This window comes from Odontesthes bonariensis, chromosome 6 (assembly GCF_027942865.1).
Source record: "Odontesthes bonariensis isolate fOdoBon6 chromosome 6, fOdoBon6.hap1, whole genome shotgun sequence".
NCBI classification, from domain to species: domain Eukaryota; kingdom Metazoa; phylum Chordata; class Actinopteri; order Atheriniformes; family Atherinopsidae; genus Odontesthes; species Odontesthes bonariensis.
The window spans coordinates 6,538,616-6,610,169 of record NC_134511.1 but is presented as its reverse complement, the minus strand read 5'-3'; the positions used below and the strand labels follow the sequence as shown (position 1 = coordinate 6,610,169).

The window sequence follows — 71,554 nt, the reverse complement described above, 5'->3', positions numbered from 1 at the left end:
ATTGAAGTATTTTGTTTGGTTTTTTGGTCACAGTCTTATTCATGTTTTTGATTCCACACTCTAGTTTTGTCTTCCGGCTTTGCCGCGCCTTTTGTTAACGTCTTCTTTTGGAATAAACCTAGTTTTTTCCTTCTTCACACCTCTGGAGTCCGCATGGTGTCCTGCCCCCAACTCTGACAGCATCAAGTCTGGAGAGATCTTCAAAGCCCAAATGTCCGTGCAATCTCTGCCTCACTGTGGGCGCTTCTCCCCTTAAGTAGAGTAAAACCTCCCCCTGTTTGGTGACCCTGAAGATGCTGCACGCCCCCGTCCACAGGCACACAGCATGAAAACAAGGTATACATATAGTGAGCCTCCCCTGGACGCACTAACGAGGAGTGTGTTATTCTCAAAATGCTTCATGTTGGATCTTGAGACGCCCTGTCTTCACACAGCTGGTGAGTATCAGACACGTCAGAAGAGTTTTGGCTTCCCGGTGAATTCACAGTCTACCTTTCCCTGTCTTCCCCATCACTCTGCTTTGAGCAGCACCAAGAAAAGCTGAGCGTAAGAGGGCAGAGAGAGAAAAGATTTTACCGTGTGAATTATTTAGAGGATGAAGCAGGCTGAGATTCCACTGTATTGTACGGACAAGAGTTTGTAATATTAATGGAGTGAAGAAGTTAGAGGTTATTTCTCCTCTTTTTGCTGCCTCCTGCTTTGCTTCAAGCTTTCTGAAGGAGAGAGATTTTCAGGTCGAAGCTGGACCCACACGTCCTGGTTGACACCAGATGTTGTAATTAAAGAGGAGACGAGCTTGTTAAATTGTGTGATCACAGCAAAACAATTAGACCACCGTCCCGCCGTGCAGTCTGTTGATCGTTCGGCGTCACTTTCAGTCACAGAAGGCAGAAACAACAACACACTCAGAGAATATCTTAAACAAGCTTTGGTCACCGTGCAGCATTTCCTTTTCTAAACCCGTTAATAAAAAGAGGAACAAGTAAAGTAAGTGGTTGTAAAAGCCCCTTTAAGCAGGCTTAAACAGGTGATTATACCGCTGAACAAACTGTGTTTGGGATCAGTTTAACGTTGAACACTCAGTGGGGTCACATGGCACTGAAAGGATCGGATTATTGGCGAAATTACAATAAAACTGATTTGAGCAAGGGTAATTCTCCTTGTAGTCCAAGAGCATTAGCTCAAAATAAGGTCAAACCCGGAAAATTAATAACAAGCTGCATTTCTCAGAATATGTTCAGAATACCTTTAGGAACAACATACTAAAAGTCCCTGGGAATCCACCTTGGGCTTTCTGAGAAATTCAAGATGGCGTCCAAATTATGATATTATTGTGTTAATGCAATAACTTCTGAACGGGTGAATGGATATTCACCAAATTTTGTGTAATGACATTTTATAAATAATAGGTGAACTGATTTAATTTTGGAGGCCATCGCTTTCAAGATGGCCGACTTTTAAGATAGCCAACATTTTGTTTCTGCCATAATTTCCAAACGATTGAACGGATTTCCACCAAATGTTGTGTGCTAACACTCTATAGTAGGTACATGATCTGCTAAAAATTTGGAGGCCAACGCCTTCAAGATGGCCGACTTACAAGATGGCCAGCATTTTGTTTCAGCCATGATATCCAAATGGTTGAGCAGATTTGCACAAAATCGAACAGGCCAACACTGTCAGGATGGCCAACTTTCATGACGTCACATTGTCACACTGATCTCTGGAAAATGTTTCTACATTCATAATGCAAAAGGGCCGTGCTAGTGAGTTTTTAGAGATCTGAGCTAATCTGCAGTGCTGCCAGTGTTGAAAAAACACTTCTCTTCTGAAGTCATTTGCCCCCGCACAACCCAACATCCCAAACAACTGCCAGTTTGTTCTAGATGGGGGTCATCTGTTGCAGTCCGTGATGTGGCCACAACCATCTACGTATGGAGGTGTATGCAATTGTTATATTGCACACACACTAAAACACTATGGGGCTGGTACTGTTATTGTGTTTGATGGCTATAGCATGATCTCCACCAAGGCAGCAGAGCAATTGCGTAGGGCAAAGAAGTCCACATCCAGTGACATCTTATTTGACCAGAACATGCAAACCACAACTACTCAGGCAGCATTCCTGGCAAATGGCAACAACAAGGAGCGTCTGATAGAGATGCTCAGTGACTTGCTGAATGAGGCAGGTGTTCATGTGAAGCAGGCACAAGCTGATGCAGATGCATTAATAGTCTCTACTGCTCGGTCTTTGGCAGAATCAGGCAAACCAGTTGTTGTTGTCGGAACTGACACTGACTTGCTGGTAATGCTGGTGGCTCAAGCAACCACAAACATGGATCTTTACATGTTGTGCTGCAGGAACCCCCTAACTGTGTATAGGGTTCATGACATTCAAAAGAGCATTGGATCCACCAGTAAACATTTGATGGCGTTGCATGCTATAACTGGGTGCGACACTGTGTCTGCTCTATACCGCCAAGGGAAGCGAAAGGGATTTAATCTGGTGCATAACAAGAAAGACTATGGTCTACTTCACACATTCAGCAATGCTGCTAGTTCCCAGCAGCAAGTGCAAAAAGCAGGTGAAACTTTCCTCCTGAAGCTGTATGGAGCATCCAGTTGTGAGTCACTTGATCAATTTCGATACATTGCTTACACGAAGGCAATAAAAAAAACTCCACTTTCATCAACCTTCCAGTTGGCCACTTTGCCTCCAACAAGTGCCGCAGCAAAGCAACATTCATTTAGAACATATCTTACTGTTCAACAATGGATGGGAAGGCCCTTGCAGCCAACAGCTTGGGGATGGAAACTGGATGAGATTTTGGCTCCAGTTAAAACTGACCGCCCCATTGCTCCAGACACTCTGCTCAACATGATCTCTTGCGGCTGCAGAGCAGATGGTTGCGGAGTGTCATGTGGCTGCAGGAAGATGGGGGTGTCCTGCTCTGCCCTGTGTACAAAGTGCAGTGGTCAATCATGCAACAATGCAGCGCCAATGCCATCTTTGCTAAATAAATGAGGGAGAAACTGAAGAACCAGATTCTGTAGAATCTGATGACAATGAGGATGATGACTGCTCTGATGGATAGATAGATTGATTGGTTGATTGTCTATTTGTTTGATAAATTGAGTTATGGTACATTTATTGATGAAAGGGCCTAGTTGATTTATTTGATTTAATTTTATGTTGAAGTTGCAACCTGTTGAAAAATTACCGATTTTATTCTTGTAAATACATTCATTATTTGAGGGAACAGCTCAGTCACTGTGCTGGATTGGTTTCTTTTATCATTTCAAAGATATATTGTTAGTTTTTACAGTGGTTTTAAGAACAGTTTTTGGAGTTCATGATGTTTTTGGTTCAAGGTAAAGTCCCAGTGACAAAAAAATGACAAAGTGTTTTACACATAATAGATGTAGATATTGCTATAATAAGTTGTTACCTTTTAATATAAGCATTTAATCAAAACCTAATGTTGACATTGACTCTACATCTACCATCACAACATACATTTTCACCTTTAAAGTGCATTTAAATTATATTTCTAGCCTTAGATATGGACAAATCTCCAAAAGGCGGCCATTTTGGACGCCATCTTGAATTTCTCAGAGAGCCCAAGGGGGATTCCTGGGGACTTTTAGTATGTGATTCCTAAAGGTATTCTAAACATATCCTGAAATTTCCAGCTTGTTATGAATTTGTTCCGGGTGAAACCCTAATGCTACTGGACTATTGGATATATGGCGGTGAATGAATGGGATCAGAGGCACAAAGCGTGTCATACCCCGGTATGATAGGTGGCGCTGTACCCATTCCAGCTGTTGCTAATAGAGCCACTTCCTGTTGACCTCTTCACCACCAACAACAACAACAAACTCAGGCATTGGAGAAAGATGGAGAACGCAGAGCCAGATGAAGCTACGTCCCTCTACATTTGGTCTGTGATGAGCTGCTTGTTGCACAAACTCGATGCCCAACGGAGCGTTCTCCATCGTGTTGTTTGTTTGTTTCTGACGGCGACAACAACAGTGATATCGTCTCCTTTGACTTCCGGGTCACGACCCTGGGAAAACATCTGGAGCATGCGCAGAACGTCTAATTCACCACGTGCTTCAGCGTCTACAAGCAGGTTTAGAGTGACTTTCAACCCAGATATCTCAGGGTCTTAACCCGATCCGATCCAGTTTCTTGTCAGATTAAGGTGTCTACATGAACTTAATAACTCATTCTGATTGTAATTTAGCCAATAATCCGATCCTTTCAGTGCCATGTAACCCCACTGAGTATTGGATAAATTCAACAGATATGACCTTTTAAAGGGGAAGTTCGTTTTTTTTTTTTAAACCTGGACCTTATTTCTGGCATAAAATACGTTCATCTACTCACCGATAACAGTTTGGTGAAAGTCAGCGTCCTTCGGAAGATATTTAGATCTCTGGAGATCGGCGTATATCCATATAACGGGAGAGAACAGGGCAGAGACAATACAGCCTCTAAATAAGGCATTAATTATTACTTAAAAATTAATTAAAAAGCAGAAAAACTAACAGAATTAGAAGAAAATAAACGAGACATGAACAAAAAAAGGAGAACCAGAACACAGAGAAACTCAGAAATCAAGACAGAAAGAAAATGATGATGACAAATATTTGGAGATTTCAGATTTTCACTCAGTTTACCTCCTGAAAAGCTTTTGTAATTTGACCGTTTTGTTGATATAAAGAGAAGAAAAAACTGTCCTCAAATCTTTCTAATGGCTTAAACCTTTCATAAATCCACAACAAAATGCGGCTCTTTGTTCTCCTCGTCTCACTGACGTGGCTCGATAAGACAAACATGGCCTCTTCCACTTAGCATCGATTCCCACATCAGATCCATGGATTCGCTAACTCTGTGTGCGAATCCAAGGTCAGGAAACAGGTCAGCACTGATGAAGCCAAGTTGGATGCAGATGATGCTTAACTCTGTCATACAGAGCCTTTAGAGTTGGGGCAAAAACACACAGTCTGAATAGCTTTAGTGGGAAAAAAACAACATTTGCACAAGCATAATAAGTTTGTTTTAAACGTCTGGTCGATGGACTTTTAGTTGCCCAACTTTTTGCTAACCTAAGAAAACATGTCATGTGTTGTACTTTGTCACCTTCCAGTTCATTCTGCAGCTCTGTTATACTTTGGTGCTACGAAACAAAATTTAGATTAGATAAAAGAGTGTGAATTTGGTTTCTGGTTTGCTTCCTCCTTCTGTGTCAGCGTCCTGCAGGATTTGTTTCGCTCCGGTTCACAAGGCTGACAGGCACAAAGGAGCTGCAGAATCCTTAATGTGACAGAGTGGAATGATACCCACCAGATGCCCTCGGCCTGCTTTGTAGCTCCCACATCTTGCCCCGCTCTGACTGATCTGAGCTCTTGTTCTTTCAGTCAGAACATCACCCAGAACATGGCAGCGGCTGAGGCTGACGCGATGTTTCCTCGACCCGCCGGAGTCTGTTTACAGCAACAACGTCACTCCAGCTTACTTAATATTTGATCAATTTCTTATTTAGCTAGTTATTTTATCATTTGTTCCATAATATCTAAAAAAATACAGCAGCCAGACATTGCACTGATAATATGTAACTATCCAAACACAATGATTCTGTCCCAGCTCGTCTTCATTTATTCACTAACGGTCACCGACCCTAACCCTAACCTTAACCTTAACCTTAACCTTAACCTTAACCTTAACCCTAACCCCAACCCTAACCCTAAACCCTAACCCCAACACCTAACCTTAACCTTAACCTTAACCTTAACCCTAACCTTAACCCTAACCCTAACCCTAACCTTAACCTTAACCTTAACCCTAACCCCAACCCTAACCCTAGTCCCCTAACCCTAACCCTAACCTTAACCCTAACCCTAACCTTAACCCTAAACCTAACCCAAACCCTAACCTTAACCCTAACCCTATTGGCCAAACCAATCCAACACAACCCCGAATGGACACAAATGGAAAGGAGAAAACAGGAACGTATCTGGATCTACCGCATACAGTGCAAATTCCCAGACGGACTAAATATGAGAATGGACGCCTAAAGATCACAAAGCACACCTGAGCATCTGACCGGAAGTATGATTGTCCCCTATTTTCTGGGACAATCTTTGTTTGGTCCTTTCTATGCAACTCCCCTCTTTTTCTACATTTTTTACACCGGGGAACTTTTTCAATCTTGAACATAATTTTTCTTCATTCTTGTATATTGTTTTGTACGGAGCCTCTAAAGGGATATGGTGAAATTTTTTTCTCTGTTCGAGTCCTGCACCGGACAGCCCTTTGCTGCATGTCTTCCCCCTCTCTCTGCTTCCTGTCTCTCTCCAACTGTCCTATCATTAAAGGCATAAAAAAAGCCCCAAAAAATTAAAAAAAAATAAATATTGCGGGATCTCGTAAAAAAAAATTTTCCCACGTCAGTGAACCGGAAGTAAAACAGACACAGCGATTTCAGATGTCTCTCACTTATGTCAAAGCCATGTCTACGTGCAAGAACGAATTTAATGTCTTTATATGCTAGGCCAATACTAAAATATAAATCAATAAACTTCTCCCACGGATAATGGGTAGGCTCCTCCATCGCTGTGTCTGTTTTACTTCCGGTTCACTGACGTGGGAGAAAAACTTGTGCGAGATCCCGCAAAAAAAAAAATCCCTCTATGTCCCTTTAGGGGCTCCGTAGTTTTGCACCCATATATTTTTCATATAATAGCATTTTATACACCAGGATCTTTTTTCTCTAATTTTTTTTAAAATTAATTTTCATAGTTTTAATAATTTTCTCCAAATACCAAATTAGACCCAGTACCTCCCACATACCCTAACCTTAGGGGTCACAGGGTCTAAAGCCCTAACCCTAAGTCCACCACTCCAAGTCACATTTTGAAATATTAATTTTAATAATGATTTCAATAATCCAATTTTTTTTACCCGGAAAACAGTTTCATCCCCAAAGGGACCCCTCATTTTCCTTTTTTACACCTTCCCCGTCCAAAGGGTCACAGGACCATGAACCACACCCCACCCCAGACCACGCTGGAAAATTAAAGTTAATATTTTTAACAATTTTGGTCCACGCTCGTCCCTTCTTCTCTCACCCCCCTCCCCCTTTACAGTACATGACATACACTTATAAGGACCCTGTGTCTATCGCACCCAACCAGATCCTGAGTCGAGCGTGCACCCCCCCTGTTCTCTACACCAAACTCCATGGCAGCTATCGAGCGGCGGAGGGAGATCACTGAGTCTAACCCCGGGTTCTCTCCGGGTACTCCGGCTTCCTCCCTCTGTCCAAAATCATGCATGTTAGGTTAATTGGTGTCTCTAATTTGTCCCTAGGAGTGTGTGTGGTTATTCGTCTCGTTTGTCTCTGGCCCTTTGATTGACCCCGCCTCTCGCCCAATGACCGCTGGGATAGGCTCCAGCCTATCCATAGAAAATGGATGGATGGATTCACTCAAATGGAAATGAATGAACTTGTTCTGAGCAGCTAAACTCTTTTTGAACAACAGAATCAGCATGCACAGTGAACTGCAATGAGAATTTAAAGCACAGATAAGTTTAACAGGTCAAATCAATGCAAGGTAGAAGAGCTGTTCTTTGAGTCTTTGTAAGATGTCACATTGATTTATTACTAAAGATGCTTTTAAAGGCAACCTCATGTCCATCATCACCAGTTGCCAGACCTGAACTGCTTTTTTTCCAACAGTTAATTTAACAAATAATGTCCTAATAATACTTACAGCTGCTGCACTGCCAAAATCAGCTACAAGCAGCACATGCACAGTGCAAACTTTAGTCCATTGCAGTGATATTTCTTCTTCTCTGCAGTGTGACTCTGCTGCAGCGACCAGTGTTGGATCCTCGGCTCGCTGCTTCTGGGTTTCTCCTCCGTAATTACAGCAATAACCATTTATGTGTGATCCATCAGGAGATACGGAAAAACTGCAGGGACCCTCTCGACGGACCACTAAAGCCTCTGGCCAGAGCGGATGTTGATTTGTGGCGCTGCCGGGCCAAGCCGAGGTCCCGGGCCCTGGGGAACCATAAAACCTTTTACTCTGAGTTCAGGTTGCTGAGAGGAGGCTTCAATCAGAAAGATGAGCTGCTGCATGCCAAGCCTCTTAAAGATGTAAAGATTGTCAGATTAGCAAATGTTGCTACAACCTGGCACAAGGCATCTCTTCTTTCACGATTAATGCTTTTGTGCATTGTCCCTGTTTTAAATAAATTAAATGAATGAAAATCCAGCAGTTGGGACATGCAGGAAGTTTAACAAAAGAAGAGGAAGTTTTAGCCTTATTGAAAAAAATCCGATTAATTCATTAGGGGAAGTGTGACAAAGTGGGTGAGACCATTTGTCTCATTTATTAATACCATCTTTAGTTCACCATACTTCTTTTTCAATTCAAGTTTTCAATCATTTTACCATCAGTATTCATAATTTTACAGATACAGACCGTCCCGGGTTTGTTTGTGTTTTGTATTGTGTTTGGTTTTATTTCATAGTTCAACATCTTTGGTTTAAATAAACACTGACAAGTATTGTTAAATTCAGTTGCAATTTATTGAATTTTATTTCCTTAGAACAAGTTAAATTAATATTTAAGTGTGCTACTCACCAGACCCATCATGTGCTGATCGGGTGTAGCAATTTACATTTGATTTAATTTCTTTTTTTTTCTTTAGTTCTTAGTTGAGTTTTATTTAGTTCAACTAAGTTAACTGTTGAGTTAGATTTTTTGTTGTATATACATATGTATGTATATATATATATATATTTTTTTTTGCTACACGTGAAGCAGAAGGCACTTGTGGTGATTTTTTTGGTCAAACTGCCGTGAATCTGCCTCCTACTTATGCCGCTCTGGTCAGCTTCCCAACAGGAAGATGATGGAGATGAAGCCACGGTGTGTCCTGAAAACATTTACTTCTCATGAGCAAACTTAACACAACACACACTGACTTCTGTCCTCCACGAGCAAGGATAAGGAGGCTCAGAGTGGAGCTTCTGTCTGAGGAGGTCATCGACTCCTCGGATAATAACTGGAAAGGAGAAGAACAGAGTGGATGAATAGATATGAAGAGGGGTGAGTGAAGTATGGATGATGTGAGAGAAAGGATGAGGGGGGCTGAGTCTGAGTTAACTTCTTAAAAACAGGGGAAGGTGACTTTCACAATTCACCAAAAACAGTCACCTGTTCATGAAAAAGTGCCTCTTCTTTCAAAAATGTAAAATCTGAGCTGGATTAGACTGGTTTGTTGCTACATGAGGCTCTTTTATTCAGACTTTCGTTTGTATTAACATGGTTCCATGTAAACAGAACTAGCTTTGTGAATGAAATGCTTCTGAGCTCTCGGTCTCAGTGGAAAACTCAGAGAAAATGAACACTCTTCATGCCGTACAGTGTAGCTGCTTCCAGCCAGGACGCACTCAGAAAGCCGCCCGCTGCTCAGAAGGAATAAAATGAGACCAAACCACAGCTCTTCAGTCTGCTGCGTCTGCAACTTCGTGAATTCTGGTAAACTGGTTGGACTTTGTCTGACAGGAGCAGGAAATCCTTCACTTAAACTATGACAACGTATGGACTGTGATGCTGTTGCAGTCCTCCATCGTCATCCTCAAACATCTTGTTTAGTTTGCTAAAAATACATTTCAGAAATTGTAAATAATTGCTGTTTTGAGGAAGTGACGTGTACACTTCCACCTCTAAAGAAGGAACAATTTCTGTGTTCAAGATTACTGACACAAGTTTGATCAAAACTTTTTTGTACAGATAAATTCCACCAAGCCAAAATGAAGGCACCCTGCTCTGAAAATACCCACGAAAACAGAAGAGCTTCAACTTAGATGGACCTAAGATGCCCGTTAAACTGAATAACAGCCGAGTGAATTATCACCAGTTTTGTGTGAAGCAGTAAGAGTGCTTCGCTGAGGCAAATGCTGTATTTTTTACAATTTTTTAACAAAGCGACGCTCATCCAAACCTGCATTTCATGAGCTATTTACTAGACCTGGGCAACTATTAAAATGTTTAATCTAGTTAATCACATGATTTCCCTGATTAATCACGATTAATCGAATTTTTACGCAAAATCCAAAAATGAATCCAACAGTAGCGTATAGCTTTTAGCATTTAGCTTTATTTTAAATGTGCTGCCATATGAATGAAAGTGCCATAACATTTGTTGTGCAAACACACTTTTAACATCAGCATCTTTCTGTAGTTTTTATGTAGAAGCCTCGCTCCACTGGCTGTTTCCTTGAATGACTTGCTGCTATCAGTTGTGTGTTTTGCCTTTAAGTGATATTTTAGACTGGAACTACTACGCTGAGAAGACAATTCAACTTGGCAGTGTTTACAGATGACTTTGATTCTGTCGACTCCGCCGTCTGGAAGAACTTTAAAATGAAAATGGCCGAGTAAAAGTTCCGTACCCTTCTCCATGTTTGGTGGATCCGCCGATTACTTTCTTTTCCTGTTCCACAGCAGACAGCAGCAGACTTTTACAAAATAAAAGCCTGTGAGCAACAGACCTTTACAAAATAAAAGCCTGTGAGCGATAGACTTTTACAAAATAAAAGCCTGTGAGCAACAGACTTTTACAATAATAAAATAAATAATAAAACAGGGGTGGTTCAGTAGTGGGTTGAGCAGGCGCCCCATGTACAGAGGCTATAGTCCTCGCTGCAGCTGGCCCCGGTTCGAGTCCCGCAGCAGACGGCCCTGTGCTGCGTGTTGTTCCCCCTCTCTCTGCCCCTGCTTTGATTTGATTTGATTTGATTTATTTATTTAAACTCGAAAAATCATTGAGGGCCTGACCCTCATTTACAATGATGTCGAGTAAAAAAACAAACATATAAAATATAACAATATAAAAATATAAAATAAACATATATAAGACATATATAAAGCAACATATACACAACATATATCATGTAAAAAGTATTAAATAAACAAACTATGAATTAAAACAAGTACATGAATGTGATAAAAAACCTCTGAGCATTTCTTTAAAATGGTCTTGAGACATAAAAGTATCAAGACCCACCCTTTGTTGCATAGTGTTCCATGCTGAAGGTCCACAGATACTAAAAGCAGTTTTGCCCAGCTCAGTGCGGGCATACGGTACCTCCAGCAAATTGCTGTTACGGGTTTGGTATGGATTTGCATACCTAACTAAAAGAGAGGATATATAGAGTGGAAGCTTGTCAGTAAGGGCCTTATAAATAAACATAAATAAATGCATGTCCCTTCTTTGAGAAAGTGGAGCCCACCCAACTTTGTCATACAACAAACAATGATGAGTAATGTAGGGATCTCCAGTAATGAACCGAAGAGCTGAATGATAAACAGTATCGAGTGCCTTAAGATTAGAGAGTGGTGCATGCCTATAGATCACATCCCCATAATCAATGCAAGACAAAATTGTAGCTTCGATTATCTTTTTTCTACAGAAAACTGGAAAGCAAGATTTGTTTCTGTGTAGATAACATAGCTTTTGTCTAAGCTTAGTCACAAGACAGTCAATGTGCTTCTTAAATGTGAATTTGTCATCCAGCCAGATCCCTAGGTACTTATAATGTGAAACTCTTTCAATAACAGACCCATGTAGAGTGGAGATATTCAGATCATTTCTGTTACAATCCTTAGATCGAGTAAAAACCATGCACTTAGTCTTACTTGCATTGAGCAGAAGCTTAAGACCAATTAAGGCATTTTGCAGGATATTAAAAGACTGCTGTAATTGTTCCAGGGCCAGGTGAACAGAATCTGCAACACAATACAGAATTGTATCATCTGCATAAAGATGCACAGAGCATTTGGAGAGAAGAGGGACTATGCTATTTATGTAGATGGTGAAGAGTACCGGGCCTAAAACTGAGCCTTGCGGGACCCCCTTAGTTATTAAAAGGGGGTCAGATTGTGTATTACTCAATTTCACAGTATGATGTCTGTGGGATAGGTAGCTATGAAACCATCTACAAGCACTTGCACTAAAACCAATACCAGGCAAAATTTGCAGGAGCAGAGAATGGTCCACGGTGTCAAATGCTTTTGACAAGTCTACGAACATGGCAGCACAATGTTTTTTCTTGTCAAGAGAAGTGACAATATCATCCATTACTTTAGTAACAGCAGAGACTGTACTATGCTTAGGCCTAAAGCCTGATTGGAGAGGGCTTAGGATATTAAAAGCATTTAAAAATTCTTTTAGCTGATCATTCACCAGCTTCTCTAATATTTTTGAGAGACATGATAGCTTAGAAATTGGTCGATAGTTATCAGGGTCAGTCTTATCACCCCCTTTGTGCAGAGGGGTGATGTGAGCAAATTTCCATAGTGAAGGGACAACCCCAGTGGACATGGAACAGTTAAAAATGTGCAATAATGGCTCTGCTATTATGTGTGCCGCAGTGCGCAGAAAAAAAGGATCTAGGTGGTCTTCTCCAGTTGCTTTGCGACTATCAATTGCTAGTAAAGCAGATAGCACTGTATATTTTGAAACAGGCTGAATCTTGAATTCCTGATCATTGTCTCTGGTGATATGTACATCATTTGCAGAGACATTTCCAGCCTGAGATGTACAGGAATGACTATTGCTATTATCGAAAATTTGACTGGCTAAAGAGAAGTGTTTGTTTAGAGCACAGCAAATGTCAGATTTGTCCTGTAATAGGCAATTATCAAATTTAATGGAAGAAGGCATGGGCGTAACAGATTTACTGTTTTTATAATTAACAGCCTTCCAGAATTTTGCTGGATTAGAATAAGAGCTAGAGACAAGATTAAAATAATAGTCAGATTTAGCTTTTCTCACAGATAAAGTGCATCTGTTCCTGATTTTTCTGAAACATGCCCAGTCAGAGGCATCTTTGGTCCTCCTAGCTAATGACCAAGCTTTATTTCTTGACTGGAAGAGAGAGGAGAGTTCAGTGGTAAACCATGGATTTGTTCTATATTTTACTCTGATCTTTTTAAAGGGTGCATGCTTATCTACAATGTAAGAAAATGAGTTTGAGAAAAACTGCAGAGCTAAGTCAACATCAGGAACTTCAGCTGTAAGATGAATGTCACTTTCATAGAGATCATTTAAAAAAGCTTGTTCATTAAAATGTTTCATGTTTCTTTTAACCACAATGCGAGGCGGTGCTTTTTTTAGGTTGGTATGCCTAATGCAGGCAATAGGACAGTGGTCACTGATCCCTAAATCAAAAACACCACTTGCACTAATTTTGTTAATCTTATTAGTAAAAAGTAGATCAATAAGAGATGATTTACAAGGGTTTTTTGAGTTTGGCCTTGTAGGTTCATCAATAAGTTGATCCAGAAATAGGCCAGAGAAAACTTCTCTAAGATGGTTGGAGGCATTCGTTTGCCAGTCAATATTAAAATCTCCTAACACAAGAACTTCTGAGTTAGTGAATCTAGATATCAATTCTGCCAGTTGATCTATGGATTTAGAATCAGCTGACGGAGGTCTATAGACCCCTATTACTACAAAGAAGTTGTTGTTGGAGCCATAATATACCTTGAGTGCAATCAATTCAAAAGACTTAGGTTCACTCAAGGAATAAAGAACTGTGACAGAAAAATGTGACTTCACATAAATAGCCACCCCCCCGCCCCTCCCAGCTCTATCGATTCTAAATAAATTATAGTCTAAAAGATTGACTTCAGAGTCATCAACTTCACTCTTCAACCATGTTTCTGATAATACCAGGATATCAGTGTTTGTTTGGTCGATTAAAATATTTAGGTGATCCATTTTATCTCTTTGCAATATACTTCTGATATTGAGGTGGATTAACCCAATTCCTTTTCTATCCTTAAAAACACATGGATTGCCCAGGCGAGCCACAGCAGAGGCAGAATCCATTGGAACTGTATTTATGACAGGACTGGGGCCAATATTGAGAGGAGTAGAAGCTAGGTATTCAAAAGTGGGGTAGGTACCAAACGAAATATTTTCAGCAGAGCCCGTGCTATCAAAACTGGATAGATTAACTGACTGACTTGGGTCATGCTGAGCTGTTAGTCAGACAGAGTTAAATGCAATATAGTTTATGAAATTAGATGTCAGCATCTTGATCCCTTTTGAGTTAAGATGCAGGCTATCAGATTTGTACAGGTTATGTCTTGTCCAAAACGCATCAAAGTTGCTGATAAAACCATAGCCTGTTGCTATACAGAAGGATTTCAACCATTCATGGAGGCTAAAAAGGCGGCTAAAACGCTCAGGTTTGTTAGATGCGGTGGGAATGGGACCAGAAAAGAGGCAGTGTTTACCCAGGCTCTCAATAGTTACTGCGAGAGATTCAATCTCGTACTGGAGTTTGATTGACTGTCGGGACATTACGTCATTTGTCCCACAATGCAGTATGACGGTATGGGCAGAGGGGTGAAGATCTATCAAAGTTGGTGTGAGTTCAATAAAGTCCGCAACTTTGCCACCAGAGAGGCAGTAGGTTAAGGCACCAGGGAGGTCCACGAATCTTACAATGGAATCCCCTAGAACCAGAATGTCGGGGTTGTTGTTGCTAGTGTCGCCGTACACGGAGAGTTTCGTTGGGAGCTGGCGATTCACCGGGCTAGCTGATCTAGCCACATTAGCATTTCTGGAGGAAGTGAATTCGCGGCCGCTCACCTGTGTGGAGAGGGGAGCGGGGGGTGTGTCAGCGGCGCTGCCAGGAGAGCGATATGAATTATTCGGGTGACTACGGACGGGTCCTGAGTCTAAGAGACGAGGACGTTTGACATCAGGAGGACCATCTGGAGAACCGTCTCGGGATTTGGAGAAGCCTGACGAGTGACGTCTCTTGGATGAAGCTGTGGCCTGTTTGGTTTTCTGCGGGGAGACAGGATCGTCGGGCTCATCCTCGGCCAGCAGTGTGAAGTGGTTGAAGAGCTGGAGGGAGTCATCTTCTCCATTAGGATCGTAGAGAGGGAGGGAGAGCTTCCTTTTTCCTTTCACCACCGTTGCCCAGGAGGAGCAGCCGGGAGCCGTGGAGTCCCAGTCCGGTTGTTCCAGGCAGGCCAGCCGGGAACATAGTGCTGACTGCCGCTGGAGGAGGTCCTCGATGAGCTGTTCAATAGACCGGAGCTCACTCCGTAGCTCAGTGATCTCGGAAGCCGGAGCCATCATTAAAACTGTAAAAATGGTAGAAGACCACAGCCAGAAAAGAATGCCAAGACGAAATAGACAGATGTGCGGGACTTTCGGTAGCAGTATGGATATCAGAGGAGCGGTGGGGAAACTTACTCGCCCGGGCTCCGATAGGAGCCCACAGCGGTGAAATGGCAGATTTCCGACCCGGAAAGAAGTGGAGAAACTTACCATCGAGGGCCCGAAAAACCGGGCCCGCTGCGATGTGTCAACACTCGGTAAGTTTCAGTGCCTCGCCCTGTCAGCCATTCACTCTTAAGCTTCCTGTCTCTCTGAACTTACCTATCCATTAAAGGCACAAAAGCCCCCCCCCAAAAAAAACATGCGTTAATGTGTGATAAAATATTTAACGGCGTTACATAATTGACGAGTTGACGCGATAATAACGAGTTAACTCGTCCAGCCCTACTATTTACCCACAAACTCTCCAACTCTACATCAAATTCAGTAGTTTTGCCATAATGTTGCTAACAGACAGACAAACAGATTGATCAAAGTTCCTTGACTTAACAAGACCAAACCTCCCTGAACAAAATATAACGTTCAACACGTTTCTAATTCACTGTTTTCACTGTTCTTTTATTGTTTTTATTTGTTTTTACTTATTCTTCTCTTTATTTATTACCTGCTGTAAAGCACTTTGGTACACCATAAGGATTGTCTGTAAAGGGCTGTGTAAATAAAATACATTTACATTTACATTTAATTCATCCTCAGCTGTGTTCCACCTTCTCCGGCTCTGGTTTCCCGTAACTTTGGATTTGAATGATGCATTGTGACACTAGAGTTAAAAGGACAGCACGGCACAAAGTCTCATCTAAATGCTCACTGTGTTCCTCCTGCAGCTGTGTGAACACCGGAGCCGTCTACTGTTTAATTCGTTATTTAGTCTAAGGATTCCAGTGAGAGAGGTGCCTCTGACTTCTTATTATTATCATTTCAGGGCAGGCTCCTGGACGGCGCCCCGCTGTGATGTGAAGGCCCTCAGTGTTGCGGTAAACCTGCAAGACTTTAGCTGGAGCTCCTTAAAGCGCCGCAGGTGAGGGAAATGTGATGTTAGCGCTGTGTTGACCTTCCACAGCGTTCCCACTAAACCCCAATGTTTACAAGACATATAGAGTTATCCTCGTGTTACGGCCCGTGATGTCAGGCCGCCGCCCCGCGCCCTTTCTCTGCGTCATCGGCCAGCCTGAGCAGCAGAAGCTGGGGTCAGGATCCGTTCAAACCGCCCTCAGATCCTAAAACGCTGCACAAACAGACTCTTACCTGCAGACAGAAACAGGGGAAAGAACCAGAATTCCTGCCCAATCCAGACATAAGCTTCCGTTCTCACTTTGTTTGATTTGTTTCTGGTGGCGTGTAATGTGATTTTAAAAAGATACATGAACCCGTGGAGCTCAAAAGGTCAGCCTGTGGAGCAGTTAGATGAAGTTTGGAGTCAGTTCTCAGGCTTCGGTTAAGCCTGCATTACTGAAAGACACTTTTACTGTCGATTACTGCTCATTTTCTTCTTATAATCACAAGCAACAACTGCTGGAATAATCTGTTTACTGAAGATTATAAAGGTATTTAAAAATTGCCAGATATTTATTAGTGTTTCCAGTGCATCTTAGGTGGTGATCAGCATGTGATACGGTTTACCTCTCAGAGAGACACAATGTGTTGCATTCTCCTAACTGCTTCTGTTATTCCAAAGATGCCTCTGCCTTCTTTCTTTTGCCGATTGAAGTCGTTTGTCCTCACCAGCATGCAATAACTGCTGCAAAATCCTGCTGTTTTGCCTTCCTTTAATAATAATTAATGCTTTTAAGTTTTACTTTTTAGTTTTTGTCATCTATTTCAGCTGAAATCTGACTTTTTGCAGGTTCTTTTTCATAAGCCCACCTCAGTTGTTTTAATCAGAATGCAAAACTGACTTTACTTTAATTGTCAATCTCTGAATGATTTCTACAGCGGACCATGGGTTTGGCACGAGTGCGCTTGCGTGGATATGTGAGGGTTAATGAACTGTATTTAATCTGAAAAATGGGTTTGAGCCTCATATTTTCTTCACAAATCCTCAACATTCTGTAGGTATGTACAATATGTACATGTACTTTATTTATGCAGCCCTTTACAGACAATCCTTACGGTGTACCAAAGTGCTTTACAGCAGGTAATAAATAAAGAGAAGAATAAGTAAAAACAAATAAAAGAACAGTGAAAGCAATAAAATACAACAAAATCGAATAAGATAAAATTAGGGCTGGGCAACGATTAAAAATTTTAATCTAATTAATCACATGATTTCCCTGATTAATCACGATTAATCGCATTTGTACGCAAAATCCAAAAATGAATCCAAAAGTAGCGTATAGCTTTTAGCATTTAGTGTTATTTTAAATGTGCTGCCATATGAATGAAAGTGCCATAACATTTGTTGTGCAAACACAATTTTAACATCAGCATCTTTCTGTAGTTTTTATGTAGAAGCCTCGCTCCACTGTCTGTTTCCTTGAATGACTTGCTGCTATCAGTTGTGTGTTTTGCCTTTAAGTGATATTTTAGACTGGAACTACTACGCTGAGAAGACAATTCAACTTGGCAGTGTTTACAGATGACTTTGGTTCTGTCGACTCCGCCGTCTGGAAGAACTTTAAAATGAAAATGGCCGAGTAAAAGTTCCGTACCCTTCTCCATGTTTGGTGGATCCGCCGATTACTTTCTTTTCCTGTTCCACAGCAGACGGCAACAGACTTTTACAAAATAAAAGCCTGTGAGCAACAGACTTTTACTAAATAAAAGCCTGTGAGCAACAGACTTTTTTTGGCTGAGAGGCGAACGTGATGTTTCGCACCTCCTGGTTTGGGTTGCAGAACTGCACGGTGCTCTGGTCACGTCACGGCAAGATGGTTCGTGGTTCGAGTCCCAGCTGTGTGGCGTTTGCATGTTCTCCCCATGTATTCAAGGGTTCTCTCAGGGTACTCCAGCTTCCTCCCACTGCCCAAAAAGCATGCATGTTTGGTCTAAATTGACCCTCAGAGTGAGTGTGAATGGTTGTTTGTCTCATTTTGTCTCCATGTTGCCCTGTGATGGACCACCTGCCTCTTGCCCAACGGCAGCTGAAATAGGTCCAGCCCACCCACGACCCTGAGTTAGATTAGGTGGGTGTAGAAAATGGATGGAGGGTTTGGGTTGCACCACTGTGTGTGTGTGTGATGCCTGTGGGACCCTTCTCTTGTTAATCTGCCCCCCTACTGGTAAACCTACATTTTAAATTAAATCTTTATGAATAAATATTGTTGATGGACGGAACAAGCCTCATGCACTCTCCCAGTGTAATGAGCCTGAGTGCTTTTCTGGGGTAGCAGATACACTCTTATACACTCATATTGAAGCATTTCCTTGGGTTTTCCAAGGTAGGGTGAGTCTCTTGAAACTTAACCCCCAACAACTTGTGTCACTCTATGAAAAGCTTTAGTTTTTGCAGACTAAAGAGAAGAGATAAGTTTATGTGCAGGTATTTTTAAAAGACAATTTAGAGTTTAATTTCAACAAGCTTCTCCAAAAAATGAGTGCTGCTATGAAAATGCATGAGCTGCTGGTTCATACTGAAAATCCTTTGGTAGTTATGGACTTTTTAGGTTATTTAGGCCATCTAATAGATAGATATTTGCTTTTTTTTCGGAATTTTCAATATGTTTCGTTGTTTGGTCCCACAGGCAACACATCTATTGGTAATAAACATGCAAAGGTGTTGTATAGTTTCCCCTTTTTCTCTGTCCATGCATCTGCAGCATGCCCAAACTGCTTACTGAGACACCCCCCCCCCCTCCCTCCTTCTGCAGAGCCCCGAAGAGAACCAACATAATTATTAATAATGAAACACAAAGGTTTCTAGTTGATGGTTTGGACCTCTCTGATGCTCTGACCCCACTTTCAGAATAAGAAAAAAGGCTTTTTCAAAGAATCTTAGCTCGTCTCCAGTGAAGCGAACCAAGAGCATCTCTGTTCGAGGCTTTTATTGAATATGGTGGCTAAGAGCGGCTGACTGTCCTCGTCTTTCTACGCCATCTCAGCCCGTTCTGCCCCACTAACAACACGGGAGACGGTTCGAACATTCAAATGCGAGAGGCTGGGAGGATTACTGGTCCTACTCAAGCAAAAGTGCTTCAAACGCACAGACTTAGTACGTCTTAGTGGCAGTGTGACGTCAAAAAAATGCATAAAATCCAAGAGGAAGAGCTGGAGGTGAAACTTTAAAGCATTTAACTTCTGATTAGAATGATAAAAATATGCAACAAGCCTGTCCTCTGAGTGTTACAGATGGCGTGTACAGCAGCAGAAGTGGCAGCGGCAGGTAAAGCCACTCAAGTCGGCGTGAATACTGCATAAATTCACACCGAGAACCGGTAATCCAAAGTAACAGTCTGTAACTACTGGGACGCTCAGCAGATTAAGAGGAGATCAGATTGCTTATAAAGATCAGTGTGAAAATAAATCTGGTGCCTTCAAACTCCACCACAGTTTCAGAGTCAGGTGGGATGCATTACTGCTTGTTTTATATTTGTTCTCTATTGTGTACCATATTTTAACTACAGGTTTTGTTTAATCCATTTTTGATTATTGGTGTGGTTATTTCCTTTTAAGTTTACATGCATGTTTCGGCATGGCCCATTTATGATTTTTAGGCAGTAAATGCATCCTCTGACTGGGAGCTGCACCAGCCAATCGGCTGCTGCAGCGGCCCCACACTAATGACGCATTTCCACTAGCTCGGCACGGCTCGATACGGCTCGGTTTGGTTGTGTTTCCATTACACTTCGTGCCTCCTCGACGTGGGCGGGGTCATCGTAAGACGGCTGCGCGTGTTGCTGCTCACCCTGTGGCTTTTTGTCGCAGAGAAGAGAGCCAAAGAAGACTCCTGGCCGCCAGACAAAACAGTATTGAAAAGTGACGACACTCATCGGCCAATCAGTGGAAGGCAGTCGGCTGACGTCACGTTTTAGTAACGGTCCGGCCCGCTTGGAACCAGGGCTGAGGTGATACGGAAAATCTAACCGGTTGCAGGTACTGCGTGCTAGTGGAAACACGCCGAGCCGAAGCGAGCTAGTGGAAACGCGACAGGTTGCCGGAAGTGGGTGGACTGTTCCCTTCAAAAAGTACTCTGAAACAGGAGAGCTCGGGGGGAGCAGGGCAGGAAAGAGCGCAGCGGCTTGGAGGCTGCCGTCCAGAGAGAGCCGTCCAGAGAAGTGTATCTGAAGGTTTTGATGCAAAGTGGCAGAAGCAGGAGTTTCTGCCACAAAGCGGCGAGTCGTTTACCGATACACTTTTAGCTGTAGCCTGAAGGATCCATGGAACCGAGATAGTCGATCCTGTATTTGTTGAGCAGACTGCTGGCCATCTTTTATGTTTTAGGTCCATGCCACGCCAGCGGAAGCTTCCAGCGAAGTGGCGGCCGTGTGACGAATGGGGGCCGCCTTGGGTTCCAGGTCCATGGTGTCGCCAGGGGGCGCTTCCAGCAAGGTGGAGGCCGTGCGACGAACTGGAGGAACATGGAAGATCTTCAGGCTACTTGAAGTGGAGGACGGATCGCGGTGGCTAACTGGCAAAGCAGGACGGCGGAGCAAGAGGACTGGAGCGTGGCCGTGAGCTTGGAGTGCCCTAGTTTTTATATTGTTCTTAAATTGACTTTTAAAAGGAGGCCCTCCCCTTTTTAAGAACAGACTTTTTCTAAACTCTTTTATTATTTTTTAGATCACATGTAATAAATTGTTGTCGTATAAGATTGGTGTGCGGGTCATTGAGTGCTGCTCGCCCTCGTAGTTCAAGAACAGGTACTATAGAGTTGGTGGTAGCTGTGGGAGAGCAGCCCCACCTCTATATCACACACGTGTCACGTGTTTTCTCAGCCGACTGGAAAAAAAAACAGATGTTTCACTGTGAATGTCGTGTTTGTCGACAGCCGATCAGATTTTACAAGTTATGGTGGAGATTGAACATAGAATAACTGAGAAAATCTGGCACCAGGAACACTTGACCAGTCATATGTACAGCCCCGCGAGCCGCAACCTAAATGTTCTGGGGAAATTTAAAAAATACTACTTCCCTACAAGGAAAACGTTTGGGAATATCTGTCCGTGGAACACTGTCAGCATCTAACTAAAGACCATTCAAATTCCTATCAGGATGTCAATTATCTTAAATTAGAGTTTTTAGTCGATTCTATCTCATCTAAATAGATCTTGGCAAATGTATAAAACTGAATTGTTTCAGTCAGCAACACACTGGTTGAACTGGGGAGCCGGCTGCACTCCTACGCTGAATAAAGTGTGACAGTGCTAGAAACTTCTTTTGCATAAATGAAGGTTAAAAACTGTCACAGTCGAGGTCAGACAGTTTGCATGTGCAGATGAGGTCCATATGAAAGAAACAAGTGTGCAATCGCTGAAACAAAGGATGCATAAAAGTGGTGGTTGCATGAAAATAAAGGTCAGGGAAACAAGTGGCACTTTCTGAGCACATGTGCTCCTAATCAGCAACGCTTTGACTATAATCTGACAACACTCTTTTCCACAAACTCTAAATCTTAAACTGCAACATCTTTTACTCTAAATCCACAAACTTAAGCAACCTTGACAGCAAAGTACAAAAGAGGAAAGTTGTTAGATTTTATTCGGCTGCACGGGATTCGAGTTTGGCCCTCTTGAGTGGCAGCTCGGTGTATGACGCCAACATCCACCCTCTTCTCCCTCCACAAGTGTTATACAGACATTGGCTCGATTATTTCTACCTGAACAACACCTGAATCCATAATGTGTGCTCAGATTTTGTCACGTTCATTTTTAGTTTTATGTTTTATCATGTGTTAGTCATGTCTTAGTCCATGTTTAGTTAAGTTTTGCCATGTTTTAGTTTTGCCATTGTTTTTCCCTCAGTCCCCATGTTCTGCTCATTAGTTTCATTCACTTCACCTGTCCATTGTCCCCAGCTGCACTCATTCACCAAATACTCCCATTTCAGTATTTAGTTTCCAGGTTTCCCCATTCAGTTTGTGAAATCCTTTTTCCGTTTTTCACCCTTCACGCCATGTTCTTTGTTTTGCCTTGCCTTAGCCATGTTTTATTTTCCACAGCTTAGTTTTGTCATCCGGCTCAGCCGCGCCTTTCATTAACCTTGTATGAAAATAAACCCAGTTTGCTTTTTACACCTTTGAAGACCGCATCCGTGTCCTGCCAACCCCTTATCTGACAGATTTTTCTTGTCTTTTAAACTGCTGTTGAGTGTATTAGACTTATAAGGTTTAGGGTTAGCATGTAGTTCAGTGAATTTTAGCGTATCGATATTCATAACGCTTTCCCTCCTGCGTTTATGACTTCATAAGCAGTCGGTCATACCGACTTTCGTCAAATTAAAAAAATAAAATAAAAAAATGGGCCTTATTATGTGCAAACGTGTACAAAGGTTAGCACCAGCACATAGCCAAACTGGTATGCAAAACTTTGCCATTAGTGCCACCATTGCCACCATGTGGGCCAGATTTGGCCCAGATTTTGTCTCCATCTACAACAGGCTTGCAAAAAAAAACAGAGTTTCTACATATCTTAGAGTCTACAACATCAGTTTTCTGTCACCAATGACAGCATTTGCATGTGGATGAAAGGCCAAACATGAACATGTAGACAAGGCGAAGTGATAGCCCATTATGTGCTGCCAGAACAGCTTCAGCGCAGAGGACTGCATTGAGGGATTTGGGGTCTCGGGGGTCACATATCTCAGGAGAGCTGACAGTTTGGACACAGCTGGAGAAAAGGCAGGCTATCCAAAAAAAAAGAAAAAGTTTGAATAAACTCCTAAAAATCGAAGAATAAAGCAAGTGAAGCAGGATAAGTCTCATATGTGGACAATTTTATGTGTTGTAAACATGTTTATAATGAATGGAGGAGACAGGAGAGGGCACCAAATAGAAGCGGTGTTTGAAAAGTCAAGGTGCAGAATGGGTCTTAATGATCAGTTAAAGATAATTTTTATTTTTTGATCTGGAAGGAAAGAAGACGGTACTTTAAAGACTCCATTTGGGACTCTTTGGGATAAAAGACAGAAAAGTTTGTCGCCAGTACATGTCCAACAGTTCATGTCCAAACTGACTGACTTGTATAGTGCAGTCAAGTGACCTTGCAATTCCCCAAATGGTCTTTGTCGAATCTCTATTGAATTGCTTTTGCTGATCTGGGCACCATGAAAAGCTGTCAGAAATAATATCGAGAGACTACCGTACCGTATGTTGACCAATTTTCTGTCATACGTGCACAGAGTGTCTGCATCTGTTCTGCATGTGTCTATACTGACACCAAAAAGTCTAAAGAAGTGGGCAGGATTAGGAGACGTTCTGAGCAGGGCTCCACTTCAGTGCTCCTTCTGGGCCCACAAACCTGTACTGAATGGGGGAAAAGGACGTTTAGGACGTCGCTCCATCTGCATCAGAGGGAGCTGGTTTGTCTACAGTACGAACAAACTGTATGTTTATTGTGTGTAGTTAGTGCCGATGGAGCTACTGCCCGTCGTAGCCAGGCCACACTCTAAATGTTCTATTTTTCATTCCTCTCAAAGTTTAGTTGTACCTTTCTTCCAATGACATCAAGTCTCCCAACTGTCATACTGAATGTATTCCAGTTGATTAATATTCATCGGCTCTTATTAGCATATTGTTGAGGACATTAGCAAAGCCTGTGACATAAATGTCAGGATGGAACAGCTGAATCAGAGGGCACATGGAGAGAGTGGGCAGATGGGTCCAGAGGGGACAGCAGGGCAGCATTTATTAGCTGGTTGGGGCAGGAAACAGGATGGCCTGTCAGAAAGATGGCAGCAGAGGAGAGTACAGGGAAATTTAGATGTAACCTCACAGCTAGACTAACTTACTTCTGGTTGGTGGAGCCATTAAACCAGTTTTTCTAATACAGTCCAGGGACTTTTAAAGTCCATATGAAATCAAATTGGATGTTTTAATGTTCATACAACTTGGACTTGCACACCACCTGTGTCACGTCCATGGGGTTTTTCACCATGTTTTTAGTTCTTAGTTTTGTGTTTTATCATGTTTTAGTTTATCTCATGCCTTGGTGTTTAGTGCCTGTTTAGTCCTTAGTTTTACCATGCTTTAGTATTCTGTCATGTCTTTAGTTTTCTAGCTTATGTTTAGTTTTAGTTTTGCCATGCCTTAGTTTTCTAGTCTGGTATTTAGTTTAGCCATCTTTTCCCCACAGTTTCTGTTGCTCTGCCATCACCTTCATTCACACCACCTGTAGTTTTCTCCTGAGCTGCACTCACTCACCTATCACCCAGCATTTAGTTTCCAGGTTTCCCCATGCACCTTGTCAGATCCTTACACCATCTTACCCGTCGATAACCCTCACGCCAAGTATTATGTTATCATGTCAAGTTCATTGTTTTTTCATAGCTTTAGTCATGTTATATTTTGTCACAATTTAGTTTGTTATCCGGCTTTATGTTGACCTTGTTTTGAAAAATAAACCAAGTCTGCTTTTTGGAAGTCCGCATCCGTATCCTTTTCCACACCTCGCACCCACCATCCCAACAACCTGGCACCTGATTTTAAAGAGATGATGTAGAATGGTGGGTAATTGGTGGGACAAACGTTAGCAGGTGCGAGGAGGCGTCACTTTAAAACAACCATGATCTGTCAGAGCGATCAAGGTTTATTGTGTTATTAATCATTCAAGATAAATATGCTAATCCTTTAGCCTGGAGATGTATTCAACAGATTCAATGACTTTATTAATCAAAAACTGTTGTGTACATCAAGCATGATCAAGACGGATGTGTCAGTGGTTTGGATGTGTACATTTCAGTGGTTTGCAGACTCCACCTGCTTTAAACTGGTTCAAGTCCGATCTCGAGGACAAGAAGTACTTTGTTGAAATTGGTAACTGTGTCTATGACCTGTGGGGTTCCCCAGAGGTCAATCCTGGGACCCCTATTGTTCAATCTGTACGTGCTTCCATTAGGCCAGCTAATACGCAGCCATAATGTGTCCTACCACAACTATGCAGATGACACTCAGATCTACGTGTCACTGCATCGAACAGATCAGTGTGTGGATGCAAAACTGTTTTTCCAGCTAAACTCAGACAAAACAGAAATCATTGTCTGTGGCCCACAGAAACAAAGAGAAAGTGCTATCATTCACCTTGAGACTCTCTCTCTAAAACCTAATAATCAGGTTAGAAATCTTGGGGTAGTATTGGAGTCAGACCTGAACTTTAACAGCCACATTAAATCAATAACATCAGCAGCTTTTTACCATCTAAAAAAACTTTGCCAGAATCAAAGGAATAGTGTCTAAACCAGACTTGGAAAGACTAATCCATGCGTTTGTCTCCAGCAGGTTAGACTACTGTAACGGCCTGCTCACTGGGCTCTAAACGGGCTGTTAGACAGCTGTAGTACATCCAGAATGCTGCTGCTCGAGTCCTGACCAGAACCAGGAAATACGACAATATTAGTCGAGCGCTCAGGAATCTGCACTGGCTTCCTGTCACTCAGAGAACAGACTGGTATAATATTGAGGCAGCAGACTGCTGTCAAGTTGGCCACAGTTTATGTGTGAGCTCATAACAGTGGTTGGGAGAGTATGACCTGCCTGAAAAGGAAATGAGATATATTAAATCCCATTTGGGAGAGATAACCATCGAGTGTCAGAGTTGTGTCATCACAGAGGTGGTGCAGCCTCAGCGAATACAGCACCTGATCTGTCTTCACTGCATCTATCTTAATGTCACATGTCACGGTGATGCTCTGCAATGCAGGTGAAAGGTGAGCTAGATTTCTAATGTTGCTTTAAGACCATCATGCATCATGCCAAATTCACAAACTGAGATCAACTGACATGGAAGCTGGGGTTGAATTTGTGGCCTGCCCAAAATAATGCTCAATTACATTGGTCACTGCAGATATACATGGAAAGCCTGCATATTCTCCAGGCATCCATTTTCTGCTGCTTATCTGAAGTAGGGTTTCACCTGACCGATGTGTGGATCATTTAAATTTTAAATGGACGAGTTCTTGGTCTCCAAGAACCAAGAAGTCGCCCAGTTGCCCTTATTCAAGATCATAGGATTACCTAGGATACCTAGGATAGGATTATTATTCAAGATCATAGGATTACCTAGGATACCTAGGATAGGATTATTATTCAAGATCATAGGATTACCTAGGATACCTAGGATATGATTATTATTCAAGATCATATGATTACCAAGGATAGGATTATAATCCAAGATCATAGGATTACCTATGATACCTAGGATAGGATTATTATTCAAACGCATAGGATTACCTAGGATACCTAGGATAAGATTATTATTCAAGCTCATAGGATTACCTATGATACCTAGGATAGGATTATTATTCAAGCTCATAAGATTACCTAGGATTCCTAGGATAGGATTATTATTCAAGATCATAGGATTACCTATGATACCTAGGATAGGATTATTATTCAAGATCATAAAATTACCTAGGATAAGATTATTATTCAAGATCATAAGATTACCTAGGATTCCTAGGATAGGATTATTATTTAAGGTCATAGGAATACCTATGATACCTAGGATAGGATTATTATTCAAACGCAGAGGATTACCTAGTATACCTAGGATAGGATTATTATTCAAGATCATAGGATTATTATTCAAGCTCATAAGATTACCTATGATACCTAGGATAAGATTATTATTCAAGATCATAGGATTACCTATGATACCTAGGATAGGATTATTATTCAAGGTCATAGGATTACCTAGGATACCTAGGATAAGATTATTATTCAAGATCATAGGATTACCTATGATACCTAGGATAGGATTATTATTCTAGCTCATAAGATTACCTATGATACCTAGGATATGATTATTAATCAAGCTCATAGGATTAACTTGAAAACTCTGAATTTTTATCTTGTAAAATGACCCCCTCCCACTGGGGTGGATGACACTATAATGCATAGCACTTTCATCCATGGGACGTACGTCAGAAACCTAGACAAATTACTATTTTACACTTCTGGGCTTCATTTAGGCATTAACAACACTTTGCTGAAACAATTTAGTCACTTCCTGGTTGAGTTTAGAGAATAACATCACTTACTCAGGATTGGGAATCAAAACTATTTGTTTAAGTTGAAAAACATCATGGTTAGGGATAAAATACATTCTTTATCCCTCGACATGCCACATTAGTGGGCGCCACGGTGACTTTGCATGCAGTTGCTCTCGCAACCTGTCATGAACATGCTTGGATGTGGTGTTGTGTTGGTTTCCGAGTCTCAGGATGGGCTGAGCAGGAATCTGTGAGGCAGAAACGAGGTCAAAACACTGTGGTTCAAAGGCTGTGGTAAACGCCTTTGGAAGGGTTACAAGAGGAGGTTTAAATACAGAGAGAGGCAGGAGAGTAGCATGAGAGTGATACAACCTCTCAACGTTTGTATATAGTTTGAATACCTGTATGAACAATGGGAGGACAGTCTCCTGCCGTGAAGATGACACCTTCAAGCTGCCATAATTAACCCTAGCCTATCCTGAGCAGCTTTCTTTGTGTGTATAGATACAAAACACGTATTTTAATTTAATTTAACAGGAGTATTAGAACTTCAATGGCTCTTTGGCTGCCGTGAGGTAAACACGTGGGCTTCACATTTCAGTTTGCACACACACAAAGAGACAAACGCCCTCCCGCTGCCACATAAGATAATGTTCCATATCCAGAGATAAAAGTCCCTGCATTTTTTATGGCGAACAACACAGCTTCGCTTCTCTGATATGGCAGTGAGCGCTTACCTTCCTGTGTGCTCAGTGGAGTGTATTTCAGTGGGAGGCATTGCAGTCCACACCTTCTTGGCTGGATCAGATTCATCTCTTCTCTGCAAAAGGTATAATTCTATAAAGAAGATGATATAACGTGTCCTAAAAACAAAGATTGGAAGGGAACACATTCGCCCATCTACTGTACTGAAGTAAGATACTGAGGTACATGTATCTGACATCACTCCAGACTAATGCTTTTACTGTTTGTTAATTTACTTGTTAGCTTTTTGCAGTTAGTGTTGAGGATGAAACTAATGTTTCCAGTCATGTCTGGGTCATAGTTATTAACTAAAAAGCATCTGTTTCAGCTACTGAAAAGCACAAACAGGTAAAAAGTATAGAATGAATAATAAAAAATGAAGGTGATGAGGAAGTTTGAAAAATAGAGCAGTGAAATGATTGTAAACTGAAAAAGAAAGACACGTTTTCAGGGAATTTCATCAATCATTAAGCTAATTTCTTAAAAAGGCAATGCAAGTTTATCTGTACAGCACAATTCAACAACAAGGTGATTGAAAGTGCTTTACAGATACATTAAAACAGTAGAAATAAAAAGCATGATTTAAATTTTAAACAAACAAGAAAGAAATAAGAACAATAGATCAAATCTGAAAAAATCAGTAGTTAATGGAAGTCTGGAAGGTTCATACTGGGTCAGGAAGTCACTGATCTATTTTGGTCCTGGACCATTCAGAGCTTTATAGAGCAGCATCAGAACTTCAAAGTCTATCCTCTGATGCACAGGCAGCCGATGTAAAGACAAAAAGAGTCTTGATACAATTAAAACTGAAGTTTCTGCAGGATTCAATCAGTCATTTATCATTTTTTTTAAGAAAAAATAATTGGAAATGATCAAATAAATGACTAGTTTGATAAAATTAACATTTTACTTTAAGCAAAGTTGAATCCAAATATATAAAGCTTGTGCTCCATTTCCTATTCACTTCTTTGCATGTTAGTGACATAAAATTCACCTCAGAGATTGGTTGCTTAGGTACGAAGATACTCTTTGCTGTCAGTGTCTCACTGAAACGATCACAAGCTGGTTGTTCATCTGCCTTTAATGAAGCGTTTGCCTGATCACTGTCAGCCATCTACCCGGCCACCCCATACGAAACAGCTCTCTCAGCTGAAATGAAGCCTGGCACGACCTTCGGGGACACGTCAAAGTGCAGAATGGTCTAAAACACGCGCCTGTTTATTCTCCATGTGACCTTCTGTCGGACATGGTGTCGACCCAGTCTGCAGAACCTACTGCTGTGACACTGCTTCCTTCTGCAGTAAACACACACAGCTTTGACCTATCAATGTTTCACCCTAAACAAGTGGTTTTGTGTTTGTGAAAATGTAAGGACCCTGCTGTCAGGCTGTTTTTAACAACCTTTTATAGGCCGAACTCATCCTCAACGTCACAAGGTTCTGGTGAGCTTCAAAGAGACAGACCCAGGAATCCAAGATTCAGATTTAGGGAAGATTACCTTTAAAAGTCCCTAATTAAATTACAGTATTACTGCCATTAAAAAGCAATAAGTTACGTTGGTTTGGCATTTTCAGCATTACCAAACATAAAGTCAGACAATATCTACTGCCTCTGAAGCTCTGCAGGCTAATAAGATGACTAGGGCTGGGCAAGTTAGCTCGTTATTATCGCGTTAACTCGTTGATTATTTAACGCCGAAAAATAGTTTATTGCGCATTAATGCTTTTTTTTTTTAAATTTTGGGGCTTTTGAGCCTTTAAAATAGGAAAGATAGGAAAGTTCAGAGAAACAGGAAGCAGGGGGCAGAGAGAGGGGGAACAACATGCAGCAAAGGGCCGTCCGATGCGGGACTCTAACCGGGGCCAGCTGCAGCGAGGACTATAGCCTCTTGTACATGGGACGCCTGCTCAACCCACTACGCCACGGACCACCCCTGTTTTATTATTTATTTTATTATTGTAAAAGTCTGTTGCTCACAGACTTTTATTTTGTAAAAGTCTGTTGCTGTCTGCTGTGGAACCGGAAAAGAAAGTAATCGGCGGATCCACCAAACATGGAGAAGGGTACGGAACTTTTACTCGGCCATTTTCATTTTAAAGTTCTTCCCGACGGCGGAGTCGACAGAACCAAAGTCATCTGTAAACACTGCCAAGTTGAATTGTCTTCTCAGCGTAGTAGTTCCAGTCTAAAATATCACTTAAAGGCAAAACACACAACTGATAGCAGCAAGTCATTCAAGGAAACAGACAGTGGAGCGAGGCTTCTACATAAAAACCACAGAAAGATGCTGATGTTAAAATCGCGTTAACTCGTGCAAATATAAGAATATTTGGCTTTTTTCTAGTAGGGCTGTTTTTGCTGTTGCGGTAAACAACAAAAATGGACCTCTCGAAATACAAACCGGCTATAGTGTGACTTTTAAAGGTGTCCATCTTCAGAGGGAAGCCGGCGGACACGGAGCTGTGTGTGATTTGTGTGTTTGAGACAAAGAGTTATAGATAGATAGGGAGAAAGATGTATCCTGTTATTTATTTATGTCTGGGAAAGTGGCAGTGAGAGCTGCAGTGAAGCTGCTGCATGAGACCACTTCACCGCAGCATCCTGAGCAGCCAGGTGCACGGCCGACGGCCCTCAGAGCTGCGCACGTTACCTGGCTTTGTTTTTGGGTCGGCAGTTTAGCAGCCTTATGATCAGCACGTCAGCTCTGATAAATAGAAACCAAACTTGTTTAGCTTCTTAATAAAAAAGTGGTTTATAATTATTAGCATCACTGAAAACAGCACAGTCTTACACAATGTACAACAGAACTGTATGAACACTTCTGCATCCTGGTGAAGAACGTTTTAAAGTCGTGTCACAGGAAGCTTTAACTTTGCTTTTTGCTTTGCCGGTTTGTTGCTGCCTCCTGCTGCCCCTCTGTTGTATGTACATAAAACCCTGCCGAGTGTCGGGGAAAAGAAACTGTTAACAGTCTGTAGAGGAAACTCACAATCAAACATTCATTTTGTAATGTTATTCATCAGTAAGTGTTCAATGAAAGTAAAACTAAAAGGAAAAAATAACTAATTACACTTTATATTTAAACTCTGTTTGTCCTGGTGTGACTCTAAATCTTCTGGAAAATTTGATTTTAATAACAAATAACACAATAATGAAATTGTTGCATCTGTTCAAGCCAAGTCATACTAATCTATATTGTAGATAACGCCAAAGAAGTTCAAGCTTTAGGTAACACTATACAATACACTGGAAAAAATGCCCCTCCAAAAAATAAGTAAAAAAACAACAAATATTAGACGTTTTTGCTTGAAATAAGCAAATAAATCTGCCAATGCAACTAGTGAAAATCGGCTTGTCAAGATTTCTTGAAATAAGATGTGATATTTGGGACTTTTGAGATAAAAGTGATTTTGAAATTAGCTTAAAAACCTCTTCAAATGTCAAAACAAGCTTGTTTCATGTGATATGTGACTCAAAACAATTTGTTTTCAAGACTTTTTCATTTAACAAGATATTCCAGATGTATTGTCTTCAAACAAGTCCCTATATCTGGCTGAAATGGTACTTGTTAGGCAGTTGTGTCTTATATTAAGTGTAATGAGATATTTTGGCTAGAAATTAGATAAATATACTTGGTAAGACTTAGATTTTTTTCCAGTGTATTCATGTAGTAACACTACATAGTTAGAAAAGTTTCGGTGTTCCATTCATTATCTTTGTGGTTATCGGTTTACAAAAGGCTGTTTTATATGGGATAAATAATTTTTCTTGCCTAACTTGTTATTGTGGTAGTTTTATTAACATTTCTGTTTTCCTGTTAGTGAGACTCACACGGAAAACATGTAATTTAGTCTGCCGGAAGGATGCGGCCTCCCTTCGGTTCAGATCTTTGTGGTACGGGTGTTTGGGGTCATAAACCATTGGGTGCTGTTCCACGGTAAAGTCAAAGTCAAATTTATTTGTATAGCACATTCATGTACAAAACAATTCAAAGTGCTTCACATCATATAAAAGCATTGCAGCAGGGAGTGTAAGAAGCATTAAAAATACATAAAAGAATAAAATAATTCAAATTAATTTAAAAACAAGCAACAGTCTAGATAAGTTCAAAGATATCGTGCAGAATTCATGCATAGACACATGAGAAAAGAAATGTTTTTAACCTGGATTTAAAAATGTCCACAAAGATCAGCTTCTCCTCGTCCGCTCGCGGCATGTCAGGACAGGCTGATTGAAAAGTACGCATTCTAATCACTTTTTTATCGCTCAGTTTCATCAGTTTAAACTACATATTGGTTCGAGCTTTGGTTCAGTAAAGGACAAACAAATCAAAGGTGGTTCAGTCTCGGAGAATGAGGGAGATATTGTGTTTCCTTTGCAGAGAATTCTGCAGAATCCTGCTTTGTGAGCTGGGAACTTAGGGAAATAACATTAATTACACATTACATTACAACACTGCAAATCCTTTTCCTTATAAATGGGGAGTCCGTGGACTCTATTTGAATTCACACCAGTTAACAGAAACTGCATGTAACCATCTTGTCGTGCACTCTGTCTTGTATCATGAAATCCTGCGTGTTGAAGCATCTTGATAACTTACCTTTCGTTAAAAACAGGAATCATATCAGATATTATCGGGCAGTTGTGTGGCTTCAGAGGACCAACTTCTTCATTTATGCAAACATGCATGAGGAACTTAGATGCCCACATATCATATCTCGAACCGTGACACAGCTACGTGATTGCCGTACTATATTTGTCGTTTAAAAAAACAAACTGGGCTCAAAGAAGAACCCTGATCATCTATATCTAGGATATAAAGAATTAAGCATCGAGAACTCTGCGCCTTCCTGCTTTGTCCTGTGAGCAGGAAACCCGGATTAATCATAGACACTGAACATTCACCAAGAATCCGGTATGATTGTGTCAGGATAGAATAAATATTTCCAACTGAGAAATGTGTTGATGATTCACTTGATACTCAAATGTAATTAGATTGCAATGCTGCTAATAGCCCCAAATCTGTGGACAAAGAATCTCACATAATTGTTGCCCTGAAAAGCAAATCTAAAACTTTTAAGATTCCCTAAATCATTCAATCACAATTATTCAACTAAGAGCTTTCCATTAATATATATAAATATATTAGGGCTGGGCAACGATTACAATTTTTAATCTAATTAATCACATGATTTCCCTGATTAATCACGATTAATCGCACTTGAACGCAAAATCCCAAAATGAATTCAAAAGTAGTGTATAGCTTTTAGCAATTAGTTTTATTTTAAATGTGCTGCCATATGAATGAAAGTGCCATAACATTTGTTGTGCAAACACACTTTTAACATCAGCATATTTCTGTAGTTTTTATGTAGAAGCCTCGCTCCACTGTCTGTTAAATAAATAACAGGCTGCATCTTTCTCCCTATCTATCTATAACTCTCTGTCCCTTTGTCTCAAACACAAATCACACACAGTGTCCGCCGGCTTCTCTCTGAAGATGGACACCTTTAAAAGTCACACTATGGCTGGTTTGTAGAGGTCCATTTTTGTTGTTTACCGCAGCCGCAAAAACAGCCCTACTAGAAAGAAGCCAAATATTCTTATATTTACACGAGTTAATGCGATTTTAACATCAGCATCTTTCTGTAGTTTTTATGTAGAAGCCTCGCTCCACTGTCTGTTTCCTTGAATGACTTGCTGCTATCAGTTGTGTGTTTTGCCTTTAAGTGATATTTTAGACTGGAACTACTACGCTGAGAAGACAATTCAACTTGGCAGTGTTTACAGATGACTTTGGTTCTGTCGACTCCGCCGTCTGGAAGAACTTTACAATGAAAATGGCCGAGTAAAAGTTCCGTACCCTTCTCCATGTTTGGTGGCTCCGCCGATTACTTTCTTTTCCGGTTCCGCAGCAGACAAACAGACTTTTACAAAATAAAAGCCTGTGAGCCACAGACTTTTACAATAATAAAATAAATAATAAAACAGGGGTGGTCTGTGGCGTAGTGGGTTGAGCAGGCGCCTCATGTACAAGAGGCTATAGTCCTCGCTGCAGCTGGCCCCGGTTCAAGTCCCGCATCGGACGGCCCTGTGCTGCGTGTTGTTCCCCCTCTCTCTGCTTCCTGTCTCTCTGAACTTTTCTATCCGTTAAAGGTACAAAAGCCCCAAAAAATAATAATTTTATAAAAAATTTAAAATGGCATTAATACACGATGAAATATTTATTGGCGTTAAATAATTAACGTGTTAACTCGCCTAGCCCTAGAATATATATATATATATGTGTGTGTGTACGTATATGATGATGTTCGTGGGATCTGTTGGAGCCAGTTTAAAGGTCACGGCCCCGAGCCCTCTGATCACCACTGGTGTTACTGCTGCCTTCACTTTCCACATCTTCTCATCTTTCTTAGCTTCTCGTGGACTTTATTCTTGATGTTGCTGTCGACCACCACAATGTCAGGTTGGTTAGCCATCCCCTGTTTATCAGTCTGAATCTGGAAGTCCCTTATTTTCCTCCACCTTGGAGGTGTCTCCCACTTTAACTTTGGGACTTCCAGCCCATTCTGGGCACAGATGTTCCTGCCACTTGGTTATGGAGCTCCATGTCTGCCGTACCTGCCTGCATGTTACACCCCACCGTCTCAGGGCCTCTTTGCACAGCCTGAACCTGGGGTTCTCTCTGGTGTGGTAGACTCTGGCCTGTTCTTGAGCTGCCATTATTAGTTCCTCTGCACTGTCTTTCAGACCAGCTTTAGCCATTGATAAGACTCCTTCAGCTGCCTGAGACATTCACTTAACACGTCATCACAGAGGGCCATCTACCCGATGTATTCCTGGATCTTGACACTGACCAGCCCCTGGCTTCCCTCTTTCCCTCTCAGTGTACAATCTCAGGATGCTGGATTTGGGTTGTATTGTGAGATTTCTTATCTTGACATCTTTGGCTTCTATCTCCTCCTTTGGCCAGGTTATTCTGCCAGCAGGGTATCTGATGACTGGTGCTTGTGTTGATGGCTTTGACTTTGCTCTTCCCATTCAGAGGCCTCTTCAGAACCTGCCTCATTCATTGCAGGTACTTTGTTGTGGCTGACTTCCTTGCATGGTTGCCATTTGCCTGTGGGATCCCAAGGTATTTATACTTGTCCTGAACTTCTACTCTGGTGACTTCTGTTAGTTCAGCCCCTTCAGTTGTGATCACCTTGCCTCTCTTTGATATCATTCGACCGCATTTATCTCGTCTGAATGACAGTCCGATGTCCTTGCTGTCTATCCAGGTGAGCTGCATCACTGGCTTGATGACATTCATGTAGAGAAGGTGGCTGATGGTAGCTCCACTCTTTGTGATGATGCAGATGAGGGGGTTCATTTTTTTAAATTGAGTTTATTTAGCTCATTTGAATTTATTAAACCCAACAAATGATCTATGGCATGAAACAGGCCACAGATCAACGATTGTCATGCAGTTCTGTGCCATCTAAGGACCAACTTCCTCTTTCATGCAGACACACAAGAGGAACTCTGTTAACAACTACATAGATCTGCTAATCAGGGCTGTTCATCTTTGCTGATTTTTGTCAGTCGACCATCATTATTAGACCATCTGACAGGAAGCAATTCACAAATTTGTGAAATCGAGTTTATGTTCACAAATAATGTTCACAGAGCATGTTTGCCATAAAAGATAGAAAATGTGGATCATCAGACATTTGTGGCTTGCTCTTTGTAGTTTACAGCTTACTGAAACCCTGTTAGGAATCAAGCTGGTATGGAGACGGCCAGCAGTGATGAATTTTGGAGGTACATGAAGTATTTCACTCCATCTTCGTCCGGTTCTATCCAACGTACGTAATCCAATGCTGAAAAGACACATTCTTTGTATTGTTGCCACTTTTACTTCACTAAAACTAAACCTTTAATGAGGTAACATCATAAGCCTTGTTTCCACTGTCAGTACGGTACGGGTCAGTTCAGAACGGTACTGTACGGGTCGGGTCGCTTTGGGGTCAGCTTTGCGTTCCCACTGTACAAAGGGGACCCTCAGGGGTGGGCGGAGTTCGTACCATAATTTCGAACCACCTCCAGTGTTTTCGGTCCACGCCGCTCCTGCTGTTGTGGTCCTTGATCCGCCGGTAATCGCTCCGAAGCTTCTTCAGCTTAATGCGACACTGGCTCACGGTCTGGTTGAAACCACACTCTGCCATTTTTGCGGCAATCAGCTGGAAAAGTTTTTCGTTTGGCTCAGCGCCATCGAGCTCCAGCTGCACAGCCTCCTCACCAACAATGGAGAGCAGAGCCTGGAACCGGTCCTGTGTGCTCGGTACCCCAAGCAGAAGGGTTACAAAAATGGTAATGGGTACCATGGGACCGGTTAGTTGTCACTGACTGACCCAGAACGGCTACGCTGTATAGCTACTCAACCAGGGCTTAATTTGGTTTTGGCCTGCTCGTGTTCCGGGACCTATTTGGGCTGAACCGTTACCTCTCGTATAGAAAAAAACATTAAGATTAAAAAAAAAGTTTAAAAAACGTATAAAATAAAACATTAATATTCCGAACAAATCCCATGAATTTCATGTTGTTTATTAAGATAAAACGACATCATTTGAAAGACTCGGAGATCTGCTGTTGATGCTCTGAAAACTACTGGTCATCAAACCCCGCTTCATCTGGGGAGCGAGCAGCAGAGAGGAACAAAGAGTTACCTTTTCAATGCAAACATGTCATAAAGACAGTTGAATTTTTTTCATAAAGAAGTAAAAGTTGCATGACGCTTCGAAACGAGTCAGAAAAGCAAACAAAGGGCAGTTGCAGCGGTCATGCTGACGAGCAAAAGCGCCGCAGCTGCTAGCTAACTTCACCGACAGCCAGCCACGCCAGGGCAGGAGGCCGGTACCGCGGCAGCAGCAGGGCAGGTTGCCCGCCAGCCTGTGCTGTGCAGTATAGCCTAAAATAATTATAAATTGTCATAACATTTATACCATTGATATTATTTGAAATGAAGGCTTGTAAGTCCCACAGCATTGTCAGTGGGAATTTGTATGTTGTTTTCAGCACCGTTTTCTGTATGCGTTACGGGACCTGTTGCCGTCTCGTCATACCTGCGCTGTCATATGTACTTTTGCGTTACGGCACCGTGTGATTTACAAATTAAGCACTGTACTCAACCATTTTATTACATTTATCTATTCTATCAACAGCCGGGGGAAAGTATTTATCTGTTTTACACCAAAACATTCAGAACGGAGAACACCGTACAATTCATTTCCATTTCCTAGCACCCATGGGCCACATCTTCAGGTCCTCCTCACCAGTCTCATGACCAGTGAAAAACAACTTCAACATCTCCTCTGTCGTGTCTGTAAGTTTGTGTAGCAGTCCGGCATGAACGCTGTGGTGACGTCACATCGGGCCTCAGTGAGGGAGCCTGTTTATCAGGTAACCGACAGACATTTCTCAGTCTTTAGGCCAGTTCAAATCCGGACTGAAAACACATCTCTTTTCCCTGGCCTTCCACTAGCTGAAATGGAGTTCACCTTGGCTTGCTACTTTTATTGTTTTTGTTATTGTTATTGTCATCTTATTGCTAATCTATCTCAAATTTTATTTTCTGTCTGTGATGAAGTCATTCTTATTGCTTTTATTGATGACTCTCTTGTGATGCAGTTGCTGTTGTGAAGCACTTTGTTCAGCTGAGGCTGTTTTAATGTGCTATATAAATAAATTTTGAATTGAATTTAATTTCATTTTATGATGTTTTCAAAGGAGAGTGACAGTGAACCAACCTCCCCAACCCCATCAGTTTCACCCACAAGACCCCTATGCTGACGCGGAATCACACAACTCCAGCGGAAATGGCAGTGATAGATGTATCGATACAGGAATGGACAGATATCGGTTCATTAATATGATTTGTATCTAAAGTTCATTTAATCGGGTATATTTGATAAACCCAATCTCATGAGAGGACATTGGTCGACAGGGCAAACTGCTGGAGTTGAACAATATGGCTTTAAAAAAATTGTAAAGTGTCTGATTCCCTGATTGCTTTCCTTCTGAAAATGCTTACATCTCCACACATGACTGAACCTCTATTATCAAGCTTCTGAATATGTTTTGCTGATCATCAAAAGCAGGCTGAGTGTGGATCCAACATCATTCAGCAGGTTGTGGACATGAATTATTGTCCTGACTGCATTTAACATACTTAAAATAGCTTCTTTTAAGTTTAACTGAACCTAAGGGCTGGAGTTTTCTCCCCATAATGAGTCTAAATTGACTTGATACCTCGTGCTTGTGGCTAAGCACTTCCTTCTGAAGAAAGAGAAGGAATAGAGATAAAGATTTAAGAAATGTTATATCGCCCTTGCATAACTCAGAGTTATTTGGAAATTATGTGCAAATACGAAATAAAGAAGTCACGCCGATGTTACGTGATATTTCTGCTCCTGAGTGATTGACAGATACAGATGCAAGTGTAAGACCAATCTAGTCTTCTTAATTGTGCCCCACGTGTACTTCAGGCAATGAGAGAGCTGTTTCTATATTTCGTATTGTGAAAGCATCAAACCGCGGATTGGTTGGTTCGAAAACTTCCCCTTCGGTCGCTTGAATATTAAAGGACGAGCAAGCTGAGACGAAATTGATTCGGGGGGATTTTTGCTCCCTGAAACAGTACTTTGGCAGGTTCATTTGATCCACTTTTCTTTGTTTTTTGGCTCCTGTTCTTCATCTGAGAAAAGGCAAGACACTCATTTAGTTCAGGTAAACCAAAATGTTTGTCCCATGTTTTCTTGACATATTCCTTAAAATGTTCAAATTAAAATAACTTTTGTTGCCAGACTGGAGTTATTACTTTGGTTGATGTACATGACCTGGTATCTGAAACTAGAACTAAACCAGAAATGGGGACATACACACCTCACTGCTAAAGTGTTGGCAGAGATGCGTTTAGTCTTTTCAGATTTGACTGCTTCTTGCATTTTCCTGTGCAAACAGTTCAGTGGTTGCTTTGATACTGCATTTTGAGTTGGTTGTAACGAATCATGATTATTCTTTGTTACTCACAGCTGCCATTATCACCGCTGCCCACTCTGTCCTCAGCCACTCTTCAGGACACCGAAGGACCACTCAGTGAACAGAAATGGTAAAAAGAAAGTAAAATGATGTGTTGATTTGCAGAGGTGGGTAGAGTAGCCAAAAATTGTTCTCAAGTAAAAGTACTGTTACTTCAGAATAATATGACTCAAGTAAAAGTAAAAAGTAGTCATCCAAATAATTACTTTAATAAGAGTAAAAAAGTGTTCGGTGAAAAAACTACTCAAGTACTGAGTAACTGTTGAGTAACGTCTGATTTATTTGTTAACACAAGCATTCAATCAGACAGACAAAAATACTAAATAATCATATTTAGGCAAATTAGAGTTCATCCAATTGATAAAATAAATTAAAATTATTTAATTAATTAAGTACAAAATAGCTTAAATCAAAATAATCCAGGTAAATTCAAGTACTTCAATAAAAAAAATAAAAGAGACTTAGGAAATGTTTAAAACATATGTAACCCATATGTAACCTAAAAAACAAACATTCATCTATCCATGGGGGGAAAAAACGAGTTTAGGAAACTTAGCGCTACATGTTTCCTCAAGTTAGATGTTGAGTTTCTGCTGAAATGTGCGTTTGTTTTGGTTGACACAGAAGACACATAATGTAGCTGCTGTTTCTCACTCTTTGTAAGGTAAACATGCTTTCAGTATGAGGCCTCGTCTGCGTCTTCATTTCCCACCGTTGGTTCTGACATTTTTCATCTGTTTCTTTGTTTGTTTGCTACGACTGCTAATGCTAAAGCTAACCCGTCCCGCCGCTGAGATTGAGTATGGTCACGTGACCAGACTGCACGGCTGCGTCTGATTGGTGGAACACGGTCAGGTGGTAGAGCCTTTGGCGGAAGTCTCTCTCTCTGTCAGAATAAAACATTAAAATGAGGCGTACGCGGGGGGATAAAAATAATGAGGCGTAGAATACCAAAGAGGTAAGAAGAGAAGTAACCAGCTCATTGTAGCCTAATGTAGCGGAGTAAGAGGACAGTTTCTGCTGCACACATCTACTCAAGTAAAAGTAAAAAGTATAGAGATTTAAAACTACTCCTAGATGTATAATTTTTTTCAAAAACTTACTCAAGTAAATGTAATGGAGTAAATGTAACTCGTTACTACCCACCTCTGATTATCTGTGCCTCACCTGAGGCTAAAAAAGAACAAGTTCAGAGAATCTTCAAGGGTGAGCTCAGGAATTACTCTTCTTATAAAAGAAGACTAGAGTAATCAGTTACTAGTTTTAACAAGACTTTTTTTGTCTGCTAAAATACTAGCTGACAGGTATCCTAAACTAGCTAACAGATCATGCTGTTAACTTCAGGCCATTAATGATGTTTTTTACGGTTTGCTGTGCAGTTCTTTAACTGTACTGGCTGGTTAGTTAGATGCTGCATTTTGAGTTGGCTGCAAGAAGTCATGATTTCACTCTGTGTTACTGACAGCTGTGGCTGTTGTTGCTGCTGGCTCTGTCCTCCGCCAGTCTTCAAGAAACTGTGAAGGACGCCTCACCGGACGGTAAGAATGAAGTTGTGTTGCTAATTTCCAAATTTGTCTTTACGTGCGCCTGACCTGAGATAAACAAGCTTTTTTTTTTTTTTTTTTGCCCGTTGCTGGTTAAGTTTAGGCCAAACCTCCCACTAAAATGGTTTGTTTTGATTGTCACGCAGGCAGTGACAAATCAAGAGAGAACTCCTGCAATTTGTCAACTATACAAGTTAAACAACAGCCCACAGAAACTTTAAGACTTAAGGGGTTGAGAAAGTATTCAGAGTCCGATTCGCTTGTTTACAAGCAACTATATTGATTTCAAATAGAAGTATCTATCTATCTATAGGATTTCTGTGTGTCCGTACCCACCCAAACGCTGGGCATACTATTCACAGACAAATAAGAAGAAGTGAACAAATCAGCTGAAGAAGCCTCTGATGAACGCATGTTTCTAACTTTGTTGTGAGAAACAAAACTAAACTTGACTTGAAAGCAAAAACCACACAATACAGTGGAAACCGCTTATAGTGGTCACGGATATAGTAATCAACCGCTTATATCGATCAAAAGGCTTGGGACGGAATCATTTCTCTACAAATGCTGTTTAAATAATTCGTTTATAGTGATCAAGAAATCCGCTTATAATGTTCATTTTTGGCCATTTTATGAATGTAAACATGTGCAAAAATAATTTTAAAACTACGTGTAGCTATTTTTTTTTTACTCCCTTCCTTTCTGGACGTCTGCTTCTGCCTCGCTAGCCAACGTAACGAGTTGACACCAGGCAGCAAGCGCGCGAATCATGGCTGGAAAAAGGAAGTCATGGAGGAGCATGTGTCCGAGGATGGGTGCTGGAGAGCGGATTGAATGCGCGTGTGACCACTGGAAGCTCCAGGCTGGTTCTTGTAAGATGGGAGGCCGGTGTTCATACGATTTCTCCTACTTGTCGAGAATTGCTACTTTGTGGTTTTGCGCATGCGCCAAGCCGATTTTCTAAGTTTCGTTTTCACGCCAAGTAGTACAAATCGACAGAGCACCGGCACGGAGGAGCATAGATCCGAGCAGGGGTGCTGAAAGGCGGATTGAATTCAAACTTTATTTTCTGACTTGTAAGAAAAAAAAGCACCGGCGGCACAGCAGAGAATAAGTTACGTACTGTATTTGAGTTAGCCTACAGTATGTCTGCGCACTGCGCAGTACTGTAATTAAACTTGCATGATAATAAAATTCAGTAAATGCTGAAGCTATCCGTTTCATTTAATTTTTCTCATTGAAAAACGATACAAATGGCATTTAGATGATATTCTGCTTAAAAAAATAAGTGAAATACCTGTACTGTAATACAACTTTGGTTTTAGTAATCAACCGCTTATAGTGTTCAAATTGGCTCTGGACCAACGTGATCATTATAAGCGGTTTCCACTGTATAAAACAAAAATAATAAGAATCTGGTGAGATGCAAAGGAAACCCTGATGTGTATAGAAAAGAATAGAACAGAAAAATACTTAATTCATTCAACATTAGTCAAGTAGCTCAAATTAAAAAATATATTCAGTTTATTTATATAGCGCCAAATTACAACAAAATGTCATCTCAAGGCACTTAAATAGTAAAGTCCAATTCAAGCCAGTTGGAGTTGAATTCATTGTAATCATAATTATTTTCAAAATAATCCAATTCATTCATATAGAGCCAATTCAAAAACAATTTCCTGGCGAAGGAAACCAACAGATTGCACCGAAACTTGTCTTCAGTCCAATCTCCCGTACATATATATTTGCAATGATTGTATATTAGAACAATAATAATAATAATCATAATAATAAATGAATACATAAATAAATGAGAGAAAAGCAAGTCAGCAGACACTGTTAAAAAGCCTTTTGGCTGTGGGGACAAAGGACCTCCTGAACCTCTCAGTCCTGCAGCCTCTGTCCTGCCAGGATGCTGTGGAGAGGATGTTTGTTGTTCTCCAAAACAGAATATAGTTACCTCCTCATCCGCTGCTCCACCACAGCACTGAGAAAGTCCAGCCTTCTGCCTACAACAGAACTGGGTCTGTACAGGTCTGAACAGACAATATCTCCCCTCCATCAATGTGTATGTATATATACTTGGGCTGGGCGAGTTAACTCGTTAATTATTTAACGCAGATAAATATTTTATTTTGCATTAATGCAGGTTCTTTTTTTAAATGATTTTTTTGGGGCTTTTGTGCCTTTAATGGATAGGAAAGTTCAGAGAGACAGGAAACAGGGGGCAGAAAGAGGGGGAACGACATGCAGCACAGGGCCGTCCGATGCGAGACTCGAACCGGCTGAAGCGAGGACTATAGCCTCTGTACATGGGGCGGCTGCTCAACCCACTACGCCACAGACCACCCCTGTTTTATTATTTATTTTATTATTGTAAAAGTCTGTTGCTCACAGGCTTTTATTTTGTAAAAGTCTGCTGCTGTCTGCTGTGGAACCGGAAAAGAAAGTAATCGGCGGATCCACCAAACATGGAGAAGGGTACGGAACTTTTACTCGGCCATTTTCATTTTAAAGTTCTTCCAGACGGCGGAGTCGACAGAACCAAAGTCATCTGTAAACACTGCCAAGTTGAATTGTCTTCTCAGCGTAGTATTTCCAGTCTAAAATATCACTTAAAGGCAAAACACACAACTGATAGCAGCAAGTCATTCAAGGAAACAGACAGTGGAGCGAGGCTTCTACATAAAAACTACAGAAAGATGCTGATGTTAAAAGTGTGTTTGCACAACAAATGTTATGGCACTTTCATTCATATGGCAGCACATTTAAAATAAAACTAAATGCTAAAAGCTATACACTACTTTTGGATTCATTTTTTAGATTTTGCGTACAAATGCGATTAATCGTGATTAATCAAGGAAATCATGTGATTAATTAGATTAAACATTTTAATCGTTGCCCAGTCCTAATATATACTGAGGGAAAACACCTAAAAGCAACCTGGTTACCAACCTGGTTACCAGTAAAATGGGACCTGGTGTGGAAGCAGATGCAAAGCTAAACTCAACAGAATACAGAAGAGAATAGAAAGTAGGATTATCAAAATGCAAACAGGACAAAAAGGTCCACTAAAATACAGAAAAATTAAATCCAAAGTCAAAACAGAGCAAAACAAAACCCAAAGGCCATGACAGCAGGTAACAGTGAAGATTTCAATTTATTTTCTTAAAACCAAACATCAACTCATAAAATCTATCATTTTTAGAAGACTGTAAATCCTCTGTGTTGTTCTTAAATGCGTTTATGCGTTTTCTTCTTCTTTTACACAGTTTCCTCTCTGAGCCCAAATCAGGAGGACGCAGTTCCTAAAATGGTGATCAAATCAATCGAAACAATCCATCGTCTTCTGCCTTCCACCGAGTCAAGACAGGAGAGACAGCTTCCGTCTTCCTCCTCCGTGTTCGATAAAGAAAGCAAACTGAGATGGGTAGAATGGGAAGGTTCTCTCCCCAAAGGCGCCGTTTCAGTTTACAATACAAAGAAAGAGCGACTTGAATATGTCTGCAGTGTTAGATGCGAATTGGGTTATTACAACCCCAATGAGGGTGATATGTGCTTTTATTCCTATGATAAACGTCAACGCTCTCACAAACCTACTCACATCCTTGTGAATGAAGATAATTTTGAGATGCTGGAGTGGAGGAAAAGTTCTGATGTTTCAGATTCTCTAGATTTAGTCAGAATTTGCGTCGAGTTCGAAAGCTATGTAGGAAAAAATGATTATGGTTTGGGGAAGGTGGATCCAAAGGAAAAACGCCTGTATTATGGTTTGGAAGGAAAAGAACATTGGACAAGCAGCTACAAGGTCTTAACCATCAATGAGGATGCCGAAAGCCAAGGCGTGTCTGATGTCAAATATGAAATTGATCAGGGTAAAATTGAGAAAAACCCTACCCCAACAGTCATGAAAACCTCCATCATCACCAACAAACAATGTGCGGAAGTGTCGAAAACGGCTACTCTCTCAAAAACAACGAGAAACGAGAAAAGGTGGGACATCAGTGCTTCCCTCAAGCTCGGTGTGACAACCACCATCTCTGCAGGAGTTCCCAGCATCACCTCTGGAAGTGTGGAGGTTGGCCTTGAGACATCCTTCGAGAGCTCGGGAGGAAATTCTGTGTCAGAGGAGGTCACTCACTCCGAGACCATAGAGTTCAAAGTCCCACCAAACCACAGCTGTAAAGTCCAAATGTTGGGCCGCAAGTTCACGGCAGACATCCCGTTCACTGCACACCTCAAACGCACTTACAAGAATGGGCAGATCAAATCCACAGTCGTCACCGGGAAGTACCATGGCGTTCAAATTGGAGAAATTCACGTTGAGCTCCAGCGTTGTACGACCATAGATGGAGTGAACCCTTGCTTTAAAAAGATCTAAGAAATTCGGCACATTGGAAACCTAAAAAGCTTAAAAGCACACCTGGTGATATGTTAAAAATACACAAATTAAAGGGTCAAAATTACAAGAGCAAGATCATCCATCCACTTTCATTTGCATTTCTTATAAGCTACATTGTTTGTTTTTTTTGTAATTATCAGTAAAATTAACATAGAAAATACAAGTTTGACCATCCAAATTATGAGAGAAATTGTCTTGAAATAGATTTGAACTTGTTACAGTTTGATATTCAACAATATAACTTACTCATATAACTAATCCCTTCCCATTTCCTTGGTGAGCTGAGCTTTTATGGATGGACTTTTTTATTGTTGATTGCATTTAACTTGCTTTATGGCGATTATTTGACTCATTTCCACTTCCAAGCTTACTGTTCTGTACCTGTGCTTGATGCGTTCTATGACTGATGATGATGTTTTGTTTTTTTTTGTAGGATTTTATGGTCCTGTATATGCATTAAATACAAGTTTTGGCTATTGCTCATATGCATAACAAATGAAAACGGTGTCTGCATTCAAGCTCACAGTTAATACAGACACAGCATTTGCTACATCTGCAGAAAACTTGTAACATTTTTATTTTGATCCAATAAAAGTGCAAAACAATTTGCTGTTTGTCTGTGGATTAATACGATGTCATTTTAATCGTTAATAAATAATTCAGTTGAGCTTTTTGTATAGCACCAATTCACAACATAGGTCAAGAACGAGCTAGAACAATGTAAGTCAAACCATGTCTCCCCACCGTATTTCTGTCCACCCACAGTCAAATAAAGGCCGCGAGTGCCCAAACAACCTAACAAACCAACATACTGTATGAAATATTGGTTTCAGGTTAATCCCCCTCCCTGAGAATGTGCAGCTCACAGCTGGTGACAATGAGAGAGTAAATCCTCCCTCTTACCAGGGAGAGACCTCCAGCAGAACCAGACTCAGGATGGGCAGCCGTCTGCCTGGACCAGGCATGTCTCAGACTACCTGTAAACTACTCTAAGGAGCGAAAGAGCCCAAAGAATATTTACAACAACTCTGAGTAAAATATTCTGTGAGTTCAAACCAAACCAACCCATTAAAAAATGTGTGAATTCTTTATATATCCAGCAGATGGCGCCAAACGTAAAAAGAAAACTACTCATCACATACAGTTTCCTGCTGCTCACACAGCAGTGAAGCAATGATCAAGCATGATATATTCAAACTCTGATCATGCAGTTGTTTTAAGCTGAATATCAAAAAAATAACCAGATTTGCTTTTCTCCAAGGACAGAGAAAGTTAAAGCCTCTTGGAAAGGAATTGGTGTCAATGTAGACAGACGAATCATCTTGTGCTAACTGATCCATTTATGTCTAAATCTTCAGATTAGTTTTGAGCACGCTGACATACAAATACCTTTATTTTTGGGGAAATCTTTAAAGGTTATTCTTCTTCATTTCATAGAAATTTGAGTGTGTCAAGGGGGCACCCAGATTTGAACTGGAGACCTATTGATCTGCAGTCAATTGCTCTACCACTGAGCTATACCCCCTGACAATGTAAGTGGACAGTGTTTGTCTATGTCTGTCGCGACTTTTTGTGTAATCTCAGGCCTTCTTATTTATCTGATCTGCTTTTAAATTATGAGCCCTCGCTGACCCTGAGGTCCTCTGGTACCGGCCTTTTAGTTGTTTCTAAAGTTGGAACAAAAACTTATGGTGAGACGTCGTTCCACTATTATGGACCTCATCTGTGGAACAGCCTGCCAGAGAGCCTCAGGGCTGCAGAGAATGTTGATGTTCTTAAAAAAAGGCTCAAGACCTACCTTTTTAGTTTAGCTTACAGCTGAATTTTATTTCATTTCTTTATTTATTATTATATTTTTATTTTCAATAATATTTAAATTTCTTTAAAAAAAAAAATTAGTATTAAATTTAAATTATTTTTGGTTTAGTTTACTTTGATCTATTCATCCATTATTGTAAATATTTATTTTTTTAATTATTTTATTATATACTTATTATACACTTATTTATCCAGTGTTTTTCCTCATGGGGATCTTCCACACTATGCCTACTCGGTCTGTGGGGTCATTGCTGTGGGGACCGCCCTGGTTCGGGGTGGCTGGGGGATCCTGCACTGCAGCCCTGGCTGTGGTGTGGACGCCGGCCTGCCCTGATCTGGGCGGTTCCCCGTGGTGGCGGCCTCTGTGGTCGTTGGTGGGCTGACTCCCGGTGTGGACAGATCCCCATGATACCGTTTCCTCACTTCAGCGTCAAGCCAGATTTTAATGTTGATTGTTTTTGATGTTGCTCATGTTGGGGGGTGGTGGGGGGGTGGTATGTGTGCAGTGTGGTTGTCGGTGTGATGTTGTGTGTGAGTTTATGCATGAATTAATTTGATTATTGATTTTATTATGTAAAGCACTTTGTGCTGCTTTTTAGTATGAAAAGTGCTATATGAATAAAGTTTGATTTGATTTGATAATAAACTATTTGAATAGCATTGATTTGCTTTTGGAGTGCGTTTTACCTCAGTTACATGAAATTTAATTATGCTTTTAACCCTCATACCTGATTTAAAACACAACTTAATTTATGAAAGGGGACATGTTTGCCCCCTTTTAAAACAACTTAAAAACATCATATGTTAATATTTTGTTCCACTTATTTTTTCAGAGATCTTTTATTCCATTTCAGTTCTGATCATAACTACCAAGTTTTCAATTATTTTAAAAAATGTAACCCTTTAAATACTGGTTTATATGATGTAAATGCCAATTTCTGTAAAAAGAAAAAACACAAACTGCTATATTTTCAAGAATGCAAAGTGGAATTGTTGAGCGGGGATAATTATGGTCTGGGATATGTCAATGATCAGCAACAACATTGATTTTTAGGGATTTTTAATTTTTTTGCTATGTCTGATTTAAAAAAAAAAACGACTGTATCACATCTGTACACATTTCTTAAAACATGTAAAATTCATGAACAGAAAGAAGAGACTCACATTTCCTTATATGGAAACGTTTCTGCTTATTTAGATTGTTTCTGGATTCTCCCTTTTCCTCATAGACTGTTTGAATATAGAAATAACTGCAAAAAGCTGGGATGTATAATATATTTAACTTTGAGCAGGTTTTTGTTGTACCAACGGTGTGCAGACAAGATTCACTCGCTGTAAAAGTAAACTAAATGTCACAGCACAGCGCTTCCCTTTCTGATTTCAATTCTTGACACAGATAAGTCCCCATAAATTTCTACTCTCTTACCTGTAATAAATGTTGACGACTCAGAGCTAATCTCAGATATCTCAGGGTTAATGTCAATGATAAGATAATCAGAACAGAGCAAACAGTGCTCAGGCCCAGAGGTAATATCAGCTAAACAACAGGAAACTTTGATGTGACCTTGACACTTTCTTCCAAAGGCCGATTCTTCCAACTTAGAACTTATCAACCATTTACTGGCCAGCTAATGTTCAAACTAATATATCCCTGAAGGAGTCTCAGTTGGTGTGACAGACACCAATACTAAAGCAGAAGAAACATTTTTGGGCTCAGCTTGTGTTTATTGCTCAAAGTTAATTCACCGACACAGTGAAAGTGCACAGCGTGCTTTATGATTCAGCCATAAAGCAGCTATATAAGCCCGAGGTAGACGGAGGGTGGACTCACCGGAGAGCGACGGGACTGTGAGGGTGAGTTCTGTTCACTCTCTGTCACCTTCAGCCGATTAAACTCAAACTTGCAATGACTATAAAAATTAGTAAGATGCTTAAAGACAGAGATCATATTTCTGTCACCAAGATATTTCAGCCAAGTTTAAGGAATCCGCTTTAAAGATGTTGACTTTACCCGTTTGTGTTTCATTTCCAGATGAAGTCGTATGTGTTGTTGCTGTCAGCTCTGCTGGCTCTGTCCTCAGCCAGCCTGCAAGAGATTGTAAAGAAAAGCGCGCAGCACAGAAAAGGTAAACAACTTGAGATACATAAATCAGCTGTGTGCAATGTCATCTCTCTGCATTTGATGAAAGGAGCTGTGGTTAAGGCTTGTTTTCCTCTCTTGTGCAGTTTCCTTACTGAACCCCGAGCTGGAGGACCAGGTCCCTAAACCAACTGGTAATGACATCGCGTTGGGTCCCCTGACCCCTGCTGACCTGGAGCAGCAGCAGGATCTGCCCTCCTCCTTCCTCTTCGGTGATAACGTGAACCTGGAATGGCTGGCCTGGGATGGCTCCATGCCCAATGGAGCAGTTTCCATCTACAACGGCTACACCAAGCGCACCGACTACGTCTGCAAGTACAAATGTGAGGCCGGCTTCTACAATCCCAAAATGGGCCCCTATTGCCGCTATCCTTATGGAGATCGCGAGTATTATGCCCCTGAGTTTGAGATCCTGGCCAACAAAGATAACTTTGAGTTCCTGGAGTGGAAAGAAGGTTCTTATGGTTCCGTACCGCAGTATTCAGTCCAGACCTGTGCAGGCGTTGGCATCTATGTTGGGAAGAACAAGTACGGTCTCGGTAAAGTCGTTCCTCAGTTTGAGGCCTTCTTCTTGCCGTGGGAAGGCGATGAGTACTGGTATAAGAAATACCAGGTCCTGACCATCAACAGGGATGCCTACACCCAGCAGATCACTGATGTCAAGTATGCCATTGATGAGGTCGCCATTTTCCAGTACCCTCCTGAAACCATGCGCATCTCTGGCATTGCCAACAACGAGTGCCAGGCCATAGTGAAGACAGTCACTATCTCCAAGACGTCAGAGGTGGAGACCACCTGGAACATCGGCCGATCCACCATGCTGGGCATCACAGGCAGTATCACAGCCAAGATTCCCTTCATCGGCTCCGGGGGTATTGAGCTGGGAGCCGAGAAGACGCTGCAGTTCTCCAGGGGAACAACCGTGGTGGAGTCGCTCAGCCACTCCGTGTCCGTGGAGCTCACGGTCCAACCAAACCACTCCTGCAAAGTGCGCATGGAGGGGCGCAAGATCAAAGCTGATATCCCCTACACGGCTCGCCTGAGCAGAACCTACCGGAACGGGGAGACCCAGTGGACGTCCATCTCTGGGACATACGACGGTGTCCAGATTGGAGAAGTCCGGGCCGTGGTGGACCGCTGTGAACCTGTTGCTGATGCTAAACCCTGCCCTTGAAAGACTAGCAAAGATACGACAAATGTTATCTGAAACATCTGTGATCATGAAAATGAATGACGTCACAATAAAAAAAGAATGCCATGAAAATGTTTTTGCTTTTTTGTTTCCACACAGCAAAATTTGTACAAGTTATCACAGCATACATTAACCATAAGTAATTAAGTGTATTTACTTTAGGGCTGGGCGAGTTAACTCGTTATTATCGCGTTAACTCGTTCTTTATTTAACGACGATAAATATGTTATCGCGCATTAACGCAGGTTTTATCATTGTAAAAGTCTGTTGAATGCATCACATTCACACAGTTACAGCAAACACCACGAAGCACGGAGTAATAAAATAAAGATAAACTAGCAGGTGACATCACCGCTACAGGTGCTCCTCGGTCTCTGTGAGAAGCTCACGGAGCTAACCGGCACTACTTCCTGTTTTACTTGTTTCAACATAAAAGCACGTATTTCAAAATAAATTTAAAAAAAAACTCCTCCATTCACAGCCAAGTTGAATTGTCTTCTCAGCATAGTAGTTCCAGTCTAAAATATCACTTAAAGGCAAAACACACAACTGATAGCAGCAAGTCATTCAAGGAAACAGACAGTGGAGCGAGGCTTCTACATAAAAACTACAGAAAGATGCTGATGTTAAAAGTGTGTTTGCACAACAAATGGTATGGCACTTTCATTCATATGGCAGCACATTTAAAATAAAACTAAATGCTAAAAGCTATACACTACTTTTGGATTTATTTTTGGATTTTGTGTACAAATGCGATTAATCGTGATTAATCAGGGAAATCATGTGATTAATTAGATTAAAATTGTAATCGTTGCTCAGCCCTAATTTACTTTAATGTTGCACTTAGTTACAGTTATTTATTATTATTATTACAATTATTTGGGATCATTTTAAGTAATTTTCTTCAAACATTCTTTAAAAAAAAAATCGACCGTTTTGTCCACTTTATCCATGAATTTGAGGTATGGATTGTCCTGGTGACATTCAAACACTTAGCTTTTCTTTTGTTGCTTTCAACACTGACATGTCAAAAAATACGCCACAGTGTTTAGAGATGATCCTTTTTAGACATTAAAAGACGCAGATGCCTTGCCATGAAAATTCAACAATCACCCCCAACTGGCAACAGCACTCGTCCACAGTGGCAGGCTCCTCAAAGACTGCTTTGGTAGGGCACAAATAACAGAGTCTGGGGTGGTCATCTGGTCTCCAAAATCCCCCAATCATCCTCATTAACATTAACTGATAGCAGTTTAATATTTTAGGTTGTGTTTAAGTGGGACTTTTTTTTATCATCCACTGTAAAATGCTGCTATGTCACAGCCCACAAAGAACTGTTTTGCTCAAAATAACAATCAGACATAAATCTGATGGCATGCTGCTTAGTCTGTTCTGCTGGAAACATGCTGGAAAAAGCAGATACAGAAAATTAAAAGATGAAAACATGGAAATAAATGTGCTTGGAGACATAAATCGTGGAGGAAATAATAGAGAAATAAATACATGTACATATTTTAAAAATATACAATGATTTACTTAAAAATACATTTCAAAATGACTAGAAATGCAAAAGAAAAGGTAAATAACAAATACATGAAGTGATAAAAGAATATATATACGAGTGAATAGATATTAGATGAATAAATCAATAAAGGAAATTGAAAATTAAAAGTATGAACATAATGTCAGACCGACAGACAGGAAATGAAATTAGAAATATGCATTTATTTCATATTGTATAGATTAATTATTCCAAACATGAATCTTTTTTTGCCTTATTTCAGCAGTTTTTATCGACATTTTAATCTTTATATCAAATAATGAAAACATTTTAATATTTATTTTCTAATGTGGCTGTTTTAGTCCTCCATATGTTTGCTCCAGAATTTGTAGAAGCAGTTGAACCTCTTCTGGTCCTTACTTTTCTGAAAGACTCTGCCTCTCAAAGGTGCTCTTTTCATACATCTTCCTCCAGCTGTTTCTTTTTAGCACCACTTTCTTTTTCACCCTTTTCCCGACCCATCCCCACTGTTTTAAGCTGCGTTACAGACATCAAATTCAAATTGAGCCCCCATCATTCATGATCACTTTAAATATTTATATGTTAAACGATACTGCATGTTTTCTATGTTGTATTCTGAATAAAATTTTGGTTTATGAGTTTTACACTCAGAGGACATTTAAATCCCACATCTGTAAGAGAAATCAAAACGTATCAAGGGAAATTATAATGGTGAAATAGGGAAACATGATCAGCTCCGACATTCAGCTGAATGCAGATGCTTCATCTTCATGCTGCAGATGTGAAACAGAAAAACTAGTCCATGCATTAGTTACTTCAGGATTGGACGACTGTAATTCTTTATTATTGGGCTGTCCCACATATTCTCTGAAAAGCCTCCAGCTGATCCAAAATGCTGCAGCCAGAGTTCTGATGAGAACTGACAGCAGAGATCATATTTCTTCAGTTTTAGCTTCTCTTCATTGGCTTCCTGTTAAATTCTCCTCACATATAAAGCTCTTAATGACCGAGCTCCATCATACCTTAAGGCGAGACACTACAGGTGAATAGGGTAATATTTTAAAATAATAGATATCACCATGAAACTTCCTCAGTTGATTACTTATACAAGTATGAAAAAAAACGTATTACAAGTTTTAGAAATTTGTATGTTTAATTATGCAAATTAAACATTATCTCATTAAATATGCGCACATTTGCATATATTTCCAGAAGCTAGATCTGAACATATGATAAAGCCAGGTGCAAAATTCTTTTTTCATTTTGTTTACACACAAAATGAAAAGAGAATTACAGAGGGATTTCAGGATATCTGCTTTCATTTCCTAGGAAATCAAAATATACTGTCCATAGCCCAAAAAACATCGATTTTCACCATATTTTTTTATTATAATGTCACATAAATCAGGCCAGGAATGATTTATCAACAAATCCTTCTGGAAGTCTCTTCAGAATACTGCTAAGTGTATAACTGGTAAGTTTGGTGTTAGTAGGTTCTCCATAGTCTGAGATATTGATACTGGAAAAATACAAAAAACTGATTTTGAGAAAACATTTAAAAGCATTTAAAGATTTAAATAGGGGAATTCAACACATTTGTATTAGAAACAATTGCTCAAAATCAGAATAAATGCTCAGGCCCTTAGTAATACCAATATTAAATAAAATAATCTTATTAATAAAGAATATAAGCTCAGTAAATAGAAGACAAAGCTCGGCATGGCGCATTGGAATGCTAATTTTTCGGTAAATTTGGGCGAAACGCACTGCCGCGAGTAAACAAAATGTAATAAAATAAACATTTGAATTTATGTTTTCAACAGTTTCTTTATAGCAGGTTGAAAGATCACATGTTGAAGGAGTAGACTGGCCCAAAATCTCAAAATTGACCACTGCATGAAAAATCACTGTTTTTGCCTGCCGTGTCTATAAGATATAAGATATATCTTATAGACATATAAGATATTTTCCTAACAGAGCACTTTGCTCTCAGACAGCAGGTTTACTTGTGGTTCCCAGAGTTTCTAAAAGTAGAATGGGAGGCAGAGCCTTCAGTTATCAGGCCCCTCTCTTGTGGAATAAGCAAGTCATTCAAGGAAACAGACAGTGGAGCGAGGCTTCTACATAAAAACTACAGAAAGATGCTGATGTTAAAAGTGTGTTTGCACAACAAATGTTATGGCACTTTCATTCATATGGCAGCACATTTAAAATAAAACTAAATGCTAAAAGCTATACACTACTTTTGGATTCATTTTTGGATTTTGCGTACAAATGCGATTAATCGTGATTAATCAGGGAAATCATGTGATTAATTAGATTAAAAGTTTTAATCGTTGCAAAGCCCTAATATAAATAAAACTGAATTGAATTGAATTAAAACTGTAAATGACCTTTACGCTGCTCTTCCTTACACGGTCCTCATTCAGACCTTCATAAATAAACGGATAATAAGCGTCTGCGTAGAGGACGCTCACGGATGGCCATGACCCCATCGATTATCACTGATAGCACTGTGAGAGGAGACAGTGTTTGTGCTGAGCTGCTCGTCCTCTGCAGTGATCTTGGCTGCAGACAACGTTACGCAACAAGGCCGCCTTAATCAATGACCTACTCTCACAGGAGATCCAATCAAATGGTTTCTGCCCGTGCTTATCTGACAACACAGTGTGCCGTCCAACAGTGGATTGAACGCAGCAGCACTTTGGACATCTTGCAATCTTCTGTTGCCCAGCAGATACTGGACATAAAGTCCCAGCTAAATTATTGATGCGGCACTGTTAACAGTCCGATCAAACACTGTTTTTCACACAGGGTTCACTGAAGGATCTTGTTATCGTCAGCACGGATAGCTTTGTTGCACCACCCGGAACCACCTGGTCAAGGACAGCAGCGTCCAATAGGCTGATTGTGATATGATACCTGATTATGTGGATTTGTCCTGAATCATCACATTTAGCACGTACAGATCGGTCATATTTTAAAGGAACAACCTGAACTCTTCAGTCCCGCTGTGTGTAAATGATGGGAGTCCCATCCTAGAGTTGCCACCATCCATTTTACACATGGAGCCACTGAATATTTTTGATGACATTTATGTGAATGATAGGCTGTGGTTTCACAGCCAATCACTGCCCAACTGTGCAGGCTTTTGAACAAGTGTTAGACAGAGCTTACCCCCCCAACACCATCAGAAATGCACCGGATGACTCTTTTTTTGGGGTTGGTTTTTGCTTTATTTTGAGGCTCACTCAAAAATGAATGAATGGATTTTCTTCTTCGTGTAAATCATGTGCGTAACTTTGAAGGAGATGTAAAAGCAACTCTTTTTTGCATCACTTTAGATAAACACAAATGTTTTTCACTGCCACAAATGGCCCAAAACAAGAATTTAATAGTAAAAAATATATACATATTAGGGCTGGGCGAGTTAACTCGTTATTATCGCGTTAACTCGTTAATTATTTAACGCCGATAAATATTTTATCGCGCATTAACACAGTTTTTTTTTTTTTTTTTTTTTTAAAGAATTACAACAAATTTTTACAAAAAAAAACAAACAATATTTGGGCTTTAATGGATTAGACAGTTCAGAGAGACAGGAATCAGGGAGCAAAGAGAGGGGGAACGACATGCAGCCATCCGATGCAGGACTCAAACCGGGGCCAGCTGCAGCGAGGACTATAGCCTCTGTACATGGGGCGTCTGCTCAGCCCACTACGCCACGGACCACCCCTGTTTTATCATTTATTTTATCATTGTAAAAGTCTGTTGCTCACAGGCTTTTATTTTGTAAAAGTCTGTTGCTGTCTGCTGTGGAACCGGAAAAGAAAGTAATCGGCGGATCCACCAAACATGGAGAAGGGTACGGAACTTTTACTCGGCCATTTTCATTTTAAAGTTCTTCCAGACGGCGGAGTCGACAGAACCAAAGTCATCTGTAAACACTGCCAAGTTGAATTGTCTTCTCAGCGTAGTAGTTCCAGTCTAAAATATCACTTAAAGCTATGGTAGGTAATCCTAGAGAGCTAGCAAGAGAGCTAGCAAGATTCGAAAGTGTCCACTCCTCTAAGCTCCACCCCCCCCTCCCCATTCCGTCAGTGCTTCATCCAAAGCCGGTAGAACCGCATGCGCACATGGAGCAGGGAGCCGGCAGAGGGGGGCGTAGGCAGAAAGCAGAGGCATCTGATTGGTTTTTTGTAGGCGACCAATCCGAGATCAGCGGGATTGGTCAGCTTTTTCTCAGTCCTGCAGCTGCCACAGAGGTCTGATTATTTTCGTCCCTTTTTCTAAATACATCTTGTATAGATTTCTCTCAGGATAGATGGACCATTTCACCCAGCATTACAAAATGGGTTTCTGAACAGGATTACCAACCATGTCTTTAAAGGCAAAACACACAACTGATAGCAGCAAGTCATTCAAGGAAACAGACAGTGGAGCGAGGCTTCTACATAAAAACTACAGAAAGATGCTGATGTTAAAAGTGTTTGCACAACAAATGTTATGGCACTTTCATTCATATGGCAGCACATTTAAAATAAAGCTAAATGCTGAAAGCTATACATTACTTTTTAATTCATTTTGGGATTTTTGCGTACAAATGCGATTAATCGTGATTAATCAGGGAAATGATGTAATTAATCAGATTAAACATTTTAATCGTTGCCTAGCCCTAATATATATATATGAGATGAAATAAAATGTACAGATTAAAACATAACCACACAGTGTAATGCAGCTGCATAACAAACAGGTAGGACTGTATTCTGCATTGCATACTGGAATATTACGGTGAAACCAAGGTTTTCAGGAGTCTGATTAGATAATAGATTTAAAAAAAAAACATAATCCAGAACTTCTAGTCAGTTTTTGTGACTCTGTCCTTGAGTGAAACCAGTGGTCGTACTGGTCAGCTCCCAGTAAGAGTGCATATAACAGCCCAGTCAGCCGTATATGAGGATTCATGGTTGGTCATTTTGTGTTGTGAGTCTTTCCTCCGGCGCTGACACATCAGAGCGTGAACTCCGGGTCAGCCAGGTGAGGAACTGCTGGTGCTGCTTCACCCGCTTTATTGGGGGCAATAAGTCTGCGGGGAGGTTTTAAAACTCAGCACATACAGCCGGCAGCGTCACTGCAGCAGGAACCCGTCGAGGTAAAATAAAAGAATCAAATAAAAATTATCTTATGTCTGAATTAAGCATGTTATGATTTAAAGTGTTCAGCCTGGTTTTCTCCTTTTTTAAATGAAGTAATAAATAGATATTTGGATGGTTTGTTATATATTTTAACATAATGAGGCATTCAGTGATAATAAATACCTTCATTCTTCTGTTTAACCTTCATGAAGTGATTTTCTTTATGCTGCATGTGAGGAAATTGAATATTTTTAAGTGTTTAAGTGATCAGAACTGTATTTTTTGCATTAACTTTTGTGCTTCTAAATTACAGCATGACTGTAACGGGGTTTAAAGTTCAAATGTTAAAACTTTAGCTTTAAACCTTCATTCAATGCTGAATAACAAAAGTTACGGGAGCCTTTTAACAGGTTTATAGTCACAGTGTTCTGACCTCTGCAGATATTCAGGAGGAAATGCAACATTTAACAGCATTTAGCTGTCTGCTCTTTGTATTATGTTACATGTTACTTTAAAAGTACCACAAAGTGAAAATTAGATAAGAGAATCAGTTCATTTCATTAACAGAGGTGCAACTGACCTCGTATATTGTGGATTAGTTGAAACTGTAGCCATATTCTTCATTTCTAAGCTAATCATGTGTGTAACTACTGTAGATATGTGGGCAGTTGTGGAGAGTGAGGATATATAAGCAAAAAACTAGCTTGTTTTATAACCAGTGTTCCACGTACACCTGGGAATAAACGGAGCATGATTCACTCATAAAGCAAGAAATATGTGGGTATAGATACGTGTGGGTCTTTTGTTTTACCTGAAATATATGTATCTGAAGAGAAGCAGCACATAAAACTGAGGGTTGACTCGGTTTATAAGTGTTCGTACTGTTTGATCAAAAAATGTAAAAAGCAGAAAGCTTTAGGAGTCACTGACTTTTGAGGTTTTATTTCTTTTGTTTCATTTTGCCGGGTTGTTGTGTTAACAGGTTTTCCGCTGTTTATTCCTCTGATAAGGATAATAATGTTTTGTCTGTGTCCAGATGAGGTGGTATGTGGCCGTTGTCCTGGCAGTGCTGCAGCTCTGCAGCCCAACACTGCAGTCTGACCCCCTGCAGGACAGCCCGGAGACACCCAGCAGTGAGTCGCACCGTAAACCTCCAGCTTCCTTTAAACTAAGTTGATGCTTTCCACTCTCAACCTTCCAGTTAGTGGCATTCAGACACACTTATCTTCCAGATATGCAAAAAGTACACAGGAAAGTACTGTATTTTATGCTCGCATTGCAACTGAGCACAGTGATATAGTTCCAAGTCAGAAGACTCTTTGCTTAAAGGGATAGTTTGTCTCTTTTGACATGAAGCTGTATGACATCCCATATTAGCAATATCATTTATGAACATTTTCTTACCCCCTGCTGCGTCCTGTGAGCCGAGTTCCAGCCTCGTTTTGGTGTTGATGAAGGTAGTCCGGCTAGTTGGCTGGGGTTTAAAAAATAAAGCATTTTGCTTCTCAAAACAATATGCGTTCAACAGAGTAATACATTTGCATCACAAAATCGTTCTCCAGGAAAAAGTCAGACCTCACAATCGCTTGGCCCTATTTTCTCTCCCTTTATATCACTGCCTGCTGCAGCCTGCCGACAGCCGCACCTGTTACGCCGTTTGCTGCTCAGAAGCAGGGGACTGCTCGGTCTGCACTTCGGTCTACACAGCAGGCAGTGATACGAAGGGAGAGAAAATAGCGCCAAGCGATTGTGAGGTCTGACTTTTTCCTGGAGAACGATTTTGTGATGCAAATGTATTACTCTTTTGAACGCATATTGTTTTGAGAAGCAAAACGCTTGATTTTTTAAACCCCAGCCTACTAGCCGGACTACTTTTGTCAACGCCAAAACGAGGCTGGAACTCGGCTCACAGGACGCAGCAGGGGGTAAGAAAATATTCATAAATGATATTGTTAGTATGGGATGTCATACAGATTCATGTCAAAAGAGGCAAACTATCCCTTTAATTTATGTTTTATTCCTGAAAGTATTTTAGCGTATTTTATCTGCACTCTTCACTTTTAAATGAATTAATTAATGATTATTTTTTGTTTTTTTTGTAATGATTTTATTGCCTTCTTGTGATTTTATGTAGCTGTAAAGCACTTCGAATTGCCGAATTGTGCTCTACATATAAAATTGCCTTGCCTTGCCTATTCCAACTCCTGCTTCTTTCTGCCCTTTTTTCCAGAGCCATGGCTTAACCCCGCACTGGAAAACGTGTTCCCTTCCCGTGAAGTTACCAACCCGCCCATGATTAGAGAGATTCCAGACACAGAGACGGCCTCACACTCCCTCCCCATGTTTGATGAACACACCAACCTCAAGTGGGTCACTTGGAACGGGTCTCTGCCAAATGGTGCCGTCGGCATCTTTAATGGTTACGCAGAGCGCACAGACTATGTGTGCAAAGTCAACTGTGAAGCCGGCTTCTACAACCCCAGCAAGGGGAGCTTCTGCCAGTATCCCTACGCCGATAAAGAGTACGCCTCCTCCAAGTTCGAAGTGTTGGTCAACGTGGACCACTTTGAGTTCCTAATGTGGGTTGAAGAGTCGTACGGCTCAGTCCCGCAGTATGCCATCAAAACCTGCCCCAAGTCAGACATCTATGTGGGCAAGAACAAGTACGGACTTGGCAAAGTGGTACCCCAACACGAGGCCTTCTTCCTCCCCTGGGAAGGTGACGAGTACTGGTACAAGTATTACCAGGTTCTTGCGATCAACAGAGACAGCTACAGTCAGCACGTCTCTCATGTAGAGTACGCCATCGACCAAATGGAGCTCTTCCATCATCCTCCAGAGGCCCTGAAGCTCACCAAGGTCACAAACCTAGAATGCCAAAATGTGCAGAAGACGGTGACGCTGGAGAAGACCACCGCGATGGAGAAGACCTGGGACATCGGGAGGGAGACCCGGAATGGCTCCGTGTCCACCATGAACGCCAAAGTGCCCATCCTCGGCCCGGGGGACGTGGACTTCACCAAGGAGCAGACGGTGACCTTCACAGAGGGGACCACCGTGGTAGAGTCCATCAGTCACTCTGTTTCCGTGCAGCTGGCGGTCCCACCCAACCACTCCTGCGCCGTGAGGATGGACGGCAGGAAGATGACGGCAGACATCCCGTTCACGGCCCGGCTGAGCAGGACCAATCAAAACGGAGAAACCCGCTGGACTTACATCACCGGCACCTACGATGGCGTGAGTGTTGGCGAGATCAACGCTGTGGTGGAGAGGTGTCAGCCGGTGACCGATGCTCCTCCCTGCTCCCCAACACAATGATCAGTCTGTCGAATTTACGGCCGAAGAGAAAACTCATTCTGAAATAAAACACACAAAGAAAATCAAAAAGTGTCTTTTTTTTTTTGTCTTGACTGAGATGTTCAAGTCCAGCAATTCCAAAGTAATAATAACGTCCAGAGGCCTCGTTGTGCTCTTTACACGTTATAGTACATCATACATTTTCTTTCCAACTTTAAGGCCTTTACAATTTCAGGTTGTTTGTCCCATTTATTTTACAGAATGAATGGTCAAGTTCCCACTGCTGATACATTTCTAATGAAGATGGTTAATCCATTTTACAGCCACCTTTACATTTTTTGATTTTGTCAGTTTTCAATCTGTACAAAGACAGTTTGATTAGATATTCACTTACCTTTGCAATAACATTAAAAGTTAATTTAAAAACAAAAAAAAGTTCAGATATCTCGTCTGAAACCAGTTCCATGAAACTGAACTTGAAAATTGGATGATCCTAAAGCTGAAACTCACTTCCATCAGTGGTTACAGAAGGATTTATGACAAGAAATTAACTCTGAGTCCTATCAAATGGTCTATTTAGATTTGGAACCTTATTATGAACCAGTGAAATGACCCAGAATGTGATGCTATTTAATTTAATTTGTGAGATTAATCAGTTTTTAGTAGGTGGACCACCTCCATCTCCACTCAGTCCCCGTATGAATATTTGAGCTAATATGTCTTATTGTTCATTCAGAAAAGATCCGTTTTGAATAGACGTATTAAAAACATTTCTCAGTCACTGCGCTAGATGGCGCTGTAGCCCCAAAGAGATGGAAAAACCTGCTGCTGTGTTGTCTTATAACCACTCTTTGACTAAATGAAGAAGGGCATGACAGGAGCATAAGATCACATTTTGAAAATATGGATATTTTTTTTAGAAAATATCTAAAATCCTTAGTTTGTCTGGTGTTATTCACACCGGTGTCAATGTAGTTTGTGGCTCATTCAAAGTGTATATTTGGGTGTGATGCTGGTTTGATTAGCCATTAAGGTACAGTAAGCTAACAGTAGCATGCTAACAACAAAGTTTCATCAACTTGAAACCTAAATACAGCGTTAAAAGCATAAGTATGCGTTCTTAGAGAGTCGTGTAAGCGTAGATAGTAAAGATAAATACAAGCTTTATATCAATTCGATGTTCTGATATTGTGAACTCCAAACAGAAATTGGTCATTTGACATTAGTGGTCCTTTTCATCACAAAGTCGTTTGAAATTTGACTTATTTTTATCAGCAGACATATGATATGTGAGCCGAATGAAAAACGACACAGTGTTTGGTCAATTCTGTTCATATCTGTCCTACTTTTTGAAGAAGCTGCTGAACTTTGGCACAATGCGACGACTTTTAACGAGAGTCATAAACAGAGTTTTGCTGAGCGGGCTATTAACACCTGCGATGGGCATCGAGGCAGAGATACACACACAAGGCCGCCGAAAGCTTGTAAGTTTTCAACGTCATATCATATAATATAATCCACACTCTTCTAACTACATTGTAATTTCGAGAATAATTGACGTTTACCACGTCACTATGGTCCGTCAGTCACATCACACCAAACACCGCTAAAAAATATGTGAACTTAGATATTTTGGAGGTTTGCTCAAAGATATTTACCCCAAAAATGATTTATAAACACACTTTCCGAGTCAGTTATAGCTTCTTTTTAATTCGGCATAACTGTCGTTCAGTTCAGTACTTTTTCAGGATACTAAAGTAATACATATCAGCTTAACTGGTCATTTGGATACTGCAGAGTAAGAATACATTGAGCGTTTCTATCAGAGGAGAATGGCTTCTCCTTGTTTATCCCTCTGCTGATGTAACTGTCTGTTTGGTGAGAGGTTCAGTGATACTTTCTGAGCACTACGAGCCTTTTGTTTAACACTTTTGTTTCAATGCTGTGCTGTTTTCTTTAAATAATCACGCGTCTAATGTAATTTTTTGCTATTTAAAGCACTTAAAACTGCCTTTGTGGGTGAAATGTCTACACAAATGAACTTTTCTTTGCCAGCTGACCCTCACATTGTAAACTTACAGTGTTGTCCTGTCTGTGCAAGTCAAAATAAATGACAGCTCAGTCTGTAAAGGCGTAACAATGTTTGCAGTGTGTCGGCAGTGAGAGTCTTAACACAATGTAGCGACAGTATTTCTGTTAACAGAGTTTCTGTTTCTTCTCATGGTGGATTATTACCACCAGTGCAAGCCAGTAACTGTGTTTTTACATTGATGCGATGTTACCAGCTGAGTCAGGTAGACAGCATCTGTAGAAATCTCACATTCAAGCTCCAATAGTATCACTAAATGGCTTAAAGTCCTGAAAATAAAGCTAATTATGATGGAATGAAACCATGCCCAGTTTAAACCAGGATTTTCCTACTTTATCTGTTATGTTGAGCTTTTGACTCTTAACAAATTCGCAGTTTTAATCAACTCATGAATCAAATCAGTGGCTGTGAGTAATCCTCAGAACAACAACAACCACAGCACGCGCTGAAAGTCACCTCCACTGACTCTGCTGGGGGGGTTTGTGTCAGGTGGTGGGGCTGGGTAACCCGGGGATGGAGGGTACCAGACACAGCATCGGCATGGCCGTCCTCGGTGCGCTCGCCGTCAGGCTCGGTGCGGCGGATCGTTGGCGTGGCGACAAGCACGTGTCCGGTGAGGTCATCTCGTCAGAGGTCCAAAACACTCGTGTGGTGCTGCTCCGTCCCAGGCTGCTGATGAACGTCAACGGGGTGTCGGTGGCCAAAGCAGGTGAGGTCATCTCTGAGGAGACGGACTTTGTTTTCTTTGTTGTGTGTTTGGTTTAGTTTATATATCTGTGCAGAGGTCACAGTTTGACAAGATATGTCTCTGAATACTCATCTACACTGGAAAAAATCAAAATCTTACCAAGTATATTTGTCTCATTTCTTGTCAAAATATCTCATTACACTTAATATCAGACACAACTGCCTAACAAGTACTATTTCAGCCAGATATAGGGACTTATTTGAAGACAATACATCTGGAATATCTTGTTAAATGAAAAAGTCTTGAAAACAAATTGTTTTGAGTCGGATTTCATATGAAACAAGCTTTTTTTTTTACATTTGAAGAGGTTTTTAAGCTAATTTCAACATCACTTTTATCTCAAAAGTCCTAAATATCACATTTTATTTCAAGAAATCTTGACAAGCTGATTTTCACTAGTTCCATTGGCAGATTTATTTGCTTATTTCAAGCAAAAACGTCTTGTATTTGCTGTTTTTCTTATTTAGTTTTTGGAGGGGCATTTTTTTCCAGTGTACAAAGAGTGACACCCACTGTGGTATCAGTCTGTGTGTTGGTGGTGTCTTTGCATGCACCCTTTAGTTCCTGCCACTGATATCTATAGCCGCATTCCTCCTGTAGGAACCTTCTGCAGTTCCTTTAATCTTTTCTGGAACGAGGCCGTTTTTCCCGCATTCGCACATACAGGAACTCGGGACCACGGCCCTCAGTTCCTGGAACCATTTCAGCTCCTTCTCCTCAGCTGGGTCTGTTCTGGTTTCCATAGGAACACATCTGACGGAGGTGTTTGGTGGTCGGTAGCTCCGCCCCTTGTCATGTTGTCAGGCTGAAATGTTTCCTCATACGACACGGATCCTTCGTCTCCTGACTCTCTCTGTGAGCTCTTCCAGCCTCCATGTTAGACGCCCGATGTGATCGTCCATGATTAATATCACCATCATGGTGGCCTCCCCGCTCTCCATGTTAGCTTCTTGGTGGTGTTTTTTCTTCTCTCCTTACTTTTCTCGGGTTTAGTTTTGTTCTGTTTTGTTGTTGAATGTGGTGCTAAAGTAACACGTCGCTGTCGCAGACGGCTGCGCCGCATCAGTCCCTAACAGGTCCGTTCCCCTGGGACAGTTATCAGAACGGAATTCGAGGAGGACCGTTCTTAAAACTGCTCTGTCCAAATGCGGCTTTTGATGGAGTCTTGAAATGTTCTGTAATATGTTTGCTTGTTGCTCTGTTATTATATCATAAATCCTTTTAATTTGTAGGTTATGAAACCCACATAAACTCCATCAATCAACGATCAAAGTGAATAAAGAAAAATAACATCAAACACAAGTTATGACATTTACTTTGTTAAAAACTTGAAATATCAAACAAAGCTCGCTTTTACTGCTTTTCGGTTGTGGCTTTCGCGAACACGTTCTGCTGCGATCGCAGTTTACCTTTTAATTCTTGGGCAGTTTGTTGTTTTTCTTGGTGCATAATGTTTGCACACTGAGCTCCTCATAACACAAAAGACATACCGTTTTTTTCTCCTTGAAGCACAAACACGTATTCGCCTTCCAATCTTTCTTGAAACAGAAAAATTGATGTAGATGGAAGGGCATCTGCATCAGTTTTTCTCTTCCTGGACATTTTGGGATCATTATTTGTATTTCTCAATTCCACTTGTTGGGAAAATCCCATCGATTTGGAAACATTGCAGTCCAGTGGGCGGGATACCGTCACTTGGCGCGTAACATAATCGGCATGCATTGTGGGAAATGTAGTTTTTTGTCACTGCACGTATTTGACTTAATTATTTTCAGACCATGAGACTTTTTTGTCAGGGTGTGGTGTAGAAGGGGAGGACACGGATGCAGACTTACAAAAAAAGGGTGATTTATTTAACAAAAAACAAAGTACAAACAAAAGGCGCGGCAAAGCCGGATTCAAAAACTAAACTGTGACAAAAACAAAACAAAATCACTTGACATGGCATGGAATAAATACTTAACTTTAGCCGGGCAGGTTGGGACAGACAGGTCATGAACACTAACAAAGGCAAAGATCCGACAAAACTGAAAGGGGAGGCAGGAAACTAAATAGGGAGTGAGAGTGATTGGGGAGTGAGTGCAGCTGAGGGAAAAAACACAGGTGAAGTGAGTGAACTAATAAACAGAGTGCAGGGAAACTAAGGCATGACAAAAACTAAAGATGGACTGAAAACAAAAGCATAACCTAAACATGAAAACTAAAAACAAGAGTCTCTGGGCGTGACATTTTTAAGCTCTCAGAGGCCATTTAAAATGACGTGGTGGGCCACATTTGGCCCGCGGGCCTTGAGTTTGACATATATATTTTGGGCGTTGTTTGGTGGAGCTTATGCAACATCACAGCATTAATTCCAGCGCAGGTGATTATTATTCTTGAATTAATGATGGAGAGTCGAACCGCTAAGTGCAGAAACCCAAAGATTCGCCTAAGGATCGGGGTGTGGACTCTTTGGTGGTCAATCCACGTGTGAAAATTCCACAATTTAAGCCTGATGAATCCTGGCATCTCTGAATAACCTCATGTTAGAAAAACCTGGTCTGGACCTCATTGTTTGGGCTCATAATATTGCCGAACGAACCCTGACCAACTGATCTATTTCTTTTATAAAAACATTAAGAGATTAGGAATCAGGAATCGAACCGCCAACCTTCTTATTGGACGACCCGCTCTACCACTGAGCCACGGACCATGCCAGCTCTCTGATGTGGTCTTTTGTCTTCTGGACTTTTGACACCACTGTTTTTAGAAAAAGCCACAAAAGAAGATGAGAAACACATTCAGGTTTGGTCCAAATTCAGCTTAAGGAGTGCTGCAGAGAAACTGAGCAAAGTGGATGAAAAGTGTGAAGAGCGACTGAATGTTCAAAGGAAAACTGAAACATAATGAAATGGCTCATTGAAAGACCCTGGTGTGTCGTCTTTAGACACATTTTCACCTTTTACCATCAAAAAATAATCTTTAGTTCTCAAAATATTTGACAATTTTCACAAAATTAACCAAAAACCAACAATCTGCGTCTCCAAAAATAAGAATGTTTGTTTGTGTGTTACTTGATTTGTGTAAGAATAAAGAACTCAAACACATGTTTTATTGAAATACTCCCCTGATACTCCCACTTGTTTTACCCTCTAATAAATTGCAACGACTGTTAATTTAACAAAAATCTAGAGCCTGTGTGTGTAAACACAGAATGTTCAAGTTAATTAAAGCTGTAGAATTGTCGAGAATATTCATGTTCCCGCAGTTATTTCTAATTAGAGTTGAAGTAAATAGTGATCTAATCAGAAAACAGTTTTGAACCATTTATTAAATAGTTGGTTAATCAAGCAGCTCTGATGTCACAGCCTCCTGAATGCAGTAAAATCCATGCACAGAGAACACCTTTAAGCATTATTTGCAGGCCTACTGCACATCTTCTGCTGATCAGATGCCACTTTCTGAAATATAAATGTGGTGGATGTCTGACTTTAGAGGATGGACCTTTTAGGAGGACTCGTAGCTCAGAGATATTCTGTTTTATTATGAGTTTGATGAGCAGCCAGAGCTCAGATTTACTGCATTTAGATCCTGTTCTTGGATGATCCGATCACAAGCGGACATCTTTAAGTGTCCGTGTTCGCACCTGGCCTAAGAGGGAGTTTTCCACATGTGTCCTGAGTGAGGTTTTGTGATCAGATCGTCACAGTATACATATACAGTATACGTCACAGTATCTCAGTTTTCATTGGGCGAGAGGCAGGGTGCACACGGACAGGTTGGGCGTCCATCGCAGGGCTCCTGGTGTTCCCCGAGATAACTGGGTTGAAAGTCACTCTAAACCTGCTTGTAGACGCTGAAGCACGTGGTGAATCAGACTTTGCGTTCTGCGCATGCTCCAGATGTTTTCCCGGGGTCGTGACCCGGAAGTCAAAGGAGACGATATTCCTGTTGTTGTCGCCGTCAGAAAGAAACAAACAACACAATGGAGAATGCTCCGTTGGGCATCGAGTTTGTGCAACAAGCAGCTCATCACAGACCAAATGTGGAGGGACGTAGCTTCATCTTGCTCTGCGTTCTCCATCTTCTGAACCTTTGGTTCCGCTTTAAACTTTGATAGTTGCTAACCTGAAGTTCCAGTTTTTACTTTTGGAGTACCTCAAGGCTCAGTCTGGGGTTCTTTACGGTTCTGTTTACTTGATACCTCACACTGAATTGTTCCAGAAGAATCACATCAGTTTTCATTCTTATGTTTTTGACCCCATGATCTGGTCATTTGCTAATGAAACTACCTCCAGTAGGGGTCCTTAGGGAAGACCCCCTCACGCCACCTGCCCACCTGGGATGTGAGTGTGTTGCTTTGGATCAAAGCGTCTGCCAGATGCATAAACATTTAGGTGTTTTTTCTGATGATTGTCCTGATTTTTCTTTTTTACCAGCTGGTAAATACGGCATCAAGCCGGAAGACATCCTGCTGGTCCACGATGAGCTGGACAAACCTCTGGGGAAGATTGCCATCAAACATGGAGGAAGCGCCAGGTGGGCCTTTTTATGTTTTTAAACTGTGGTTTTTCCAGTCAGAGAAGTGTTTATCACGAGGGGATCACAGACCAACGAAGGCAGGGAAGTCCACATCCGGTCCGGGAGGGCCCCTGTCCTGGAGGGCCCCTGTCCTGGAGGGCCCCTGTCCTGGAGGGCCCCTGTCCTGGAGGGCCCCTGTCCTGCAGGTTTTAGATGTTTCCCTGCTTCAACACACCTGATTCAGATCAAATCATTATCAGCAGGCTGCTGCAGAACTTCACAAGAGCTCCATTTCATCTGATTCAGGTGTGTTGAAGCAGGGAAACATCTAAAACTTGCAGGACGCCGGCTACTAAGACATCAGTGTGAAAGAGTAAAGTCGAGCAACAGCAGCATAATGACTGAAATATAGCTCAGCCTCTGTGCTAAAAGGTAAAACTTAGAGAAGGTTCTTTGTTCCCACAGCCATAAGGCTTTTTAACAGTGACTGCTGTTCTTCTCAAATTGATTGATTGATTTTTTTTTTTAAAAATTTAAATTTTTTGATTTATTCTATTTATTCATTTGTTTATTTATTATTATCAGTTAGTTGTAGTATTTTGATTAGAATTGGTATTATTATTGTTGTTGCTAATATACAATCATTGTAAATATTAATAATTTTTTTGAGCTACTTGACTAATTTGAATTTCCCCCATTGGGGGATGAATAAAGTTTTTAATAAAGTATTTTTCTATTTCTATTCTATTCTAAAAGGGTTTCAGACCAAAGGTTTCCTCTGGTTCTTATGAAATCTACAGTCCACTCCTCTCTTTCATATTTGGTTGCTTCTAACTCCAGAACGGAGTTGGCCTCAAGACGCCGGCGGCCAAACGAAAGGCCCGAACATCACACACGTTACCTAACAGCCACTCTAACATTTCTAATATGATGTTACTGGAGTTGTCGGGGAAAGTCACAGTTTGAAGGTGTAAATAATATCATGTTTCAACCATAAAACCTGAGAAACAAACAAGCACATGTTACAAATTAGTGCGAGTCGAGTATATCAGAGTTGAATATTGATTCATGATTTATTCATTCTCCATCATCCTTTCTTATTAAATGATGAAACGCTCGACTTGGATCGAACTGAACATGATACAACATGTAAAGGAGGAAAAAGGTTAAACTCTCATCGTCTCCTTCCTCTTCTTCTTCTTCTCTTCTTCAGAGGTCATAACGGAGTCCGCTCGTGTGTGGACTGTCTTCAGACTGATGTAAGAAACGCTTTATTTATCTCTGCCTGATCTTAGTTTAGTGTTGGATTCATACTGCATGTTCAGCTGTTTCCTCTTCACATTCTTCGGCATTGAAAAGAGAATAAACCAGAACAGACTGTTGCCACAGTCGGACAAAAGTTAAGGGAAGTTTCAGTGATGTGTTCACTGACTTCTGCAGAGTGCAGCACCTGCATAAAGCAGGAACATACACGAGGAAATGATGGTTGGACTCAGGCACGTCACCAGACACTTTTTACCGGGGCACGTGCCCCTGTAAACATGCGTTGTGCCCCTGTAAAAATTCCCACATACATCCTTCAGACTACGCTAAGACTGATGTGCCAAGGAAGAATAACACAGACACGATTTTCCCTGTTTCAACCACGTAACCTCCTTTAGCTGATGCTGCACAGGTTTACCAAAGAGTGAAGGGAAGAGGTTGTATTCGCAAAACGCGAGACAATATCCTATTCTGCCAATTAAAGCCTATTTACTAAACTATTTTAGGCATTATAAATGGGTAACATGCGGGTAGGCTAGTTTAAAAGGCTACTCAATCAGGGGAATAACTTATCAGAACATATCAGCTACTCTTAATTTAATTTTTATTTTGCAATATTCCCTCTTGTAGAAGTTTATTGACTGTGCTACAGTAAGATTAAAAAAAATGTTCAGTACCTGGACTGAAATATTGTTCATTATTTTGTATCTATTGAAAATTGTAACACTGTGCATACTGTGTTTTTTAGTAATATTTCCTCTTGTAAAAGGCTGACTTGATTATGTTTGAGCTACAGAAGGAGGAATTGAAAGTCTAAATGGCTGAATTCAAATTTTATTTGCATTTTATTTGCTTGGATAGCCTACAGCTCTGTTAATTGTTCTTATGCATCCGGTACAGGCTCATTTTCCGTATACAGTAAGGTAGTGTTGGTGGTGGGGTTCTGGCTGGGGGCCTGGGCCCCCGTACTGCTGTAAGCCCAGCAACGTCCCTGGTTGGACAAAGAAAGCAAAACAAAAAAAAATCATACCTGCTGCTAAAAGTTATCTGTTTTTGTCTGTTTGTTTATTTTTTAAATGAAACTCAGAGGAATAGACCCAGAGTTGATGGTTCTGTGTGTAGGCTGCCGGGTCATCCCGTCCTCTCGTCTCTCCCGCAGGTGATGCCCCGGCTTCGGGTCGGGATCGGCCGGCCGACGGGGAAAACGTCGGTGGAGCGGCACGTTCTGAGCCGGTTCACCTCGGAGGAGCAGAAGCTTCTTGACTCAGTTCTGGTGCAGAGTGTGGACCTCCTCCTCGCCCAGCTCTGCCAGCAGGACCCCCAACAGGACTCTGAGAGCCCCTCCTCACCAGCAGGGGGCAGACCGGAGGACTCAGCTGCAGCTCAGAGCTGAACTCTGTCATGGTGCAAACCGCTGCCTGAAGGAGAAAACATGAGTCAGTTCAAATTCTCTGCTGCCAGTTAAACGATACAGAAGACGAGAGAAAAACATGCAAACAGAAGTCTCATCTGTCTGCACCCCACAGTCGGTCTTTGATCGCCTCAGTAGGTGCTGCCTCTGCACCACGAAGCGCTTTAAAAGCAGCCTGGAAGCCGTTGGAAACACTGTTTTCATTCATAGATGACATGAGCGTCACGGAGATGACTCTGTCCTGAACTTCAGACGTAAAAAAGGGACCGTTTACAGATTGGATTCTGCTTTAAATCCTGTTATTCATTTTCTTTTCTTTCTTATTTCACAATTATGTCACGCAGGAGAGACAAAGAGAGCAAAATAAATGTCTAATTAGGCGAACTGCAGCATGTTGTTTGCTGTTAACGGACTCATAAAGGCTCATCAGAATAAAACCCGGTTTACTTGAAGCTCGGTTTCTCCTCTTTTGTGAGCCTCCTCACACACTGTTCCTCTCCATCTTATCCACCCCGATGTGCCTCCTTTTGACTTAAAACATATTGATTTCCCCTTCCGATTGTCACACTAATTACACTCTTAATCAATTAGGTGTCATTAATGAGTCGCATCCCATCGAGGGGCGCTCTGCGTTCTCACACTGGAGAGAATACCGGCAGAGGGACGGAGGCTCCGAGCGGGGGGGTGGCGGACAAAAAAAGCCAGAAAAGAGCATATAAAAGCAGCGGAAAGAGGCTGACGAGCTGCTGAATGAGAGGAATCAATACAAAGGAGGCCAGTAGATTGCGATGGAGGGCTGAAGAAGAAAGGCAGGCGAGAAACAAAAGGGGGCAAACATTGTTTAGAGCCGATTTGTGAGGCCTTCTGTCCTGCTGTAGCTCAGTCACAATAGCTGCAGGGACACACTTGTGGACATGAGGAGGAAGAGGGGGGCTCAAAGGAAACTTCTGTGACACCCCCACCACACACACTAACGCACCCCGAGCACCCCTCACCCTACTAAAACCTCCCATCTTTCTCCGCTGTGACCCCGTTGAGCCACCCTTCGCCTCCATCAGGCCACTTTCCCAGCCCCTCCTCGCTGGTCAGCTTTAGGAGGCTTCGACAGCGGCTTTAATAACTTTTCTTCTGCAGGGGTCAGAGGTCAGCAGCAGGCTGGACACCCCGAGAGCCTTTAAAGAGGACCTGAAATTTATTCAGGAATGGGGGAGCCTTCGCCCACCAAACCTCCCCCCAGTGCTCTCCGGCCAGGAGTAGCTGCCCAGCTGGGGGGTCTTCCCCACTAACTCTGTGCAGAAAACATCCACCCTGACTACAGCTGTATAGGGCAAAGCTAATTTAGAGGAGACACATTCAGCGT

The 71,554-nt window shown here is 41.1% G+C and overlaps 4 protein-coding genes and 1 non-coding gene across 6 annotated transcripts; 4 read left to right on the top strand and 1 right to left on the bottom strand.

Moving 5' to 3' along the window:
* Positions 1-38,704: 38,704 nt before the first annotated feature.
* Positions 38,705-45,552, top strand: LOC142381891 (natterin-3-like). Its single transcript, XM_075467184.1, has 4 exons — positions 38,705-38,818; positions 39,124-39,200; positions 40,596-40,668; positions 43,947-45,552. Exons 2-4 carry the CDS (start codon positions 39,198-39,200, stop codon positions 45,053-45,055), a joined length of 1,185 nt encoding a protein of 394 aa, XP_075323299.1. The 5' UTR covers positions 38,705-38,818; positions 39,124-39,197; the 3' UTR covers positions 45,056-45,552.
* A 977-nt stretch (positions 45,553-46,529) lies between these two features.
* Positions 46,530-46,601, bottom strand: trnac-gca (transfer RNA cysteine (anticodon GCA)). Its single transcript has one exon. It is a non-coding gene; the product is annotated as a tRNA-Cys (tRNA).
* A 2,325-nt stretch (positions 46,602-48,926) lies between these two features.
* Positions 48,927-50,208, top strand: LOC142382711 (natterin-3-like). Its single transcript, XM_075468833.1, has 2 exons — positions 48,927-49,020; positions 49,121-50,208. The coding sequence occupies exons 1-2, from the start codon at positions 48,927-48,929 to the stop codon at positions 50,206-50,208; spliced, it is 1,182 nt and encodes a 393-aa protein (XP_075324948.1).
* A 7,714-nt stretch (positions 50,209-57,922) lies between these two features.
* On the top strand, positions 57,923-60,204 carry LOC142382792 (natterin-3-like). Its single transcript, XM_075468907.1, has 2 exons — positions 57,923-58,016; positions 59,117-60,204. The coding sequence occupies exons 1-2, from the start codon at positions 57,923-57,925 to the stop codon at positions 60,202-60,204; spliced, it is 1,182 nt and encodes a 393-aa protein (XP_075325022.1).
* An 834-nt stretch (positions 60,205-61,038) lies between these two features.
* ptrh1 (peptidyl-tRNA hydrolase 1 homolog) lies at positions 61,039-70,646 on the top strand. 2 transcript variants are annotated; one of them, XM_075467182.1, is made up of 6 exons: positions 61,039-61,216; positions 61,539-61,667; positions 62,762-62,981; positions 67,439-67,538; positions 68,734-68,779; positions 69,943-70,646. In XM_075467182.1, exons 2-6 carry the CDS (start codon positions 61,560-61,562, stop codon positions 70,174-70,176), a joined length of 708 nt encoding a protein of 235 aa, XP_075323297.1. In that variant the 5' UTR covers positions 61,039-61,216; positions 61,539-61,559; the 3' UTR covers positions 70,177-70,646. The 2 variants fall into 2 exon arrangements, with proteins under 2 accessions (XP_075323297.1, XP_075323296.1); XM_075467181.1 differs by having other exon boundaries at positions 61,039-61,667.
* Positions 70,647-71,554: the final 908 nt, after the last annotated feature.

What these genes read in the sequence shown, in the direction of transcription:
- LOC142381891 (XM_075467184.1), top strand. An exon ending in GAAGGACGCCTCACCGGACG is followed by an intron (nt 40,669 to 43,946) that starts GTAAGAATGAAG and finishes TCTTTTACACAG; the next exon opens with TTTCCTCTCTGAGCCCAAAT.
- LOC142382711 (XM_075468833.1), top strand. Translation starts at nt 48,927, where the DNA reads ATGAAGTCGTATGTGTTGTTGCTGTCAGCTCTGCTGGCTCTGTCCTCA. An exon ending in AAGCGCGCAGCACAGAAAAG is followed by an intron (nt 49,021 to 49,120) that starts GTAAACAACTTG and finishes TCTCTTGTGCAG; the next exon opens with TTTCCTTACTGAACCCCGAG.
- LOC142382792 (XM_075468907.1), top strand. Translation starts at nt 57,923, where the DNA reads ATGAGGTGGTATGTGGCCGTTGTCCTGGCAGTGCTGCAGCTCTGCAGC. An exon ending in GGACAGCCCGGAGACACCCA is followed by an intron (nt 58,017 to 59,116) that starts GCAGTGAGTCGC and finishes CCTTTTTTCCAG; the next exon opens with AGCCATGGCTTAACCCCGCA.
- ptrh1 (XM_075467181.1), top strand. Translation starts at nt 61,482, where the DNA reads ATGAAAAACGACACAGTGTTTGGTCAATTCTGTTCATATCTGTCCTAC. An exon ending in CACAAGGCCGCCGAAAGCTT is followed by an intron (nt 61,668 to 62,761) that starts GTAAGTTTTCAA and finishes GGTTTGTGTCAG; the next exon opens with GTGGTGGGGCTGGGTAACCC. An exon ending in TGGACTGTCTTCAGACTGAT is followed by an intron (nt 68,780 to 69,942) that starts GTAAGAAACGCT and finishes TCTCTCCCGCAG; the next exon opens with GTGATGCCCCGGCTTCGGGT.